A 64546-nucleotide genomic window follows, 5' to 3' on the forward strand; every position below is an offset into this window, starting at 1 on the left:
TTTTCAAATGCTCACCAAGGATGCATTCATTTGATCAAGATTACAGTAAAAAAAACACACACACACACAAAAAAAAAATTTATTAAAATTGAACTGTTTTCTATTTTAATATATTTTAAAATGTAATTTATTCCTGATGGCAAAGCTGAATTTTTATCAGCCATTCATCCAGTCTTTCGTGTCATATGATCCTTTAGAAATCTTAATATGCTTAATATTTTTGTGGAAACAAAAAGGTCAAAAGAAGAGCGTTTATTTAAATTAGAGCTCTTGTAACATTATACATGTATGTACTGTCACTTTTGATTAATGTGTCCTTAATAAAGTATTAATTTCATTAAATAAAAATCCAAACTTTTGAATTGTAACTGTATATTGTCACTGGAACATGCCTGGTTAGGACACAATACAATGGTTGCCCCATCCATTTTTCCAATTTATTTATTTATTGAAACTGAGATACAAGTCAAAATATTGTGTTATTGTGAACAGATACTATTAATAGAGCATAACTTGTATTTAACCTGAAAACACAGGTTATAGATCATGGAACACATAGATCATGGAAATGAGGCAAATGGAGTTTGGTATAAACGTCCTTGTCACCATAATGTTTTCGCTTTTGTAATTGTGATTTAATTTCTCATCATACGCAGACCAAATACTGCAGAAATACAATTAAAATATAATTTTTATAAGCTGCTTGACGAGAAGCACTTGTATAATATAAAGCTTGAATATATATATTTTTTATATCAGCAATTATGAGATAAAATCTCAGAATTTTGGCTTTATAAGTCACAATTGTGAACTCTAATGTGTCAATCACAGTATACTGTACCATCTTATTTTTTTCAAAACCCATGTGGAAGGGGGGCAAAAGGTGGTCTGAGGCTGAAGATTATTGAAATGTTGTACAATAAAAAACTATTTCAAACTTTCTACTTCAAAATTCCATGCTTAATTCAATATGTTACTCGCCATTTCTCTGTAATATTTTGTGAAATTTACTAGGAAATCCTACACCAAATGTTTTTCAGTGTAGTCCCATAGCCTCTGTCTTTTTAAGATAAATGGCTTCTTTTTTTTTGCAGGATACAGTCTCTGTGTGGGTTCTTTTTTTTTTAGGAAATGTGTGTGCAGAAAGGAAAGGGTGTTGGTGTTAAAGCCGTGAGGAGGGCTGTGGTCAAGTTTCCATGATTTGTTCAGGGGTGATGTTTGTTTCCTGTTGGCAGGAGTGTGTGTGATTATGTTTTACTCAACTGCAATGCTTTGAAACCCTTAACTTTGGCATTCTGTGTGTGTGTGTGTGATTGTGTTTACTGGAAAGAAAATTCATAGCATGAGTTCACAGAGACCTTTTTTTCTTTTCTTTTCTTTCTTTTTCTCCTCCTTCAAGGCTGTCCTCGGTTTGTCCGTCTGGTTCGGCCTCCTAGACACCACAACTTTGCCACGCAGTCCTTCCTCCACATCCCTCTCTCGCTCTCTTTTCCTCTCCCTCGCCTTGTCTCTCTCTTCCTCCGTCCACTCTCTCGGTAGTGGTCCTCTCTGCTCTCGTGGGGGAGGCTGGAATATCTGGTTTCTCGAACAATGGAAACTCAATCAGGAAATGGACCCGAGGTGTTGAAAGAAGGAGAGTACGCTTCTTCATCTCCTTTCACCCTGCGGCCTGCTGACGCTAAAGGGGACCTGGAGGAGAACAGGCACATTGAGAAGTTTGACATCCCACTCAGCAGTCTGAAGCAAATGTTTGAGAAACCGCCGGTGCAACATGTGGTGAGTCTTAGAGCGAAAGCGAAAGAATGAGAGAATGTGAATGGAAAGACAAATTATGAGCTCTTGAGTCTGTCTGTTGATGAAGAGAAAGAGTGTGAGCATTAGGATGTCGTTTTTATGATATCTCATTGGTGGCTGCAACTTATAGATAGATTGTAGGCATTCTAAAAAGAATCTGAAGATACTGAATTTGTTTAGGGTCTGTTTGTTTCCCCTCATCATTCTTTAGTATTTAAATGATCTGTTTTCGTACATTATTTGTTGATGTTTTGTTGACTTCCGACAGTCTCTTCTGTCTGTTGGCTCCTATTTGAAAATGAAGTGCCTATATGCTAACAGTAAAAGATAATGTATTGAAAGACATGGATAGCCAGTTAACTTTGGGATATTTCACAACACACACTCTTTGAAGCACATTTACAGGTTAGAGAGCTACCATTAAAAGTTTGGGGTCAGTAAGATTATTAATGATTTTTTTTAAAGAAGTGTCTTACTCAACAAGGCTGCATTTATTTGAAAAAAAATATTGTGAAATATGATTGTACATTAAAATAACAGTTTTCCGTTTTAGTATGTTTTAATATGTCATTTAGGCCTATTCCTGTAATGCCGAGCTGAATTTTCAGCATCTTTACTCCAGTCTTCAGTGTCACATGATCCTTCAGAAATCATGCTGATCTGGTGCTCAAGAAACATTTATTATTATTATCAATGTTGAAAACTGTTGTGCTGCTTAACGGTAGGGTAGGCAATTTCTGGAGAGGCTTGCAATAGCAAGCTAGCTTTGAAAGCATTAGATCCCACCCTTCCTTCAGAGCGTCTCCAAAGCCACTCCCTCCTTCAAAACACATGAACACACACAGCCAGAGCAGAGTCTGCAAAGCGTCACGAGAGACGGTGTTAAATTACCTCATGTCTCAAACCACATAACATTACAATAATAATGAACATAAACAACTTACAGAATTGCTGCAGATTCATTTAGGCGTTGATAGTGTTGACATAGAAACGCATGAACAGTCAGGGTAGAATGTCACGGGTTGCCATCTCGTAATTACGTTGTTTTTATAAAAAGTAAAGTTACATAAAGTTTCATCTTTTAATTAATTACACAATTTAACACCATACACTATATGGTTGTTATACCAATTGAATGAAATCAGTATCTACAAAATCCATACCATTTATCAAAATCCATCTAAACCGCAATTACAATTGCCTAAATAATGTTATGAGATTAATGTTCTAAATACAACATTTTCAGTCGTAATAAGTGAATCAGAGGGTGCTTCTTAATATTCAAAGGCCCTGTCCCAAATGGCACACTTCATATGCACTTTCGGTCTTGTGGACTCACATTTTGTATATTTGTATAATATTTTGTAATCGTGCTGATATTCGAGAAAATAGCACTCTTGCTTGTGTGACTTGCTTAACTATATATTATGTTATAAACACAAAATACAAGAACTCATACAATGGCAATTCATATCTTGAATTATTGGAGACATTTTTATTAATTTTGGTGACATTTTGACCTTGCACGACACAATATTATGTCAATGCCAGACTAGCTTGCTTATTGTTAAAGGACAAGTTCGGTATTTTACACTTAAAGCCCTGTTTTCAGATCGTTTCTGATGAAATAGAACGGTTAAGATTGAAATTTGGACACCTGCTGCTGGCCCGAGAATTTTCGGTTTCTGTGGTAGCACCCCCCCCCCACCTCCACAATGGCTGCATAGGTGCACTGGAACAATCCTTCCTAAAACGCATTAAACTTTCGTTTACAAAGACGTGAAACTCACCGAGTGGTCAGGGGTGTTCACTGATATGCTCACACAAAAATCGCTGCAAAAGATCATCCGATAGAAGTCAATGGAGTTGGACAAAAACTACGATAAAACCTGTTGGAAAGCATCTTTTGCAGCGATTTTTGTGTGAGCACATCAGTGAACACCCCTGACCACTCGGCATCAGAGGACAAAAGGTCAAGTGCTTGAGCACAACTGCTGCTTTCTAGTTCTGTAATGTCATCTTTGAAAGTGAAATGCTGTGTTAATAGTTAGAGACAATGAATCGAAAGGAAAAGTCAAATTAACTGGATCCCATTCTTTCCCTGGACAAGTTTTGGTTTCACTTGCTATAATCCTGGGATTTTCTGTTTTTCAAAGCATACTTACGGCTTAGTCAGCTATGCTATCAAAGCAACATTAATCTAATTTCTAGAACCTGATCACTGGCAGGATAACATGCTCAAAAGACCAGCTTATGCTGGCATGATTTCCCATGCTGGTCTGGTCTAGTTTGGAATATAGCCAAGCTGTTTACCAGCACAATTTAGCTGGTGAAACTGGTCAACCAGCATAATCTTTATAGTGATACTGGGTAAACACCAGCACACCCGTATCCCATGTTGGTGACCAGCATAAAATATTACTGTGTGTTGGTGTTTTCAGGAGGATAGTGGTTTAAGTGGTTCCCAGGTGTGAGCTACTGAAAGTTATCATACTTCAAAGAACGGGTTTGGAAGTTTAGTGTTCATCAGTCACAGTTCAGTGAAGTGACATTGATGGGATGGCTGAGAATTAAACATTAACGAGACAGGAATGAGAAATGAGTAAAATGAAAATGAAAATTGGAAGAGCAGACATAACAGGAGTAAGAAAAGATTAATAGAGACAGTAGATTAAGAAAGCAGATCCATTTAAATTATGTGTGTTTCATAGTTTTCATACCTTGGCAAACTGCTCTGTGCTGGAAAGCTCTTGTTTTGCTGGCCTTTTACATTAGGAACATTTAATCCCTTAAATTAAATTATTGTGAGCACACAGAGAGAGAGACAGTGAGAAAGGTCACAATCTGGAAAAACAGAGAGTGTGCAACACACACACACACACACACACACACACACACACACACACACACACACACACACACAACACACACACACACACACACACACACACACACACACACCAGATGCAGCTACTGGCAATAAACTTGTGGGAAGCAGAGTAACTGTGCACTGACATGCTTAAACACAAACACACACACACACACACACACACACACACACACACACACACACACACACACACACACACACACACACACACACACACACACACACACACACACACACACACACCAGAGGCAGCTACTGGTAATACACTTGTGGGAAGCAGAGCAACTGTGTACAGACATGCTTAAACACACACACACACACACACACACAAAAAATGTTATGCACTATGTTATTTAAAACTTATTTTGGGGGTTCTTTCCGCAACACTGGCTTTCGTATAAATAACCCTGTAATTTGCATGTGGGTAATGTGTGTGAGTGGGCAGATTAAAACCAACAGAAGAAAGTGAGAGATATATAGAGATGTATAAAGAGAGAGAGAAAATGAACTAATTAGTTTAGCATGGTTTGTTTTAACTCATACTTGCAACTACTGTATACGCACACACACACACACAAGAAATACAAAAGCTGTGATTAAAAAGAATAAAAAGAATAGGTTGAATGCTATTTTTTGAATGCTTGGTTGAATAGGTTGAATGCTTTAGGCGACCTTGAGTGTCCAGAAAGGCGCCAAATAAATAAAATGTATTAATATTATTATTATTATTATTATTGAAGTTGTAATGATGACCATAATGTTCTTAGAATACTACGTCAGTTATATTTCGTCAGATTTCGATTGTTGTAAATTCTTACTGTGTTTTATTTGCCTGACCAGGCCCGCATGCAATATGCAACAGCAGAATTGCAAAGCCCATCATTCACAAAGTTAAAATTGCTTACACACAATTTTTCAAACTATGGCTCCTTTTCTCTAAACTCTACACACAAAACCACAAAACACATACACAACATGCAAAACATCACACATTTCAACACTTTATTCAAAACAATTTTTAACTCTTCTCAAAATGGTGTTTTTGCATAGTAACTCTACACACAAACCATCAAAAGATTAGCCATATACGGCAAACTGCACACATATGGAAAATGTAAAACACTACTGTAGCGAACAGGGCTGAGACGAGAGCCGATGGTGCGAATGCTAATGAGCGTCACCTGCACGCCACACTTGTCCTGAGTCTCACGGAGGAGCTCCGCAAGGATAAAAGGAATAGTGACGACAGTGAAGGAAGAGAAAGAACCAGGCCTGGACTTTATGTTGTTTTGTTTTAGTTTATGCAGCAGTCGTCCATGAGGGGCTGTTGCTTTACTTTCGTTTTGTTGTTTTAGTTTTTTTGTGATTAAGATTGCAACTCACTATACTATGGAGCAAGTCAGCCCTCACTAATGCGTCTCCAGAAGGTTCAAAATGCTGCTGCCAGGTTGTTGACTGGCAGACCAAAGTTTGATCACATTACGCCCATTCTGACCTCACTACACTGGCTACCGATTAAATTTAGAATTGTTTTTAAAATTTTAATATTTGTTTTTAAATCACTACATAATCAAGCACCTTCGTATCTCTCAGGAGTGATCTCCACCCACAAACCAAACAGATTCTTGAGATCTAGCAATCTTGGTCTCCTCTCCTGATCAAGCTTTTTACTGGTCCTACACTGAAAAAATTTGTTTCTTATTATTTTTGTCTTGTTGCCGACCAAATAGAGAAAAGATGCATTTACCAGATGAGTAAAATAACATAAGATGATATGTCTTGTTTTCTGAAGAAGAAAAAAAAAAAAAATGAAGTGAGTTCTTGTTTAAAACTAGCAAAATTATCTGCCAATCGGGTGAGAAAAATAATTTAAAATGGAAACAAAAGGTCTGCACTCTCTAAGAATACTTTATTTGTTACAAACAGGAGATAAAGATTATACAAACGTTTTGGCTCTTTGCCTTCGTCAGTGTGACAATTTCCCTTATTCTCAATAATTGTTAACCGTAGCGTCAGTTCTGGCAGGTCACATTAGTCAAGCTCGCATGAGCTGACTCTCAGCTGATCCACATCTACCTATAGGAATACGACGCCTATCGCTGTATAAATATATAAGCTCCTTCAGTATTATCAGCAGCTATCGTGTTTCTCAAGAGCTAATTACCCTCCTCCATCCCCAGCTCCACCTCTCGTCAGTCAGGATTTGGCCTTCTGAGTCCTTTTGAATCAGAATAAATTCTCGAATTATGTTGTACTTTAAAATCTTAAATTAATGTTATCTGCAATACATTCATGTTAGTTCTGTTCTGTTTACCCTAAGGGGGGTTATCGCTGCTCTCTCTGCTCTTATCTATGCTAGGCTGCATGGATGTGCAGGGAGTTCTCGCCCAGAACGGAACCATACCGCCAATCCAAACTATATGCTAATTGTCTTATCTTATCTAATCTTATTTGACAATAGTGGTCCTGACAGATATATATATATATAGAAAGCACGCTGTAGGTCTTCAGGTGATCATGATTAAACAATCAAATAATCAGTCCACAGACTCCCGTTTAAGTCCATATGGAACAGTAAATACTGATTAAAAACAATGTTGGGAACAATTACACATCAGGCAAAAATGCCATATATAAACTTTGTGCCCAAAAAACAAAAACAAAAAACAAAACAAAAACAAAGATAATATCAGCTGCAAAAATATACAGGGATGCACAGTTTTCTCTGCACTCTGGTCTGGAACAGACACAATCTTATCACACTAACCATTTAAGATGGATAGTATGCAAGATAGGATTGGCAGTGATTTTTCTACAATAAAAAGGTGATAACTTATCATGGTCACCTTAGGTAAAGGACGTTGGTCACAGCACCAATAACTGTATAACTATATGGTATTTTGATGAAAACCACTGTTTTTGTAAGGGTCTCCATGGTAGCTTGAACTTGACAGAAAAAAAGAAGTAATAGAATATGTGACTTAAGTTGTAGATTTCTTCATGGTGGTGAAACACAGGCCTGGATGATTGGATGCTTGAGTCTTGATTCTGAAGTGGTTTTGGACAAGAGCAGAATGAGTGACTGTTGTTCCTGATTGAGAGGCTAATTGCTGCCTAGATAGGAAGAGCAGGAAGAGGAGAGAGATTGCTAGAGATCCATCTATTGTTTCTATCTGAAACATGACCTCTCCACCCCACCGGGGTTATTAATATTTCATGATCCCTTTGCACACACACACACGCACACACACACACACACACACACACACACACACACACACACACACACACACACACACACACACACACACACACACACACACACACACACACACACACACACACACACACACACACACACACACACACACACACACACACACACACACACACTCTCTCTCTTTCTCTCTGTCTCTCTCATTCATTATTACTCAGTCAGGGTATACAGAGACTGCCATGATTAAAGGCTGTCAGAAGAGACTGAGAAACTTTCTTTCAGACATGAAATCCTTCTCCTGTTATTCATCAACCACTTTAGAACAGAAAGGAATACAAATCCTCACATCCTGTTTAAAATTTGGATTTAGGTTCATCCAAGGTTTAGATAACACTTTTAAACTCTTCCGCAGGCCGAGAGATGTTGTGGTGCATTCTTTCCAGTAGAGGTCACTAATAGAAAATGTAAGGCTATGCAAATGTAATGTACAGTAAACTGCTGCCTGCAGTTCTATAATAATACTGGATTATTGTCATAATGAACTGATACCTAATCAATGTTTTCTCACTGTATTCAGTTAAAACTTCATAAATCTGCCTAAAATGTCAGCAAGGAAAAGAATGCTTCTTACCCAAATGGAGTAGCCTAATTGAAATCGTAGTTTGGATATGTGGTCTCAATATAAACAAATATCTTCACAGTGCTTGAGTCTAATCTAATTTCGCTGTTTGTTTCCTTTCAAGCAAATATGTACGTTCAGGATTCAAGAAATAGAGAGAAAGAATTCACACACCCTGGTGAATATACCAGTATAATCCATCATGAATTCCCATGATGGTCCAGTGTTGTGCTGGTTAGGTACAGTACATGAGTTGGTGGTCCATCATAGCCACAGGTATGCTATTTAAAAGAAAAAAAATATTCTTGGTTCAGTACAAGTACCTAGTGAGGCCAGTAGGGGGTGCTCACCCAGTGCTCTGTGTGGGTCCTTCCAGTATAGTGATGGGGACACTATGTCAAAAGCACCATCCTTTGGATGAGACTTTTAACCGAGGTCCTGACTCTCTGTGGTCATTAAAAATCCCAAATTTGGCCAGGATGCCAGGGTTACATCCCTTTTCAAAGGACATCATGGCCAAATTTGCCCATTGGCTTCTGTCCATCATCATGGCCTCCTAATCATCCCCATATATACTGATTGGCTTCATCACTCTATCTCCTCTCCACCAGTAAGCTGGTGTATTACCATGTAAAGGGCTTTGAATGCTGTGAAAAGCACTATATAAATGTAACAAATTATTATATACTTTAAAGTCAAACAAGCTCTCTAAAGTTCAGCTAATCGCATTTAATATACATTTAAACTATAATAGCCTACATTTTCATTTAATTGCAATTAAGTGCCCAAAAACATTACATTCATGTTCTATAAAGTATATAATTTACATAATAATTTTTTTTTTTTTTTTTTTAAGTAAGCTAAAGTGCACTTCCTTTTGACAAGGATATAGCCACTCCAACATTATAAGTGTTAACATGAGATGATTGTGATAAAACTGCTTACTAACCTTGTCTATGCAAAGTTATATCCAATTTTTCCTGTCACGGCTAATAAACTCTGGAACTTTCGAATTATATGTGCAATGATTCCAAGCAGGGGCTTCATAACAATAAGAAGAACCCACCCAGAGGAATTGGTTGGTAATTACACGTTCACCTGCTTAAAATAGTAGCCTATAGTTCCACCACTAAAAGGATGATTTACTGTATACTTGCACTACTTTCTATTGTAAGTGTATTACTATAGCCTACATGTGATTTTGTTTGTTTTTATAAATGAGTCAAAATGATTTTCTGTAGTAATCAACAGCATTTTCAAATGTCACAGCTTAACTTGTTTTGAAACCCCCGACATTCTGTTGCGTTTAGTTGTGAATAGACATAAACTCAAGCTACAGGCTAAAGCTAGCTGACAGTTAAAAACTGCCCTGCCACTGCTAAATATACCCTACAAACACAGTAACTTCACTGCTAAAAGTGTAGAAAGTATTAGGTGCTGTCATCTCACTCTTTTAAAGTTATCCCTGCGCTATGTGTAGCGTAGCTCAGGCTTAAAGCAGCTCCTTGTGACTGTTTCTGGCTGCCTTTAGGGTTAAAAGAGAAAAAGAAAAACAGAACTGTCGGTCAAGGCCTGGGGACAACAACTCAGATATTTACATGTTTAGCTGTTCACGCACTGTCACAGGATGTTCGGTATGTGTTCTTGTGTCATCTCATGTGCGCATGGTAATCATACCATGTCTTCACTTCACTTTATAACCTGTGGCCTTGTTCTGACTACAAAACGCCTTCCATCATTCTTTCTTTCCTCCTGTGTGTGTGTGTATAAAAGCCTCTCAGTTTGTTTTAAAATAGTTGGTGGAAATAATATTGTTTGTGTGTGTGTGTGTGTGTGTGTGTGTGTGTGTGTGTGTGAGAGAGAGAGAGAGAGAGAGAGAGAGAGAGAGAGAGAGAGAGAGAGAGAGAGCTGCCCTGCTTGTTTTTCTAACTCCAGGTCAGTGACTCATGTTTAAATATGTCCACTTATCACAGAGACAGGAGAGTAATGGGAGACTCTCAGTGGTGCTTACAAAAACAGGAAATCCCCTTACATACGCAAACACACGTAGGTGACCAGATTTCAAAGTTCTAGTTCTGTGATTCAACATATTACAATTTCCAATGTAATCATCTCTATGAATAGGCCTATCAAAAAGGGGGGTCATTCCAGTTTTGTGTATTTTGTCCGTTGTAATATGAGCAAATGTATTACTGTGATGAACTATAGTATGTCATATACTCAAAATTACATTTAGTCACCAGTGCAGACTATAAGAATATTCTAATATTTTGAATCAGCTTTTATTTTTACATTTTGATTTTAGTCCAGCTTTTGTCATCATAAGCTTTTAATAATGTTACCATTTAGGTTTAATTTTTTAATTACATTTTTTAGTTCAGTTTTAGATTTTATTTATTTCCAGTTAGTAGCCTAATTTTAGGGCTTCAACTCAAACTTATTTCAGTTAATTTCCCCCCCCAAAAATGCATTTATTTTAATTACATCTAATATTTATATTTTATTTTATTTGATCAACTTTATTATTTTAGTCAACAAAAGTGTTTTTAATAGTTTTAGATTTAGTTAATAATAATAAACCTGCTTGCAACTAATGTTCATAAACTTCTGTTAATTAATTTTTTTTTATGTTCAATAAGCTTTACAGGATATTTTGAACAGACAGGCCACCAAAAACAGGGACAAATAGTTACGCAAAAAACACGCAATTACAAAAACATACCATGCTAATACCATGACGTTGTCTACCATGACGGTAGTTCCATGGTATTCACAGAAGGACTTTGGAATGCCATGTAAATACCATCATTATATGCATCAAAGTACCATATGGCCATCTGATACTCAATCATTTTGTCCCTTAAAACTCATCTTTGATCACCAAAATGACGTATTTAAAACGTTTTTTTCTTGTGTTTCATGCCTAAAAATAGCTTGAATATAACTTTACACCCTCATTTCATTAAGTATATGCGGACACATGAATAAGCAAATTAGCCCCTTTCTCCACTCACGCCAACTCGGTCAACTCGAATACAAGTCAATCTATCACAATGGTAATGCTTTATGTATCGCTCTCTACAACATCAGACACATAACGGTAATTAATATGATTAGTCTTTTGCTTGACTATGTTATCAAACTAATAATGTGTTGCTAGTGTTACACAAACCATGTTCCCGTTCGCCATCTTAGTCAGCCTTCTAAACATCAGCATCCTCAGAAACGCTTTGAACAACTTAGAACGTCAGTGGAGAAAGTCATAGTACATCATAACATCGTAATATAGACCTACATCATACATAATTAACCCGCCATATTGTTAAATGTACCTGATTTTTCATATAAACAGAAAAATATACTGGAATAACCTGGCTTCTCTTGAGAGAGACCACAGTTAATGATATGCTAAAGCCCGCCGGCACATTGACTTGATTGGTTTCAAGGTAAAAAAAATCAGCAGTGGTGTTGACATGTATTTGCACATGGTTTGTCTTATATTTTATACACCACATAGACATATAAACAACATTAAAAACTTGATTTTTACCACAGGGGGACTTTAAGGACACACAATATTGGCAAGATTTGTACATGTAAATCCCTTTGGTTTTGGTAACCTTTGATTGAAACAAGGTTCCCAAAAATACACACATACTATTTAGGAAATAAATAACTAGAATCAGATCATATCTCATTCATTATCTGAGGTTTATTCAGGTGAATTAACTCAGAGCTCTTTTAATCTTTACCCAGGTAAAATTTTAACAGATTCAGAGATAAATCTTGATCTTTTTTGGCTAGGGTGAGTTCAGGATGATTGGGACACATTTCTTTCCATTGAGAAAAGTTAAAAATTGTCCCAATCAACCTGAATTCACCCTACAGTTTTTGACAGCTAAAATTCTGCCAAAATATCTGTGCATTTGAAAACACAATCAGGGCGTCTGACAGCACTGCGACGTTGATGTCAACATGAGAAACTGACTGTTTATTAGAATTCATTCACAGTAGTTAGCCTTTAATTTACTTGCAGTGTAACTGATAAAGTGAAACTCAGCCTTTCAGTGTGTGTAAATGAAACCACCTGTTCTCTGCTGGGAAGGGTGAACCTTGACCTCTTGGCTCAGTATTCGACAGACTCTGTGTGTGCGTCTTATGCCAGATGAGCTGAATAGTGGAATGTGACTCCACATGACACAATCAACGTGTGTGTGTGTGTGTGTGTGTGTGTGTGTGTGTGTGTGTGTGTGTGTGTGTGTGTGTGTGTGTGTGTGTGTGTGTGTGTGTGTGTGTGTGTGTGTGTGTGTGTGTGTGTGTGTGTGTGTGAGAGAGAGTCTGCATTAGCATGTGTGGGATAGTGTTGATTTTCCCTTCCTGATGTTTTGAACTACAGATGCATGTGTATTATGGAAGAGCTGATGGGACGAGATTTGATTTGCAAATTGTTTTGTGAAACTAAATAGACAGAGATGGGTAAAGGGAAAGAGAGCGCTAGATAGCGAAAACAGTTCCATCCGGGTTTTAAAGTATAAACTGATGAGTGTTATATATGTGTGATGTGATGTCTGTTTATACAGCCGATGCGTATAATTTTTGTCAGGGTTAATGGAAAAGTTCACCCCAAAATGAAAAGCATGTATTCACCCTCACGTCATTTGTAAACTATGACTTTTTCTTCCGTGGAACACACATGATTTCCATACAATTATAGTCAGTGGTTACCACAGCCATCAAGCACAATTTTCAAAGCATGAATTTCACTTTTAGTCAGCAGTCTTTGTTGAGATGACCAGAGTTATTTAATATCAAAAGATCAGAGAGATATTGTGGAGCTAATCCGTTCATGGCTTTAAAAACAAAAAGCAGAATTTTAAAATCAATTCTGTAACAAACTGGCAGCCAGTGCAACAAACGTATTGGGGAAATATGATTCAATTTGTGTAAATTGTGTCAAATGTGATGTAAATAACCGGCCACATAAAAAGTTTTCTATTTTTAGTAAAAAAAACGGTGTAGTGTAAACACCCCCTAATATGTAGAGATAACTGTAACCATACTTGTTTGATTCCCCTTAAAAACGTTCTCATAATATTACCTGACACAGTAACATTGACTCGTCCTGAACCAGTAAGAACTCCTCACTGATGTTAAAGTTGGACACCTTTATTTTACATGTTTGTTTAATTGTTTGTCATTAATATTCAAAAAGCAAACGCACAGCCTGTGATGATGATTAGACACGCTGAGCTTTTTTAATGCATGCATGGACTATGCAAATTTTGCAGCTTTGAACTGTTCAGATACAGCAACAAAATAAATCAAATATTAAAATATTGTGAAATATTCTTCCTAACTCATCAATTAAAATGCTAAAGCTTAAACTCAGCTGGAAACTTGCATTAATGTAGACTATTGCCTCAAACTCAGTGTAAAGTGTTGGTTTTTAGTTTTGAGCTGTGTGTTCTGGCAGAATGTTTGCTTTTGATGCCTTTCTAGTAATAAAAATGATGTACACACTGAAAATACATTTATACTATATATTTCCTTTTGTTTGTATGCAAATATGTTTCACAGTTGGCAGTTTATTTCAGTGTTCTCAGTCACCTTCCCTTTTTTCATGTTCCTCTTTCAAGGGCATTATTGTACTATTGACTTGGTGACAGCTTTCAAGCTTCAGGTGAACTTGCTTATTCAACACAAACCTGAGTCTTGTTGATATACTGTTAATGATAAATAGCCAAAACACACACACACGCTTCACGTACAGTCTCTCTGTTTTGAACTTTTGTTCAATGTCTCATGAAACTGGTGAATGCAAATGAAACACGGACTGGAACGTGTTCTCTAACCACACCTGCCTCTCTCTCTCTTTCTCTCTCTCTTTTCTCTCACTCTCTAGGAAGTGAGTGGTTCACATTCGTCCAGTGGGAGAGTTGCAGACAAATATAGTGGTGTAAGGGAAAAGATGTCAGATCAGGATTCAAACTTTGGAGGCTGTGAGTATCTTTTGGCTTTTATGCTACTGTAACTCAGTGTTTCTTTTTAAATTGGGCCACATAATTTTTTTATTCACAGTGTTTATGTTTGGCTCTAAAAAGTCTGATTCAGGAAATTTTACACTGAACCATTTGTGATCTCTTGTTTCTAATGTGATTTACATGTTCGTGACAGTTCAGGGTGTGTGTATGTGTGTGTGTGTGTATAAAAGTGACATGATTAAAGACTTCACACATTGCTGTCTAGCACGATGACAACTGTGATGACAGACTTCTGCTTTAGTGCTCATGCATGTATGTGTGTGTATGTACTGTACATGTGTTTAGATTTCTGCTGCAATCTCATTCTGTTACTTTAAGTTTAATCAGACACAGGATATAGTCTTAAAAGTACCCATACTATACCCAAACTTTATTTTACAATGCTCGTATATATATATATTTTTTTAAATATGCAGTGATAATAATATGCTAGTGGGAGGTGTGTGTAGACAGGTGAGCTGATTTGTGTATGGTCAGTGTCTGCGTGTGTCTCTCTTTTGTTATCCCTCTTTCATTCTTTAAATCGGGCTATCAGCTTGTCTTTGAAATAGACAACCTTGTTTATGACAGGTCCATATTCACACATTCACTGGAAATGATGACCGTCCCTCAAGTGTGTTGCATTCTCTTGAGTGTTTGTATATCTGATGCATGGAGTTAGTGCTGTCCAGGAGCAAAGGAGGAAATTCTGATTGTTCTGATTATAGCATTACAATATTTTCTCCTCTGTCTCAGCTTTCTCTCTTTTTATCAACCCCATTTACTATCGCCGGTAACGGGAAGCTTGTCGCTCTTTTTTATTGTCTTTTAAATTCCTCTATAACATATTTTATTAACCATCATAAATTAGGTATCATTTGAAAACGTACACCCTCAGTCAGTATTCATCCTGTGAAAACCATAAAAAAAAATTGGACATTGCGTTACCATGGTACTTAAATTAATTTTAGGGCTCCTTCCCCTAGTGGGCAGTGTCATGTTTCATATTTCAAAATTGACTGCACTATTTTATAATCAAAACTTTTTCTAATCTTTACAAAACACATCGTTGGAAAAGATTCCATATTTTGAAGATTCCATATTTTGTGACTGTTTTGTGATATTGTGACAAAAATGTATTCATTTTTGACAGAAGAACGCATTCAAAATAAAATTTACTTGGTTAGACATACGGCTGGTTTTATAGGATTTTTAAAGTAAAAAAGTTTTAGTATATATATTTATATAAAACTGCTTAGCACAGTACATTTGCTTTATAGTAAATTTACACTTAAATAACTTTTTACACATTCACTTCAGCAATAATCTACTACTTTCATTTAAAAAGAGACCAACCTTAGGGCTAAATTCCAATTTTTATAAGATAATGTTTTTTTCTAACCACATAAAAAGCACAGCATCCATTTGCCAAAAAAAATGCTACTTCATCTGAACAATTATGGCTGTTAAAATCAAAGTGACATTAAATACAAAAGTAAACACAATATACTGAAATTGTTAGGAGTGTTTTCTTTGCCATTTCTGTCACTTTGAGTGTCTCAAGTCCGGCCTAATTTCTGACCCTGACGCCAACACACACAAACAGATGTAAGCTCTTTCTGTAAATGCTTTATATTAATCAGAGTTTTGAAGTAGCCCTCACCTCCTGTGATCCCCTTCAAATAGAGAAAATTCTCTAGAAAATTGTGTTCGTCATTATTTATTCACCCTCATGCTGTTCCAAACTTGTATGTTGTTTTTTCCACGAAACACAAAAGGAGCATTTTTGAAAGAATTTTCCATACAACATTCCTAGTTTCCATGTCTGTTAGACTCCAAAAACATAACAGTAGAGGTAGTCCATATGACTTGTGCTCTATATTCCAAGTCTTCTAAAGTAAAAGTCTTAAATTTAAATCATTATTCACTGATTATCTTCCTCTCAATTGTCCAGTCACAGTGTTTCTTTAGTTTATTGAGATTATCTGTGAATTTTTAGAGCTGTTCCTCACACAAATCAATGTTATGGCTTCAGAAGGCTTGGAATATCACAGATGGGATTTATGGACTGCTTTAATGATACATGAAATATGTGTGTTTTTTATGAGCTTATAGTGGTCACTATGAGCTGTAATTGTATGAAAAAGATCTGCTTGGACATTTTACAAAAATTAAATAGAGTAAAAGTTTTCACTGAATCTTACATTTAAAGAGATGAAATGGGATGCTAGTGCATTTTCAAAGCCAAGGATGAATGTCCCTAAAATCTCTCAGACAGTAGGGTGCCTCTCCCCCTCAGTGTGTCTGTCTGTCGCTCTGACTTCAGGTTAAGGGCATGTTGAGTAGCTTATCTAAAAAAAGGCCTAGCAGACTGGCAATCTTTTAAAGAGGAGGAGGGTCTCTGAAATACAACCAGCTGTCTCTGCCCTCCATCACTCTGAGGTGAACCGGACAGTAGACTGGAGCTGGTCTCCAAACACACACTTTCACACACGGACGCTGGGTGTCTAGGGGTCTCCAGGTGGGATCTGGTGTCCAGGTGACACTATAGTAACGTTGAGGAACCGAGAGGAAACGTCAGACCTCTGAAGGTGAGTGTGGTTTAACAGAAGTGGTTTCTGGTGAACTGTAGATGTCTGTTGTTCATTTGGAAAATGCATGGCTTCCAATTAAACCAATTTTGACAATGAATTATAGTAAACAGTGCTACTCAATAATTCATAATTTAACAATAATCTCATTTTTACATGGTAAATTGGGTTGAGATGTGTAAAATATATTTCCAGGTTAAGTGCATGAGGCCAGTGGCGTATGTGTTTCGAGAGCGCTCATTAAGAATGCATGTAGAGGACACATGGCTTATTGTCACATCATAATGGAGTTGACCAAAATGAATATTGATGAGTATTATTTATATGAACAGAAAGTAACAAAAGGATTCTTTTGTTATAAACCAAACAATATCAGATTTTCCAATACCCGTTCACTGGCCTTTCAGAAAGACAAGATCTCAGAGCTTGGGATTCTAGCAATTCAAAACTCGTCATGCTTTTCATTTCACAACAGTATCAGTTTAATGTATTTAAAGAAACTGATGACTGGTTTAAAGAATTAGAAGTTATATGAATAATTATATGGACAATGTGACGACAAATGTAAAATGAGATGAGCGAAACATGTTAACTGTATACAGTAAATTGTCTTTATTCTAATGAGCATTGTGTTTGCTGTAAGGCAGTGAGTCTCATATATGTCGGCTCACTCCATGAGTGTCTCAGAATAGAGTCCCAAAGACTGGACTTTCTGAATTTAGCCTGTAAGCTACTGCTGCATTCCATAGCCTAGAGTCCAGAATATTACAGGCCTACTGACATGATGCTAACACATTTGTGTATTGATACGCAGTTTAATCATACATGTAGTAGATGTCTAGCACATTTATAGATTGCTAATTCTGAACCAAAACCAAAGCACTCATTTATCTAAATAACAAAAAAGCAGTAAATCTACACTAATGCCTATTTCTCTTGGTCATAGGTGACAGAAAAAGACAGATAATATTAATCGAGAAGTAGAAATATTAATGATAGACAAGTGACAGATATAAAGATTTCCTTGGCTTTGCATTTTAGGAAGTCACTCTTCCTGGGGCGCCTCTCTCTCTCTCTCTCTGAAATATGAAACGAACGGTCCTTGGTTTAAAATAAGTCTTCTTTAATTGCTCTCAGTACTGTGGTTACTTCACGTCATGGTAATGCACAACAGTCTAGAATGCCGCCAAACCCCTGCGGTTCTAGATACTTGGAGGTTTTCTGGAATGTTGAGCCTTGCATCGTCCATCTTCCCCGCTGATGCCTTTCTCTTGCCATAATGACAAACGAGTGCGTGATCCCTCTGTCTCCACATCCCATCATCTCTGTGTTTGAAAAGTGTCAGATACCCTCAGGTGTAGAGTTTCTGTTCAACAGCTACTGCTTATTCTGGATGTGAATCATCTCTCTCCCTCTGCTGGCTAGCTTTACACTGGCATTCACTGAATAACTTGCTCTGCTAAAATTAACAGTTCAGGGAACATGTCTTGGTCACATGGTGATACGGTCATACTTTACTGATGCAAGAAAAGCAGTGTGGTTGTATGACACAGTACAAAGATCTGGCTTGAAATAATCCGCAAATAGCATTGCAGTGCATCTTCCAGTGGCTCTTATTTTTAACAGTGATGGACTGAATTCAAATATTCAATCAATGAAGAATTTAAAATGTGCTTACTATTCAAAGAGTTACACTCTCAGAAAAAAAAAGGTTCAGTGGGGTTTTATATAGAACCTATAGGGTTCATGACTCAATTTTAAAGAATCCTTTACGCCAAAAAGGTTCTATAAGGAGAAATGTCTTAAATGATTGCATAATACTTTTATTTTTAACAGGTTATTTAAATTGTTTCTAGTGATAAAGTATTTTTACGAGCTGTTTAATTCAATTTAATGAAAAGAAAAATGACTAAATTCCTAAATGTAAACCTCTGAAAGTTATATATACTAGTAAGAAGTGCCTGACAACCATTTAAGGTTCTATATCACTATAAAAAATTGTTTCATGATTTGTTGTCACAACTTTTATCTTTTGTCAAATCAACTTAGATAATTAATGTGGTTCACATAACATCATATTTTGAGTTTCTATTTATTAAACTAATCTCCTTTGTTGGATTAACTCAAATTCTTTATTTCAATGAACTAAAAATTTTACAGCAACCAGCTAACTTACTTTTTTAAGTTAAACCAACAATAATTTTTTTGCGGTGAGAACTTTTTTTGTTTCAAATGTGTCTATCTGGAATGTTATGACATTTCATTCATAATCCATCATGACATACAGCTTTGTGTTCATTGTGTTTTTACATGTTATGCGACTTCTTGAACGTAAGATTTAAATAATTAAATTATTTTAAAGCTATTTTACATAATATTTAATATGAAAGGACTTTGAATGGATGCATGCTATATTATGAGCTAATTAGAAAAGAAAAAAAAAAAATTTTCACGAGCATTTTAATGCAACCTTGTACATCAACCACCGATATTAAAATTCTGGCTGATACTGACAAGCCATTAATTATTTTCATGTCATGGCTGATAACCGGCCAATATTAAAATTCTACACCGTGATGATAAAAAATAGAAAAGCAAAACAAGCAAAAATAAAAAAAATGTTAAATGCTTCAAGAACAAGTGAACATATGAAATGCCATTTTAATTTTTGCTAAAGATTATATTAATAGTGTCATTAAATTATCTGTGTTATAAAAAATATTTCAAATGAGTGTGAGATGACAGATTTGTGACAGATACCAGTAATTAAAAAAGAAACTCTAAAATATGTGTAAATGACCTTATATGTGTAACCCTTACCAGAGCTGGAGGTGGTGATGGCTTGGAGATCAAACTTTGAAAACAGTGATTGATGTGAACGACGTGCATGCTTTATGACATCATTCCTCATCTTGTCACTTGAGCCATCTATAGACTGGGAGACAGAGAAAGAATCAGCATGCTGTCACAATACATCCCTGTTGTCAGTTTGACTTTGTCTGGCTAAATTTACTCTTAAAATATGACAGATGATGTGATCTCTACTCTAACATTAGTTTCCCTGAACCAATCATGAACCTTGAAGTCAGGATAAAGAAATGCATCTATTTATGTTACAGTTTCAGGTTTAATAGCGAATGATGCACACGTTTCTGTGTTTCAGCTGCAGGCAGTGCAGGTGTTTCACCGTCAGGAGAAACACACGCTGACAGTGAGACTGAGACCTTGCCTCTCAAGCAGAGACTGGCCCTATACCAAGCTGCCGCTACCAAGGAGGAGAGAAGCCCATCTGTGGTATTTACCAGCATGAACACACAAACACGCGTGAACATATGCTACCCCACAGACTCATTATATATTACCTGTATGATTTCTTATTTCCTGTCTAAGGCCTTCCACTTGATATAAATACTTAAATACTTCACGACTGCTAAAAAAGTATGTCTTTATAGTATGAATGTGTGTAGTATGAATATAATCTGGACATACTTTGCCATGTTGTCATTATCATGTGACCTACCAGCGTCAGTTACGTCGCTTCACTGTCATTTATAAATCCTCTCCCGTTGCCTCATGGGATAAGTTTTAGTAGCCTACATTTATTGTTTTTAGTACAATTTATTTTTAAAAATATGTTTTTATTATGTATGTAGTTTTTTATTACGTTTTATTTTATTTAGTTTTCGTTAGTGTTTTACTTTAATTTAAACTAAATGAAAATGTGAAATGTTGCCTTGGCACTTAGCTGAAATAAAACATAAAAGTTTAAGGTTTTTTATATTTTACTTTCCGTGAATTTTTTTAATTTTTTTATTTGTATGGGTTTAGTTTTAGTTAATAATAATAACCCTGCAGTAATGGTGTCAATTTGTAGTCCAGACTGGAAGGTTCTGGAAGGTAGTCCACCCATTGTGAAATCCCAGTGGTTGAAAATCCAGCCCAACAAATATGTTCTGAATGTTTGCTATCGCGCTGCATTCCGTGACATTTTTACTAACAGTGTGGAGAGAAACATTTCTTGTCGCTGGTTAGCACACACTATTGGAAAAATAATGCTCTGTCTTTATGGTTTGTACAATATAACAAATAATTGAATAATAAATGATAAAAAAAATGAATAATGATATGACTTCTTAAATAATAATGTGTGTTTAGGTTCTAAGCAGAGGTGTAAAGTCCAGGTTCAGAAAGTAAAAGTCCTCCTCAGTATTTTGTTCCAATCACCTGGATTTGCTAATTAGCAGTTTTTCAGCCAGGAGATAGAACTATTAGTGAAATCAGCTGGCTGAGTTCATGGGTGGAATAAACATATGGCAGGACTTTTACTTACTGACCCCTGGACTTTGTTAGAAAAGAGCTTTGTTTTCAACTTTTATAGTGCCCCCTATAGGAGAATATTTGTCCTGATTTTGCTCAGTAAGACGGGTTATTTTGTTGATCCTGGAACAACATTCAGAAAATTTTATCATAACCATATCCCTACCCCTAAACCTAACTCAACGCATAAGTAATCGTTAAAATCAGAGGGGAATGATGGCTGAATAACTGATGTAGAAGCACCTAACCTTGGTCGTAAGCCTAAACTGTAAATTTGTCCCTAAAATCTGATTGGTTAATTAGAATGTTGTTCGAGGTTCAACAAAGATATTGATCCAGGAACATGTTGCCCTTGGTGAAATAAGGTTCTGCGAGGAGAATCATGTCTCAGATCTTTTCTATGTATGTAGGGGAGAACGGGGTAATGTGAGACATCGGGTAATGTGAGACACCCCCTATATCTAGGCAATAGAACACAATTGTGGTCATATGACCATTATGTTTTCAAGCCCCTTCCATTTACCCTTGGCCATGAAGGAGAGGACCTCATGGTGCTGTCGTAAGCATGTTTTTTTCACAAAAATATTTTTTTTGCATGTAAAAGTAAAATTTCTTGCTGTCAACTTAATCAACTGTTGTGCCAAAGCAAATTGATTCAGGTAAAAAAACTTATATCATACATGTTGATGAACTACCAACATATAAAACCATGTGATGATGCTAGCTGAAGATAAGCCTGAATTGCTAAGAGAGATTGTCTTTTTCTAAAATGTGGCGGTGGGGTAAAGTGAGACAAATTCTGTGGGGTAGTGAGACATGAGGCACAAGTTAAGTTTAGTCTTAAACATATTTTAATGTAATATTACATGACTTATGTTTTATTTGTAATGTCATAAACATAGTAGAAAAGCCATCATGCCAAGGCAATACACCAGGAAGCAAACCTGGGGCAAAACACCCCTCGAGGAGATGGAGAGTGCAGACGCTGAGGTCAAAGAAGGAAAGAAGTCTATAAGAGCAGCTGCAAGGGAGAGAAATATTGACAAGTCAAGCCTCCTAAGATTCATAAAGAAAAAAAAGAAGGGGGAAGTAAAATCAGTAGCCTGGGGTGCAGTAGCTTAGGCAAAGAGGTGGAGCACCTTCTCCGTCTCACCTTGTCCGAATGGAGCGTTTTTCCCCTCCTCGACAAAACCCCCAAGGTCCGTTTTAGGACCGAGGTCGCTCCGACAGGAGCTCCGCACTCTCCCTGGGAGCCTGCTAGGGAGTAAAGTCAGCATGGGAATCTCGTCCATCTGCAACCTCACGGACACTGTCCGTTTTGTTTTCGGAGGAGGACCTTCCTCCACCGCTTTTTCTCCAGGGGTGTCTCAAGCCCCTGGAGTCGCTTCGCCGTTTACCCAGACCGACTGTTCGACATGCATACGTTTTACCTATGGGATCAACCAAGAAGCCCCGGACGGTGAACCGCGATGCGCAGGCTCCCTACACACGGGTCTCGCTCCACTCGGGCCTAGGCTCGAGACAACACGGCCACTCATAGGGCGCATGAGGAACCATCCACCGGGGGCAGGGGCAGGAGGCATCTGGATTGAGGCCGTAACCAGGAAGGGTGCTTGGAAAGCGGGGGGAGGCGCAGGGCAAAGTTTGGCTCTTAAGACATGCCAGGGGGGCCCCAACTAATCCAAGCCTCCCGACGCGCCCGCGGCCACCTTTGTGGACATCCGTTTCAGACGGGCCATCTGAGTCTCCCGAGGTCAACGCGCAAATCGGGGAGGAGCAAGCTGCTCCATCCCCAGGCGCGTCCGAAGCTCCAATCGACCGGGCACCCCGACTTGACGGCCCGAAGGAGAGGGTGCGCTCCTCTGGGCCCCAGGAAACCCGGAGGCGCCTGTTTTCCATTACCTAGTCCGATAAGAGTGTCGTCTCTCTCCTCTACAACACCCCGAGCATCCGTGGTTGCTCCAGCAGGAGCGCCAACAGGTGTACGGATCTGACTTTGACCGGAGATGACCCACCCTCCCTGGGGCTGGCCCGGGAGGTCTGCGAGCATGGAGCTCTTCTTCAAATACAAGATATTTTTGGACATTTTTACAAGGAGGAATATCCTCCACTGGGTCAGGCTGTTTCCCCACCCGGTCTGACCACCACGGTTCTCTGGTCCATGTTCCTTGTCCGAGCGGAGCATTGTCCCTCCTCCACAAAGACCCAAAGGTCCGTTTTAGGACCGACTTTGCTCCAGACGGAGCTCCAGCGGTGGCGGACAAATCCGAATCTGGCTCAGGACGGGCCACCCTCCCTGGGCTGGCCAGGGGAGGTCTGACTGCATTGAGTTTTCCAAATGTATCACAATAATTTGGAAATAGTTCTTTCTTTTTTTTAGGAGGAATTTCCTCCAGTGTGCCTTTCACCCTTAGCACGCCAAGGGCGTTGCATCACTTGGTGGGTCATCAAAAAAATGTGCTTAATTGACCAATCTCCATGATTCTGTTACTAGTCCGACATTAGTTCTGGAATGTGTGGTTGTCAAGCTAGCTGTCAAGATTCTTACTGTTACAACATGTGTTGTTATGGAAGTTTCAGAGTGGAAAAAGTAAGTGGATCAGTTTACCCCCAGCTGGTTCACTTTACCCCCTTGATTTCTCTGGTCTGTCTCAGTTTACCCCTAAGCTGGGGTAAAGTGAGACACAAGACCACTTTTTTAAAAACAATCATATTTTCACTGCCCTTCGTCCTGAATACATTCTAATAATTTCCATTGCTAGGAAACATCCTGAATTAATGGGAAATGTGTAAATTTGACTGATATATCATAGGGGAACAAATGTAAAAAATGTCTCACTTTACCCCACTCTCCTACAGTGTGTAAATATGTATATTTTTGAGTGTCTGAGCATTTTATTATGTGTTATAAGGTCATGGACAGTTCTGAGCCGTGCTCTCTGCCAGGCGGACTGGCCAGCGTGAAGAAACAGTTTGAAAGCCATGAGCTCAGTTCCTCCTCTGCATCCCAAAGCACTGTTATACAACACCACTACCAGCAGAGACAGGTACAGCAGATGAACACACAAGGGATCCACAACACTCCAGACTAAAACATAGACTAAAACAAGACTTGAAGAAAGAGTACAGTTTGCAATGCTACTAAATCCCCTATTTGACGATTAACAGTTGTGCATGCAGTAAACACCTGATTTAGACTGATTCTACAATGTTTAATTCTCATATCACAAGGCATTGAGCAGTGTTACACTGTTGGTTATGTAAAACTTACAGCAGTGAGTTGCATATTGCGTGTGTTTGTTTAACAACAGATGTTCTCTGTCTTAATAGCAGGTGGTGAGCTCATCAGAGGTGACGGTACGAAGCAGTGTTAAAGAAAGTAGTACCTCAAATGCTCAGGTACTGTATATCCACATAAGATAGGATCCCATTTTTATAATACTGCAGGTGCAATACAAATGAATATTCTGTCATAATTTATTGACCCTCATGTTGTTCCAAACCTAATATAGTTAGTAGAAAACCTATATTCTGTGGTTAGGCATTCATTTGATAAATTATAAAGTGTGTTGCTCACTGTTTTCATGTTAGGTTTCCCTGGACCAGAATGTTCATCAGAGTGTGGCCTCAAGTTTCGGGGATCATTATGATGAGAAAGGTAGTGCATGTGCAGAATTATTTGTTTTAAATAACAAACTGTGAGACAATGGGGAGTTACCTCATGACTAATTATTTTTTCACTTTTACTCTGTTAAAGTGATGGTGATTGGAGGAGAAAATTTGCCAACGGTTTCTACACAAGTCCTGAAACAGCAGCATGAAAAAAGTATTGAAGAGGCCACTCCACCCAAACATATCAAGGTAAAAATAAAGTATACTCATGCACACAGTAAAATGTTTTACTTTCAATAGATTAAAAGATCATTACGACTGTTTCACACTGGCAGCGTTTGTCACGCGCAGCTGAACCTCGACTTGAGACCGCAGACACAGTCCATTCTGTCACGTTTTTCAGGTGTTCTCTTCCGACCACTGTCTGTCACATGCTTTGATTTATGATGGGCAGCCGCAGCATACAGTACGGTACAACGGGGCTAAAGGCACACCTTAGGAAAAACATTTGCTTTTCACTATTCCCATAGTGTATGACTGCAGAAAAAATATATATGTTTGTATTGAACATTTATGGATCAACAGATTTTGTGTAAAAATAAGCCATAAAAGTGGTTTTTATTTAAAAAATGTATGAGGTGGCAGGGTGGGCCTTTTACCCCACACACACGGGGTAAAAGGCTTACCGGCATGGGGCAAAAGGCACACTGTATTTATACAAATACTTTAGCTAAAATAATAATGTCTAGTTAATACTTGTTCAAAACAATCACTTTAGAAAAGTTTGCACGATTTTCTGTTCATTTTGATAAATAAAAGAATTCATTTTTGTTCAATAAATATACTGTTATTAAAATGTTAATATAAAAATATATTTTAAAAATACATAAACAAAATTATTTTAAAAAGTAAAGATTCTGAAAGCATTGAATGTGATCCCATAATAAATTAATTTAGATTTACAGTGGTAACATTAAATCATATTTTATTAACTTATATGATTAATATCATATTTTTGAATTGGTTTCATTATAAACATGGTGATTATCTATCAGGAGGACACCCAACTTAATATATGATATTTACCATCTGAATCTAACCATGTCATGTCAACAAAGTCAGCCAGACATTTATTATCATGTTAATTATTGTGCCTTTCACCCCGACAGCAGGGGTGCCTTTTACCCCAAATACCATACTTTTACACATTCTTCCGTTATTGAAAAACTTGCTTTAATTAGCTTGAAAATCATTAACAAACCTTTGTCTCGAAATATAACTATTCAGTCATTTTATTGATTAGCGATTCTCGTTCACTTAAATCTACATTTGAAAAAAACATAAAATATTAGATCAAAGTAACGCGGAATCAACTTTGCATTGCTGCCCGCCATCGCATCAAGGATCAGCCAAAAATCCACGTACATCTTGAAAAGCAGATGTTTGAGGAAAATAAAATCAAAGGAGCCTTTTACCCCATGGAGCCTTTAGCCCCGTTGTACCCTACTTTGTGGTGATGTGACCATGTTCCCCTCCTACTATCCAACACACATATAACATTCTGTATACTGCATATAGTTTACATGATAAAAGTAATCTTAAAAGTTCAGAAATACATCTAGTTTTGGGAAAAATCTCCTGGCAATTACGTGTTAATATTACGTGTCAATTAATATGTTTTCGTATATATATATATATATATATATAATTTATTTATTAATTTTTTCAGCTGAATGTGAAATGGTGAATGGTGATGATTGTGAAACACGGAACATCTCACTTTTATTTTATGGTGAAATTTGTTATTTTTCATATTAACGTACAGTAGGTGTTTTTTGAACAAGAACAATGCACAGTGGCTTTAATTCAGCGTAAGCAACGCAGCAAAAGTAAACTCGCCGCTGAAAGATCACAACACTGCTCTGCTCCCTCGGTGTGCAGTGTGAATGTTCTAATCTGTTAGAACAGGTGCTGAAAAAAAGCACCTGCTTATTCTCTGCTCACGCGTTCAGTGTGAAACAGGCCTTACTTAAAATACACTGTATGGGTGTTTCTTTTATTTCAGGCACTTTTATGTCACGTCTTTTACATAGAGTAAATAAGTCATTGGTTTATCCATGTCTGAGATCCAGACACAACTATTAAATGAAGAAAACAAATTTTTTCCCATTTACAATCTAGCTGTAATTTTGTAAAATTATGTAAAAATGTTTAAATATTATTTTTTTGTGATACATAATATACTGATATGAAATTATCCTAAAATCCTATTTTGATGTAATTATGTACATACTAAATAAAAAATAAACCAATAAGTGTATAAAAATTGTTTTAAGAGAGTTTACTAAAAGTCCACATTGCCAAAAGTGCCCTATTTAAAGAAATGCCTATATGTTAGTTTACATACATCAACTTTGTCTCCACTGGCTATTCTATTCGTTCATATTTCTTTGTATCACTCCTTTTCTGTACTTATACATGAAAATTATGTATTGATAAAATATTATGCTTGTCTTTCCCATAACAACAAAGATTGATCTTGATTACAACCAGTTTCCTTGGGCCCCAGTAAATGTTTCCTCAAAGACTACTGCCACAGGTAGCTATGAGACCATGTCTGTCACTAAAACAATGCAAGAGGCCTCTACCTCCTCTGTGGCTTCCTCACAATATGATGCCGTGGAGCACTTCGCACAACCAGTATCTGCCACACATCAGCATCAAGTGACTTCCCAAGTCCCAGGACGTTGTCTTTCCCCTAAGCCAACAGATGCACCTACTTCAGCCAAATATGCAGTCAATAAAGAGGAGTACTCTAAGCAGAGGAACCTCTATGAACTTAAGCGCCTCTACAAGCACATTCATCCAGAAGTGCGTAAAAACCTGGAGCGTGACTTCTTCACTGAAGTGACAGACACGGAGCAAACTTATGTGGACAGTGATGAGGAGGTGAGCAGAGACATTCAGCAAGCACGTTATGTTTTTGAAAACAGCAGAAGTACCAGTCCTGGAAAGTGCATAAGCCCAGAGAGAGAGTATTTGGAGTGGGATGAGATCCTGAAAGGTGAGGTGCAGTCAATGCGCTGGATGTTTGAGAACAAGCCCCTAGATTCCATTAAAGATGCAACACCAGATGAGGATGAGGGCAAGAACATAGCCCAACAAGAAATTATTGCTGGAAAAGATGTGAAGTTTACTACATGGATGTTTGAAACAAAGCCCATCGATGCTCTAGGTACAGAAAAAACAGACTCAGCAGAGCACAGTGGAAAACTAGAGCTTGCAAGGGGAGATGTCCAGACTGCAACATGGTTATTCGAGACACAACCTCTAGACTCACTCAACAGAATTTACCAAGAGGATGAGCAGGAGACACAGGTGATGTATATGAAAGACATTTCTGGGGGTGATGTGAAAACTGCTAGGTACTTGTTTGAAACACAGCACCTGGACACACTTGGACACACTGAGACTATTGATGAAAGTCACTTCCTGCAGCTGAAGTCAGAGCTTGAAGAAACCAAAGGTGAGGTAAAGAAGACAACCAAGATGTTCGAAACACAGCCCATGTGTGTCATCCGCGGTGACTCCGGTGAGATGCTGGAGATTACCAAGGTGCGACGTGAAGAAACTGAGAAAGGTGATGTCAGGACATCACGCTGGCTCTTTGAAACTCAGCCACTGGACCTGATCAGCAAAGATCCAAGTCAGGTAAAACTAATCTGTGGGGTCTCCATGGAGGAAAATTATCAGGTTGGGGTAAACAGGGGAAGATGGCTGTTCGAGACAAAGACACTTGATCAAATTAAAGATGAGGAATGGGAAACCACAAAGACTCAGAAGGAGGAGATCTTAGGTGCAGATGTGAGGAGACACTGCATGATCTTTGAAACACAGCCAATGGATAAACTTAAAGACGATACCAATGCAAGACCATTGGAGACAGAAGATATTATGGGTGGTGATGTTACTTCTGCTAGGAATTTGTTTGAAACAGTGCCAATGGAGAATCTGAAAGAGTTAGCAGAAGTTGGAAAGCTACAAAAGGTGATAGCTTCAGAAGAAGAGAAAGGTGATGTGAGACACCAGAGGTGGTTGTTTGAAAGCAAACCTCTTGAGCAGATCAGAGAAGAAAAGAAAGAGATCACACGGACTATTAATCTAGAGGAGCTTGAAAAGGGAGATGTTACAAATTACAAGGAAATATTTGAGACCATGGACCTGAGCAAGTGTACAGATGCACAAAAAATACAAGTGGAGGGTGTTACCAGTGGTTCAGTGAAATCAAATAAAGTGTTATTTGAGTCAGCACCCTTGTATGCTGTACAGGACAGCTCAGGACACTACCATGAGGTCAAAACTGTGCGCAGAGAGGAAGTTGTGAAAGGAGATGTGAGAAGCTGCAAGTGGATGTTTGAAACTCGTCCTATTGATCAGTTTGATGAGAGCATCACTAAGTTTCAGATAATCAAAGGAATATCTAAAGAAGAAATCCAATCAGGTGATGTCAAAACTGCCAAATGGCTTTTCGAAACTCAGCCCCTTGATGGCATTAAATACTTCAACTTAGAGGAAGAGGACAACAAGAAAAATGAGAGCATTGAGATCCAGAGAGGTGATGTTAAAACATGCAGATGGTTGTTCGAAACCCAGCCGATGGATGTCTTGTATGAGAAAGTAGAGACAAAGACTGAGGACACTACAGACATCCAGAAAGGAGATGTTAAAACCTGTACATGGCTTTTTGAGACTCAGACTCTTGACAGCATCAAAGATGAGTCTGAGACAATCCTGAAAACTTGCACAGTAAAGCAAGACGATGTACAAGGTAAGGATGTACGTCTAGTACGTTTCCTATTTGAGACCGAAAACCTGGAAAACATCACAGACGATAAGGATCATAGTGGCTTTAAGCGAATAACAGAGATTGACATTAACTCTGGAGATGTATCACGGATGAAATACATCTTTGAGAATCAGTCATCTGATATAATGACTTCTACATCAGAGGAAACCATGCAGAAACTTAAATGCCGTCAAACAGAGGACATTCAGAAAGGAAATGTGGTGAACTGTACCTGGATATTTGAAAATCAACCAATTGATTCCATCCAGGTAAACTCTGAGGAATTAAAGGAGTCACGCACAGTAACAGATATTCAGGGAGGTAATGTTGATAAAGGTCGCTTCATTTTTGAGACATACTCATTAGATAAGATTCAGGAGGAAACATCTGATACTGAGATCAGCAAACTCCAAAGCATCATACACAAGGAGATTGAGAAAGGGGACGTAAAAAACTACACCATGATGTTTGAGACTCAGCCACTGTATGCTATCAGGGACAAAGAAGGACACTATCATGAGGTTACTACAGTCACAAAAGAAGAGATTCTGCGAGGAGATGTGGTTGGGGCAAGATGGTTATTTGAGACAAAGCCCCTTGACTCAATAAGAGACACAGATGAGGTTTATGTCATCAAAGCTGTTACGGAAGAAGACATCCAAAAAGGAGACGTCAGCACAGCCAGGTGGAGGTTTGAAACACAGCCTCTAGATGAGATTGCAGAGGATATGAAAGTTGCTAATAAAACAGTAGCAGACATCCAAGGGGGGGATGTGAAAACAAACAAGCAGCTTTTTGAAATGGATGACCTATCAAAGAAATTTGTGAGAACCGTTAGTGTCAGTGAGATTCAGAGAGGTAATGTGAGAAGCTCCACATGGATGTTTGAAACTCATACCATTGACAAGATCCGTGGTGAAGGTTCGGAGTATGACGAGATGGAGAAGGTGACACGTGAAGAAGTGGTAAAAGGTGATGTTAAGCAGTCTGTGTGGCTCTTTGAAAAGGAACCACTTGATCGTATCAAGGAAGTTGATGAAACAGATACTGTAATTTCTCGTGAGGAAATCCCAAAAGCTGACGTGAAGACAACAACTTGGTTATTTGAAACTACCGCCCTAACTGAGTTTAATGAGAGCAGTGTGGAGAGAACAGAGATCGTTGGTAAGAGCATTAAGTCAACCCTAGAAGAGCTGTATTCTCAGAAAATGGTTGAGTCACAAGGCATTTTAATTGAGGCAGATGAGATTGGAGATGTCAGAATGGCTAAATACAAACTTCTAAACCAGGAGACTCCAGAGATCCAGAGAGAAGAAGTAATACATGGAGACCTGAACAATATTATGATGAACCTGCTTAACAGACGTGAGACAACAGAGAGGGGAATCACCATAGATAGGGAGGAAAGAGGAAATATCAACTCAACTGTCCAACAGCTCTTTAATCAGGATAAGAGTGACAATGTTGAGAAAGAGGAAATTATCAGAGGAGACATTCAAGATGCAATTAATAACTTGCTCAAGCAGGAAGGATCTTCCAAACGTGGCATTCTGATTCAAGAAGATGAGAAAGGAGATGTGAGAATGACCATATACTCACTTCTCAATAAAGAAAGTGAGAGCAATGTTGAGAAAGAGGATATAATTAGAGGAAATATTCGTGGAACACTGCATAGGCTGCTGGGTAATGCTGATGCAAGGGACCCATCCTCTAAGATAACTGTGGGAGAAGCAGAGAGGGGAAATGTCAGTTTTTATTCTACTTGTATTGAGTCTGGGGCAATGGACTACCTCAGACAACTTCAGGTGGGAGCCGATGAAATTGTTCAGGAAAACATTAAAGAAAAGATTATTGGAGGTGATGTAGAACAAACAAAGCAGATTCTAAGAAAGAGCCAGCAGACAATAGGACGAACTGTTGCTGAAGATGATATTGTACCAGGTGATGTAATTAACACTGTACAGGTGTTTATGATGGAACCTGTACTATCCCTGCATAACATGCAGAAAGAGGATATAGTAAAGGGAGACTTGAGAGCAGCTCTTGACTCTCTTTCACAAGCTGCAAACCAATGTGTTGTCATAGAAAAAGAAGATATAGTCAAAGGAGATATCAGTACAACACTTAGGTCTCTTGAGGAGGCTCAAAACCAACTAAAAGAAATAGAAAAACCTGAAATTGTCCCTGGTGATATTAGGGGTGCATTAGAATCTCTTGAAAAATCAACATCTGCAAAGACTGAGGTAATTATTGAAGATTTGGTACCAGGGGATATTAAAGGTACCTTAAAATCCCTGGAGGAGGCAAAGCAGGCGGTAAAAGAGGTTGAGAAGGAGGAGATTGTTAAAGGTGACATTCAGACTGCTCTTCTAAGTCTTCAAGAGGCTTCAACTGAAAAGAGGGCTTTTCAGCACCAAGTAAGTGAACAGGGTGATGTGAAAGGTACAATTCAGCTTTTACTAGAGCCAGCCTCATCCCCAAATATGCAGAGGAGGCCAAGCACAGAGGGTGACATAAAATCCTCCATCAAATCCCTTTATGAACAGGAGCAAATGCAAATTGAGAAAGAAGAGGTGATTAAGGGAGATGTTCAGGGCACCATTAAATCCCTGATGAAGAAGAAAGAGCAATCAAGCCACAAATCAAAAATAAATAAGAAAGCTAAAGCTCCCATTAGGAATCCTGTTCCCCCTCAACAAGCAACTCGTGATTGCCCAGCTGGACCTAAAACTGAGGAAAAGCCAGAAAATCCACCTCCAGTGAGAAACATGCAGCAGAGCAGCACGCAAAAAACATCAGAGATCAAATCTTCAGAAAGTCAGACATCTTCTGAGGAGTATCGTTCTACTACTAAACAGATGACTACAGCTGTTCATTCACAAGAGTCCTCTCAAGGCTCTCAAAAGATTAATGTAAAGGAGCAACATATAAAACAAAAACAGAACACTCCTAGTCCAGTGTTAATCAAGAAGAAGAACGTTGGAGGTCATATGAGTGAGAAAAAATCTGAAATTGCAGCTATGTCTTCAACAAATGCATCAATGGAGGTATCACAAAGTAATATTAGCATGAAGCAAACTGAAGAGACAAAGACAGTCACACAGGTTCAGACGACTAAGACAACAGAGCACACCACCATAACCCAGAAGCAGAACATCAAGAATTTAAAATCAGAGAAAAATGTTAAGAGTCTAAACCGCAATCTCAGTCCCAAAGGAATGATAAAAAAAGTGAAGCCACAGCCAGAGATTCACTTTCCACCACCTCCGAGTTCTCCTCCACCCCCCTCTGAGTCAGAGCTTTCTCTGCCTCCTCCTCCCTCACCAGTGGCAGAAAGTGATGTCCAGTCAGCCCTCTTACCTCGCCCTCCTCTGGTCACGAGACAGGACAGTGACCTTCCCCCTCCACCACCACCTATCATGGAAACAGACACTGAATTCTTTCCACCACCTCCTCCACCCCAAGACCTCCTGCCTCCTCCTCCATCTCAACAGGAACTCAGCTCGATATCTGTTTCCACTCAACCTGGAAAGCCAAAAGGCAGAGCTCTATTCAAAGTACCCAAACCTGAGCCTCCCAAGCAACCACAGCCCAAAACATTTAAATGGCAGAAAAAACAAACTGCACCTGTTCCACCACCTCCACCTCCTCTATCAGTGGCAGAGCAGAGTGAAACAGTTGCATCAAACATAACTGTAGTCACTGAAACTACAGAGAACATCACCAAGCAAAAGGGCCAGGTTAAAACAATTGAACCTCCAGCACCACATATTGCTAAAGCTTCATCAGCAATACCTGTGCTACAACCAGCAGCTGAGGAACCACCACGCCCAAAAAAGGTTTTCGTTCCGCCAATTAAACTCCCACCTCCCCCTGACACTACTGCTCCAAAACCAAGACCTTATGGAAGTAAATTCAAAACACCTCTAATGCTTGCAGAAGAGAGATATCGCAAACAAAGAGAGGAGGCTGAAAAGAACAAGGGAGAAAGCACTCCCACCTCACCCCCACCTACTAAAACATTCAATGTCAGTGAAATGAAGGCTGAAGCAGAGTCAAGCGCACAGAAAGCTGAAAAGCCTCAAATAATTTTTGAGACCCAGAAAGAAACATCTAAAGTACCAGAGCCTGAGCAGAAGCCAGCCATGTTGCCTAAAGAAACAGCAGAAAAACTTTCCCCCCCAAAAAGTCCACAGACCCCTCCAAAGAAAAAGCCAACTGCAAATTCTCAGATAAGCAAACCTTCGATTCCCAAAGTTGCTAAGAAAACAAGCACAGAATCATCCAACACAGTATCAGATAAAAAGCAGGCATCTATCACAGCTGCCTTAGAGATTAAAAGCCATCCAGCCCCTACAGTCCATCCACATTCAGTTACAGAGCAAGTTGTGAGTACAAAAGCTCACTCTGGAAAACAAGAGAGCATCCAGGCCACAAAAAGTTTTCAAAGTCAGATAACTGTTTCTGCTCAAGAAGAAGAGATCAAGAGCCTAGAGACTTGTGCAGCTCAAGAAGTCAAGAAGGTTTCCTCTCAGACCACAAAGATCCCAAAAGTGACCCCCAGCTTTAAGGTGAAAACATTTAAGGTACCTAAGGTAGAAAAGCCGGAGAAACAGGAAGAGGAAAAGGACATAGTTCAATCAAGTGTGCAAACAAGTGTGTCACAAGTGTGCATAGGTCAGGAGGGCCTCCAAAAATCCAACAGTGACATGGAAAAAATTGAAGTGAAAGTTGAGAAAAAGGAGGAAATGAGACAAACCAAGCAAGACACCAAAATGGAGGTCCAGTTGAAGAAACAAAGACAAACATCAGTTAAGCAGCCACCACCTGTGGCACCAAGACCATCAGTTGAAATACATCAAATACAACCAGCAATATCGATAGACGTACATCAAGGTCAAGGGCAGACAACTGTCATTCAGTCCCATCAAGCAGTGAGAGAGGAATGTGTACAGATTCATGAAGAGAGGATGGTCACTCAGAGCACAGTTCAACAACAGAGCACTCAACAAAAAAGTAAATTCCAGATCAAAAAGCAGGTAAAGCCTTCACCGCGGCCTCCAAGCAGAGAGGAGGCCATAAAACAGTCAATGCAGAAAGAGGAGCAAAACAAAACAGAGATTACAGAAACCGCAGATTCGGAAAAGAGTGCATTAATCACAACTGAAAATTCTTATGCACAAAAATGTGAAGAGATTAAAAAATTGTTGAGTTACATCAAGGAGTTTGAAGGATCCCCTGCAAAAATGAATCCAAAGTCATTAAAGACCATGCTGAGTATCATTCCTGATTGGCTAGTCGATTCTGAAGAGAAGGCTGATTTAAGCTGTACTCAGTACAACAAGCAGAAAATTATAGAGGTCATAACCTATGTACAGAACCTTGCCCTGGCTAAACTGAATTTTTTAGAACGAAATTTGTCTGTTTCAGAGTCGGCAAAAAGTGTGTCAACACAGGAGAAGAAAATAGTAGGTGGAGCCACACAAAAAATATCTAAGATTACTATTGGCTCAGCAAAAATAGAGACTCAGAAGAAAGTATTGGAGGAAAAGAAGACAGAGTGCCAGAGTGAATCAAAGACAGCAGAGCTCAAAATGCCACCTGAGCTAAGAATGCGGACACCATCACCAACGTATATCTGCATTGAGTCTGCCAAGAGGACAGACTCTCCTTTGAGAGTGACTCCATCACCGACTTCCTCTTACAGGTCGGGCACCACACCAACACCTCCACCTCGCTGGTCTGAAACACCAACACGCCTGAACCAATCCACACCCTCCCCCACAATGAGTCGCTCTGAGAAACTAGCTAAACTAAGAGATACCACAGCCAAACTCTCGCAAGGCATGACTCCACCACCCATGCCTTTGCCAGAGTACATGATAAAGGTCCAAACAGATCTGGAAGGGTCTCGCTCATCCAGCTGTTCAGAGATTACCTTTGAGACTCAAATGATGGAATCATCCCTGCTGGATATCACAGATATCCATGGAGACTCAATGATGACCGTGAAAGACAAGCGTGAGTTCTTTGAAGAGGCTCAGAAAGCAGAGGTGTCTCGTACATATGTACGCAGGGATCCTATTGACATCCCAGAGCGTCTTGAACCAGATACAGAAGATGAGCCAGAGATCCCGAGATCCATAGATGCACATGAGAAAATGTTAGAGGACTTGCCCAGGGTTGACCTATCTAGGCTTGTTAACAAATTTGAGTCTCCCCAGCCTAAAGTTTATGTTCGAAAGGAGCCTATTGTGATTACTGAGAGACTTGAAAGTGACACAGAAGATGCTGAACCTGAGAAGAAGTCATGCTTGGTAGAGGACATACCAAGCTTTGATATTAAGGCCCTCAAGAATGTCTTTGAAATGGGTGAGCAAGCCCACCAGTACCTAAAGGAAGAGAAAAAGAATCCTGAGAAACAAGAGGATGCACCTGAAGGATTTTCTGAAACTAAATCTGCAACTGAGCACTTCGCCACTGTAGATGAGTTTGGAAACACTATAACAGGCATGAAGACTGAAACAACCTCCCACTTTCAGAGTGTGAAAACACGAGGTGATCCACCAACTTATGCAGATGTAGTAAGAGGGGATGTTCCTGTCCTGGACGTTCCACCAGAGGCCTCTGCAGAAGAGTTACTAAAGAGTTTCCAACAGACATGGGCAGAGAGTGAAAATGTCTTCAAAAATCTGGGCTTCACTGTGTCTGAACAGCACAGATCACAGACTGTTTCACACCAGCACCAGACTGTTGTCACCGGTAAACCTATGTGATGAGCATGGAAAAGTTAACAAAGAGTACAGTGTGATGACTAAAACAGTGATGGTGTGTTTGCACTTGACAAATAGAGATTCTTTAGGTATTTCTTGTGCCTGTACTTAAATTTAGATATTTTAGTTTGAGTTAATAATGGAGTGCTGCTAAACTGGATATCATAGTCAAAGTGAATATGATTATTGTTTTGTGAACTGAACATTTGAAGTATTGCCCTTTAGATTTTATGAGACTGTGCTGAGGTCCAGATGAAATGTGTGCGGTTTTATTTAACCTCCCTAAATGCATGTATTACTTAAATATTTTAATTCCAGCAACTATACTAACAACTTTTTGATTCCTTTTCTATATTCCTTAACTCATTAACATCTTTACACATAAAATATATACACTGCCCGGCCAAAGACGACAAGATACAAGATCTTCACCAAAAAAATATGCACCTCTTGATGGAAATTAATGATTTGATGTTATTTCCATCAAGAGGTGCATCAAGTATTGACAATGCACAATGCACTTGAGCACTCTGTAAAGTTTACTCCAGCACATTCCAAAGACTTTCAATGAATTCATGGTCTGGACATTGTCATCCTAGAATATGGCCATGATGTGTCTTCCAACGTGGTTGTTTAAGAAATGAAAAGCTACACACTCCATCAATTAGGGTTAGAAGAACTGTTTTCCAACATATAACATGCCAGAAACATAGTAATCACTGCAATAATGATCCAATCATAGACTCTTAAGCATTTGCCTATTAAAATCCAAACAGCGACTTTGGTGGGGCAGTGTATACATATACATACGTATGTGTTGACAGATTTAAAAGCATTTTCTAATGTCAGTCTCTCTCTCCAACAGAAGATACGGGTGCCAGATTCCGAACTGTGTCAGGCATGTCGGAAGAGGGTGTATCCCATGGAGTCTCTCATAGCAGACAAGCAAAACTTCCATAAAAGCTGTTTTAGATGTGCTCACTGCAGCAGCCAGCTCAGGTAGTGGCTTAATTTTTTACATTAATCCTAGATGTTTTTCCACATTTTAATGGGTTACAGCTAGGGATGTCCCGATCCGATCCACGGCATCGGTATCGTGCCGATACTGGCCCAAAACGCTAGATCGGATATCGAAGGGGAGAAAAAAAATTATCCGATCCGATACCCATTAGGGGTGGAACGGTACGTATTCGTACTGAACGTACGTTCGGTGCATGGATTTACACAGAGAATACACGGTATAAAAATAAATAAAACTCGCGTGCACATTAATTAATGTAATACGGAAATAACGTTACTGTTAGATACGCGCATATGCGGGTTCTTTAGGGACAATCTGTAGCCCCGCCTTAGCTCTGAACGCGCGTCTATATCGCTTCAAACGCTCACTTTATCATTATACGCGCGCGGCGCGTCCTATTCGCTTTGGACGCGCGAATGGATTCAAACTGTTCAAGCATCGAACTAGACGCGAGTTTGACGCTCTATTCGCGTTTAGTGTGAACGCAGCAAAATGAACAGGCTGCGATGTCAAGATTGCAATGCTGGAATGTGTGTGTGTGTGTGTGTGTGTGTGTGTGTGTGTGTGTGTCAGAGAGAGAGAGAGGCACGGGCGCGATCGAACAGTGGAAAGATAAAAACATACTCCGTCATTTTCATACAGGACATCATTAAAACTGCAAAAAGTGTTTTAAGCCTACTTATATTTGTGTAAAACACAACATTGTGCTTTTGTCAAACTGTAAACTCTTGTCAAACTGTAACTGCCACCCAACCAAAATCTCACACACACACACACACACACACACACACACACACACACACACACACACACACACACACACACACACACACACACACACACACACACACTGTTTAAAAGCAAAAATGATCTAATCTTTTGGACATTCATCATATTGCATTGGTTTTCATTTATTGTCCTAAAACAGACTAATCTGTTTGTTTTGAAGTTACACATTCTACATTGAATAAAAAAGAAAATCAAATGTGTTTTTAAAAGTAGTATTCTTTTATACAGAAATAAATTATTTATAATTCAGATGAGAATAAAGTTAAAGTTAATAAAAATTTTAAGGAAACAAATATATTGATCTGAAATATAGCAAATTAATTTAAAATTCATTCAGGTTACCAAACATATCTCAAGGTCTTTTGAATAAAGGGTGGCAGTCTTTCATTATCAACTGTTGTTGTGGACTATATACTGGAGAAGTATTTGTTCTCCATTTGAGTGAGATGTTCTTATGTGGCTAATTGAGCAAAGTGCTTCCATATATTTTATTATTATTAGTATTAGTTCAAGAATAAAATAAAAATATCGGATTGATATCGGTATCGGCAAATAGCCAAAGCTGCGGCATCAGTATCGTATCGGAAGTGAAAAAGTGGTATCGGGACATCCCTAGTTACAGCATGGAACAAGTGAGAAGAAGTTCTTGGTGAAATGCACCATGATTTGCAACTTGATTTGATTTGAATACTTGTTATTTAAACTGATTACAACATTGGCAAGAATGTTCGAAGTTTGAGTGAGCTTGTATGATTTTTTTTGTGGAGAGTTCACGAGTTCACACTTACATATAATTTGAGGGGGTAAAGTTTAATTGCTTAATTGGCGTGCTGTCCGGGGGGAGGGCTCCGAGCTCGGAGTTCGGCCCGAACCCAGAGTACTCCCCCCTTATGTAAGTGCTTAGGACTAGAAGCGTGGAGAAGGGGTGGTGGAGGGATGCTGCAAAACTGTCAATGGAATGAGGTGAGACTGCTGAGTGTATATATACCTCTAACCATTGATTGCTGAGTGCTCTCCACTTGTGTTAATTATCTGAACGTGCTCCTCCCGAACTTTGTTAATAAAACATCATTTATAAATATATGAGAGTTGTTCTTGTAATGTCAGAATACAATATACAGCTATCTAGTTCTTCAGATCCACATCGCAAATTCAAATCATATTTGTGTTTATCTCTCTGCTTCAGTCTTGGAAACTATGCTTCTCTCCATGGACGAATGTACTGCAAGCCACACTACAAACAACTTTTCAAGTCTAAAGGCAACTATGATGAAGGGTTTGGAGAAAGGCCCCACAAAGAACTTTGGAGTACAAAGAATCAGAACAGCTCGGCAGAAACAACTAACATGAAAAACAATCCTCCTGTCAATTTTAATGTCAAAGTAACTCACAGCCCACAAGAAAATGACCCCAACACTACAGAGAATATGACTCAAGCAAAGTTGAATGATGACATAAAGAAGCAAGCAAATAAAATGGCAGTTGTGTGGCCGCCCCTCTGTGATTCCCCAAAGAAGCCATTTAATTTAGAGGATGAAATAAAGGTAGTCAAACCTGTCTGGCCTCCTCAAGTTGAATCAGAACTTTCAGGTAAAGAGGATAATGATCCAGCAGTAAATAAGAGGCAAACCGCATTTACTAGTGGAAACCCAGTAGAAAATGGGCCCAAAGAAAATGATGGAGGGCTTGTGTCACCGATAAATATGCCAGAAAAGTCATCTACAGATGCTAAAATAACTCAAAAGCCAGAGGAGCCAACACCAAACATTGAAACAGCTGGGGCAAAGGATGCCAGTGAAACAGGCAAAGCCATTGAGCCCTCAATCGAAAGTCAGCAGACCACAGAGCAGAAAGATAATGAGGTAATGAAGGCAAAAGAAGGAAGGGAGATGAATGGTCAAAAAGAGGAGGAAATGGAAAATGGAGTAGCAGAAAGAACTAAGAATGTGAACGTAGATGAGGAGAGTGACAAAGCAAAAAACACTGATGAAATTGGTGCAAAGGAAAGTGAAAAGAAAGTGCAAATAAATGAGGGAGAAGAGCTAACAGTGACAGTGATTGATGGTGAAATACCAAATGGCCAAACAGCCAATGGCAATGCAAACAACAACAATAATAACAACAACAGTAACCTATTATTGGACAACAAGGCCAGTTTGGCAGGAATGAATGAAATTAAAGAAAAAACAGAACTGCTGGACTTGTCCTCCTCAGGGGCACTTTTTTCTCCAGAATCATTTAAAGAAGAGGTCAACAGTGAGATCAGGGCTTCTGACATTTTCCAATCCCTTCAAGAGGACAGCTCTGTCATATCATGTGCCAAATACTCCCAAGACAAGAAAGAGGCAGAACAAGAATGTCCCACTACCAAAACATTGGTTTGCACAGAGACAGATGACAACAAAAAATTCAGTGCCTCACATTTCCTAGATGACATATTTGCAGGTTTTGATGACAGTTCTAGTTTGTTTCATGAATTTAAGGATGACATTTATAGCAAGGAATCAGCTTCATCTCAGCTGGATGACCTTCTGGATTTTGGAATAGAATCAAAGGGGGAGATGGGCCAACATACTGAGGCGGAAACGAGGAAGAATCCGCTCGATGAAAATGACACCAAAGCTTCTGGGCTGCTGAGTGAAGCCAGTAGCCTCTGGCAGGATGAAAATGACTTCTTGTCCGTAGAGGATCAAATTAAACAGAACCGATATTATGATGATGACTGATGGGATGGGGGGGGGGGAATGAACACTGTTTAATCTGCCATACACTCATTTATACACAATCAAAGTTTCTGTTAACATCCCTTAGAACAGTACCAAATCTCTGTTCATGGAGAGATGATTGTTAGCATGCTTGTATTGTATTTTATACTCAGCTCGCAGCAGACAGCACATTTAACTGCATTCTGATCATTTTTAAAAGCTTTATTGAAAGCACCTGGTGTGCAAGACAAATTTGGGTAATATGATTGTGATTCTTTTTGTTTTTGCTGTAAACATTTAATTCAAAATTCATGTATCTTTTCATGTGTCTGTGTTTGCAGATACTCTTTTATTTTTTCATTATAGAACATTCATAGGGGGTTATGATTTCTGCTTTTGTTTGAAAGAGTTTTTGACAGGTTGTCTGTCTTAAGGTGGTTAGAACTAATTGTTTCCATTATACTGCTAGTGCTAATGCATTGACAATGAATAAAAACCATGTTTCTGGAATTATCAGTATTATCTTTTTATTTCATCAGCATAATGTTCTGTATTTTTCATATGAAATATCCATGCATAGTCAAAGAACATTATCAGAAGTTCTTTTGTAAATAATAATAATAATTAATAATTAATAATTCGTTACATTTATATAGCGCCTTTTCTGAGACCTCAAAGCGCTTTACATAGATGGGGTAATCTCCTCAACCACCACCAATGTGCAGCATCCACTTGGATGATGCGACGGCAGCCATATTGCGCCAGAACGCCCACCACACACCAGCTTACTGGCGGAGAGGAGACAGTGATGAAGCCAATCAGTATATGGGGATGATTAGGAGGCCATGATGGACAGAGGCCAAGGGGCAAATTTGGCCAGGAAGCCGGGGTTACACCCCTACTCTTTTTCGAAGGACATCCTGGGATTTTTAATGACCACAGAGAGTCAGGACCTCGGTTTAACGTCTCATCCGAAGGACGGTGCTCTTTTTGGCAGTATAGTGTCCCCGTCACTATACTGGGGCATTAGGACCCACACAGACCACAGTGTGAGCGCCCCCTGCTGGCCTCACTAACACCTCTTCCAGCAGCAACCTGGTTTTCTCAGGAGGTCTCCCATCCAGGTACTAACCAGGCTCAGCCCTGCTTAGCTTCAGTGGGCAACCAGTCTTGGGCTACAGGGTGATATGGCTGCTGGCTGACGTTATCAATCATCAATCGATTGATCGTTATCAATCGATTACTTCATAAATGAGTCACCAATCCAAAAAAGCAGTCATTAAAATTAAAAGCTGAAGCTAATTATTTTACAAGATAACGCTTTATAAATAAGCACTGCCCCCCTTGGTTACTTTTGCAAACTCAGGCAAGCTTTAGAAGATTTCAGTGAATAGAGTGCCCTCCAACTTTTTCAGCTGTGTTGGTTTCGGAAGATTTCTTCAATTCATTCCATTAATTTCCCATAAAGATTTTAAAAAAGTCTTTGTTGAAGCGTTTTAAGCCATGAATCAGTGAATCACAACAAACTTTGAGTTGAAGCAAAAACCTGTCTACAGAGGTTTAAGGTTTGCTCAAAAACGTTTTTTAAAATGGGGCAAAAATACAAAGATACAAGACTGTGCACTTAAAGGCTTTATTGAGGTAAAGACCTACAAAGCATAATCAAATTAAAAACAATGGCGAAAAATAAAACTACTCCTTTAAAAATGTTAATTTTACATAAAAAACTATATATTTAAATTTTTTTTGCAAAATTAAAATATATTTTTAAGTATTTTGAGAGAGTATGGAGACCGGCTCGATTACGTCATTCGAGGCGCTTTATGGGAGTGGGCGGAGCTACAGAGATTTTTTGGTGTTTTGCTTGTTTCGACTCTCTGATTGGTGAAATGTTCTGTACAGAATCATGGGTAATGTAGTTTTTGCCCACACTGTTAAACATGATTGTTTTAAAACTAAGTTGAAATAACACGAGCTAACAGCTTCAACATAATAAAATACTATCGAATAACAACCTTATAGCTCACAGTAAGGTTGTCTTTAAAGGTTAATAAGCTATTGTAAAAAACCACCCAAGAGGACGTTTGAACGGCATGTAAAGAAACCAATCACAGTTCATTTTCTTCAGTGTCATGTTTAGGGGCATTAAGAGAAAGTCAATGTCCATAAGATAACAGCCCGGCGTGCAATTCATTCAAGAACGTCTAGCAAGTTTACTGCAACAATTATGCTGTGAACTTCCCATACTTAAATACAGCTTCTCAATACTCAAATTGATGCTTCCTCGTTTCCTCACTCCTCCGTCCTCCAGCCCGTGACCCGGAAACCGATTGAATTCAGCCATCTTAAAGGACATCTAAGTTCTCTAATTGTACCGCGAGGAAGCGAGGACCGAGGGGTGAGGAAGCTTCCAGAGGAGCTATGAGAGAGCATGCACAGGTGTATCCTATAAGGAAGTCTTTCTTGTCGAGAAACCTGACGCACATATAAATTCTCCTCCCACTTCACATCTGTCACAATAATTTTAATTTATGCTTTACATTTGCAGTTTAAATAAACCATATATCATATCAATAGGGCATCTTGCTTTATCTTTATTATTTATTAATTTCTTAAATAAGCAAACTTTAACAACATAAGGGCAGATCCTTTGAGCGCAGCTGATGAAGTTTTGAAGTGACGCTCGACTGATCAAGAATATTCCAATATACAAATAAGATTTCCTTTGACTCCTCCGTCCTCATTTTCTTTCCTTGCATCCTACAGGGGGTGGAGCTGAGACACGAGGAAAGGAAGCGAGGATGCACAAATAAATGAGAAGCACCCTATGACTACAATGACTTGAATCAGTATGCTTCTTAAAGGGATAGTTCACCCAAAAATGAAAATTGTGTCAATATTTACTCAAGTTGTTCCAAACCTGTATGAAGGTATGACAACTCCATAGTAATTTGTTTTTCCATATGGCCACCAATTGTTTGATTACCCATATTCTTCAAAATGGCTTCTTTTGTGTTAAGCAAAGAAAAGAAATTCATACAGGTTTGGAACAACTTGAGGGTAAGTAAATGATGACACAATTTTAATTTGGGGTGAAATGTCCCTTTAAATGAAATTGTGATATTTACCTCAGAGCAGCCAGGTGTACACCGATGGCCATTTGGGAATGTAGAGAGACACTTAATCATATCTATAGTCTTTGAATCCACAGAATTCACTTCTTTTAAAGGAATAAAATACAACTTGTACCATTTATCTTTTTTATCCTTGTACATTAGAAAAGCACTTGTCTGAAAAAAATGGCGGGCGTAATAGTTGCTAACGAATTGGTCAGGTTTTTAAAGCAGCTATGATTATTACTGTACTTCATATAGATAGATATCATTTAACACGTGGATTAATCAAATACGTGGATTAATATAGGCTATAGTCAAATAGTTAGAATTGTCATGTAACTTTAATGTATTAATTTGCTACATTAACTATCGTAAGTGGTATCTGGTAACTTAACAATGAAAGGTAAATTAATTCAGTCATCAGCCTTGCCTTATCAAAAGCAATCGTCATCTTCACCTGATGTCTTTGTAGAGAGGCTGCAGTAAGAAGTGAGGGTGTAGTACCGGTTGGCTGGCACTGGCTCGCCTCCTGCGGGCTGCTGATTGGACAGCGCTCTATAACCCTATGCAGCGCACCACCACCTCGCAACCATTCGACCGCTCGCTCGTTCACTACACAGTCCATTCGCTTTGTGCTTTGCAGACAAATGGCTGGATTTCACCAAGGCAGATAATCTGACTGAAAAGGTAGGTTGCCTCGGATTGCCACGTTTTAGTTTACCGAGTGTGTCGAACTGCGTTTGTAGAGCGTCCTTTTCTTTAAGGTGAGAGGAGCAGCGCTACAATGATCATGTGATGTTATTTTTGTGGTTTTGGGTGAAAGGAGCGATGCACAAAGCAGTCTCTGCGTATATTTTGTGATCTGTTATCAAAAGACCAGCATACATCTATTTTCATTCGTAAATATTATAAAATTGTTATGTTGCTAATATATAAATCACTAGCATGTAGTCCAAATAGACTATTATATATATATATATATATATATATATATATATATATGTATATATATAACCTATATATAGGGCCTAGTAGATATTCATTAGATTCGCACTTCCAACAAGGTCTATTTAATCAATTTAGTATTTATTTAGTATTAGTAATTATATATATATATTTATATATATATATATATATATATATATATATATATATATATATATATATATATATATATATATATATATATATATATATATATATATAAAACTAGCCTACTTATTTCTTTGCTACTTTCACTATCCCTCTAGTGACAGGTGACTGTTCCGTTGTCACTGGTAACTACTGCCAAATTATTTTGATAATTATTCACTATTTTGACAACTACTGACTAGCAGCCTAACTATTGCAATTGTTGCTGATACCTGTTCCAGTTTTACTAGTAATTATTTATCAGGTGATACTAGTACTTCTTCTTTAGATTGGATCATTGGTTTGACTTGTTAAAGGTTTTTTAAAGGGTAATGGCATTGCCTTCTCATGAATAACCAAGGAGACCAATCACACATTTAAATCCAGTGTAAACTGTAAATCTAAAAAAAAAAAGTGCATCACATCTGTTAAATTCGCCTAGCATTGATTTTAAACCTACAAAATAGTCTCTGAATTAAGATCAGTTTTTCCCCATAACATTAAAAATAACATGCATTATCATAGACTGTTGCAGTGATGATGTATTTTTAAAGGCCAACCCAGAAGTCTGGTTCCCTCTACCAATTTAAAGGGTAATGGGTAAAGGGTAAGGATTTTTTTTTCTTTGGCTTTTGGACAACTACAAAAAAAAAAAAAAGCTCTAATTGCACAGTTTGTTCATCATGATAATCTTCACAAATTAACAACTTTTATGAATTTTGAAGCCTAAATACAACATAGGCTATAAACGATCTACACCATGGTCGCATTACTTAAACGTCACCACCATTAGGCTTAGTTCCTACAACTTTTTCAGTCTCTTTTTAAAAATTGTTTTCCTGAAAGTGTGTGATTCTACACACAATACATAAACCATCGTATTCCATCAACACTGACATATGGTTTAACCATATGAAAAAGAGTCCTTTAAAAAGAGTCTTTAAAAGGATAGTTCACCTTACACAAAAATGAAAATTCTGTCATCATTTACTCACCCTCATGTGTCATTACAAACCTGAAATTACTTTTTTGAAATTGGTTCAACATTGGACCCCACTGGTTGTCATTGTATTGGCAAAAATCGTTTCAAATGATCTTCTTTTGTGTTTCACAGAAGAAAGAAAGTTTGGAACGAGACGAGGGTGAGTAATATCTATTTAAGTCTTTGGTGTAGATCCTAGGGCGAGGACAGCATGGGAAAGCAACAAATTGTCAATAGTATAATCAATATTGTGAAGACAGTTTTGTGTTCAAATGAGATCTACACCCCTGCCTGGAGGCCATATTTACATTTCAGATGATGAGGTTTTTGTGTGACACTAGGTACTTTATATGGAGCTTTTTGAAATGAGTGCTGCTATGCATCATATTGTGCAGTTTGAATGGAGGCCATCCTACAGATCTGACCTCTGTCAGTCTGTTACTTTTTGTTTAGTGTAGAGAGATTAGTTATTCACGAGGCTGTTGGCATGCTCTTAATACAGTCAGCTTTCTTTTTTTTTTTTTTACCATGATTTGGGTGGTTGACATGCTTTTGATTAAGTGCTTTTGGGGATTAATTCTGTTGAGCTATAGCAATTACACCCTCCTGCATAATCAAGAAACTTTTATGGATACTTTAAAGTTGTACTGTAGCTAATTTACGTTTTCTCATCCCTGTAAGCTGGCATGACATGACATTCCAAAAGGTATCTGAGAGCGTGACTTAAATTTGGACTTTTACAGTAAATATTTAGGGCCCTTAATAGCATATGTCCCTTGCCCTGAGGCCCTGATATAGCACATCTGTCTGAGCACCTAATTTCTTTTTTGATTGCACATTTATAGCAAAATTATTTAATTACATTCAAATTTTACTTTCAATACATCTACATCTGTCAGTGTGTTTTTACTTTTATAGTGATATTTCATAGTTATTGTGAAGTGAAAGGTATAAATTCCCATTCCTATGTATTTTCCCTGACTTTCTTTTGCTGACGAATAAGTTTACTGCAGAACTGGAAATATAATGTCATTGTATTAGTTGTGTGTGTGCTTGTGGTTTTGGTAAACCCTACGTTTTTGGGACCAAATGTTACCATGAGGATAGTAATAACAGAAATGTTTTGGTCCCCATGAGGAAAACGACTTCTAAATCATGTATTTATTTAGGCCTATTTATTTATTTATTTTTGAAAACATAAAAATACAGAAAGTTTTCTGTGATGGGTAGGGTTATGGTTAGGGGACAGAATATACAGTTTGTACAGTATAAAAATCATTATGTCTATGGAAAGTCCTCATAAAACATGAAGGTGTGTGTGTGTGCATGTGTGTGTGCATGTGTGTGTGCATGTGTGTGTGCGTGTGTGTGCGTGTGCGTGCGTGTGCGTGCGTGTGTTTTTCTAACCCGGTGGGGACTTCAATCTGAATGCACACAGACTCATGGGGACTCGTGTCACAGTGGGGACCTAAATTGAGGTCCCCATGGGTACACAAGCTTATAAATCATATAGAATTACTTTTTTTGGAAATGTAAAAATGCAGAAAGTTTGCTGTGATGGGTAGGTTTAGGGGTAGGGTTAGTGTAAGGAGATAGAATATACAGTTTGTACAGTATAAAAACCATTAAGTCTATGGAGAGTCCCCACAAAGATAGTGAACCAGACGTGTGTGTGTGTGTGTGTGTGTGTGTGTTTGATTTCTATCTAAGTAGAGCAGCTTCTCTCAGAGCTATAAGGGACAACAAACCCACTTGCATACCAATTACACTTTCTTGTTTAAGCATTTCTTATCCACATAAATATTTAAATAGTGGAGAGTATCTTGTTTCTAAAGTGCAGTTGAAACAGTTCTGATGTATATCAAAGCATTTATTAGAACCCAACAGGCTATCAATAATGTTAAATGCATTCATCAGTATTAAGACAGAAAGTGCTTCTGACCATGAAACGTTTGTCGCCTTCTGAGACTCGTTGGTTCATTGCCTATGGACTACTTGCACAACTACTTCTGAGTTCTACTTCGTACATATCGGGAGTTTCCGGTTAGAGCATTCAGCACACCCAGAGCATCAATAATAACTAACTAAGACCAAACTTATTTTAAAAAACGAACACTTACTTAAATCAGCGTGATTAAAAACTCCCTAAAATGACAGAAAACATATTTGGACTTCATGGGGAGGCGGGCTTTATGACCTTTACTGGGACCAGCCACCGGGGGGCGATCGAGACACTTTGGCTTCACTTTTCAGCACTTGTGCGGCAGGCTCACTGAAGCTGCCTGTATTTCACCCATAGACAAAAGAAATGGACACAGCGACCCCATAGGTTTCAACGGAGAAAAGTGAAGTCAATTAGAAGCTCTCACTTCCTGATGGTCGAGCGTACTGCGCAGACTCAAACTGAGCTTGACGACGTAGATGTGACGTGAGCAACCCGTCTGTCTTCTAGTAGCTGTGCCAAGAGAAATCTGAATCATTCCCTTCCGAAACTTGCAGAGACGGAGAGTGTGAGTAGGAGGTGTTCATGAGCTAGGAGCAGGAGAAACTTTTGCTAAGTATTCTGATTAATTATTTTGTCATTTTGCCTCCACGTCCCCCCAATTGCCCGCGAGCTTCTCCTCCTGTCCATACGGTAATCTCTCTACTGTGCGACAGAGAGTCGCGTGGTTATGACGCAATCGTTAGCCTATTTTTACAAAAACTGCTTCTACGGGGCCATAACGTAAGATACAAGGTAATGGAGCCTTTTATACATTTTCGTGTTTCTTTAGAAATAAATAATGGAAAAATTGAGTCTTTAAATGCCTCAGTTGTAAAGTTATTCGCTGTCAAAGTGACGCCAAAATGAATGGGAGTCAATGGAATGCTAACAGCAGGTGATGGTCTGCTAATCAACGCCGGCGCCCGGGGAATCTTCAGTTTTTTTTCCGAATGACTGCCCCCCGATTTCACCCTGTAGTGAAATAATGGCGTATTTTTAACAGCTGCAGCTTTCTCAGATCGGCTTGAGTTGGATTAAAACTTTGTTACGATGATGTTACAATGAGTTTGGAAAATTCGTCACACAGTAAACATCAGAATATGTCTCCTGTCTATAAAAATGTAGAAATTTCGACACTCATTTTAGGCAGCGTTTGTTCAACTCAATGACCACACTCACCACAGTACATTGAAAGTAAACATAACCGGAAACAAGTGAGATGTACTATATCCAAACGGAAGTGTGTCACGAAGCTCAGTGCAAGTGGTCCAATATTGATTAACATTTTTTTTATTAACTTTAATGTAAATGTAAATGTGGGATTTGAACTAATTGACTTTATAGGGCTAATGTGATAATTTCCATTTTTTTTATTCTCTGAGGTCATTGTAAATTATTTACTAACAATATGCTAGTAAACAATCATACAACGCAACACCTGTACCATGATGGTAGTTGAACAGACTCAGGGTTACAGGATTGGTTTTGAGTTGATAAAACCAAACCAATCCAACGAGGCTTTGGTGGTACTAATCATCACATATGATGCTGATCATCAACTTTCTCTGTCAACTCAGGCTTTGATCCTGAGTTTAGGTGTGACATCAGTAGCGAACAGCCAATCACATGCTGAGAAAGAGTGAAACTGAGATTTATTTCTCGCGAGAGAAGCAGCGCGATTCACTACAGAATATTACGAGATTGAAAAATATAAAGAATTTAAACAAATTTGCACAGCAAGAAGAAAATAGCTGTCTATGAAACAGGACAACTAAAATAAAAAGTCTTGCTATATCAGTGCAAGTAAAAGTTGTGAAGTTAGTTTATACATCTGATAAAGGCTGAGAAAATGTAACATTTAAGCTCACATGTAGTCATTTTATAGTTTTATCTATTGATTCTTAAGCATATTTATATTACCTTTATATATTTATTCAATTAAACTGTGCGTAATAATAATTGATCAACTAAATTTGTACATGTGTGATCAATTAAGGGTACAATAATTACCTTAAATAATATCTAAATCATACAAAAGTATTATTCTAAATAAGCATTACTAAAAGCCGGGCGATTTTGTCTTTAAAAATCATTTGCTGTGTAGTGATCTTTAATTTGGAGTGGAAACAGGTGGAGTGACTTTATCGCATCAGACATGTGTCACTTTGCTCACAGCTGATTGGTCCAAGTTTGGTTTGCAACCTCTTTCCTGGAGCATAACCTGCCCCGGACCAGGTTAGCCGTGGAGCGTAAGAAGTTACTATGGTGATGAACACTGCTAAAAGCCAAACCATTTTCATGGTGCCTAAAACCCAGGGTTGGCGCAAACTAAACTGAAACGTATCGGGCTAGCCACCTAAACCGGCTTCAAGGTATAGGCCAGTGCATTATTCACTTTGTATTTTAATAAGTCCCCTTTTTAAACCTGGTAACTATGTAAATATGAAAGTATGTCCCTTGGAACGTGGCCAAATCAATTCAAATTCCAACTCATCAACTGAATTGAATAATCCTGAGCTGGTTTGATTTGAACATGCATTTTTAGATTTTTTAGAGAGTTTGTAATTACTATATATAATTGAATTTATATATTTATTATGTTTTTGCTATTTGTTTATTTTGAATTGACAATATGAGTGAGTGGGGGGAAAAAACATGTCAGCCATTGCTGTTGAAGCCAGTGCCAGGAAGGATACACACAGCCTCAAGATTTATTATTGGTGAGAGAATCAGTTTCCAGCATCTGTTTATTGATCAGTAAATCACAGAAAGCCTTACATTATAGCAAACACAATTATACACATGACAAATATGCAGCCATTGAACCGAGAAATATGGTTTAGTCTCTGGCAGACATTATTGACCTGCATTCAGAACAGACAGAGTCAGTCAGACAGACAGAGAGAGAGAAGAGACCAAGACAACACTGACTGTTTTTTGTTTGTTTGTTTGTTTATAATAATAATAAATAAAAAATGTAATCAATAAAAGAAAGATTTGCCAGTGGAGTAAGAAAAAAAAATATTCAGTTAAATTTTTATTTGTTTTAAGATTATAATATGATTAGATATTTTTACTGAAAACAAACCAAAAAAATACTGAGAACTTTTTTTGCAGTGCATTTAGTACAGCTTAATATAGTGGTAGCAGTAATGGTCAGTGGAAGCTGACTCAATATGTGAATCAAATTATGTCTGCTAGATTCTAAAACATAATCCCCATCCATCAGTATTCAGCTGCCTGTCTAATTTGCCAATAAAATGAAGTGTCTGAATGTAAATGTCCAGTTTGTATTTTGTATTATCATTGGTAATGCTGCTATGACCCAAAACATATCCAGGTATAATATAGGCTAAGAAAACAAAATGTATATTTCTTCAGTATCTCTCTCCTTCTCCCAAAATTGAAAATTTGGTAATCATTTATTCACTCTCATCATGTCATTCCAACCACCCATGGCTCTTTCTGCCATGGAACACAAAGGAAAGAATTTTGAAAAATATCCTGGACGCTTTTCTATACAATGAAAGAAATTGGAAAATCGAGTGATTGTGCTCCTGTCACGTCTGTTATGGTTGTTGGTTCACTGTTTTGAAGTTTTCTCATTGTCATGTTTCTTGTCATGTCATATGATCAGGTCATGTGCTTCTTTTCCTCTCGGTGTGTTCGACTACTGCTCTTGACTGAATAACTTTTTTAAGCTTAAATAAGAAAGAATACATTTATATTTCATTTATATAGTGAACAGACTATACAATATAAAAAAAAAATGCTGTACTAATGTACAGTACATGTTAAATAAGCCTGTTGTACTTGAAAAACTTAATTTGTTTAATTAATTTTTTTGTTATATTGTATTTGTCCTATTTTTTGCCTTTTTTCTTATTTTTAATAACAGAAATGAGATATAATAACACAAAATTAGTATTTGTTCTTATCGCCCACCCCTACTTACAGGGGTATCTTGTCATTTGTCTTTGTGTATATATAGCCCTCATGTTCCCATTGTCTAGCTTTGCTTTGCGTTACCGCTGCTGGTGAATTTGTGTCCGGTTCATGCTCAAGTCAAGTATTTATTGTTGTATTTGTTCATGTTTTGTCATGCACATGGGTTCGGACTACTCGCCTCCCTTGGACTTATGTGACCACTCCAAAAGGACAAAAAAAGCAGTAACCGCCATACCATAACAGTAGGCCATAGGATTATTTATTATATTATATTCGCTGCATATGATATCCCACAGTCCTTTGTGTGCAGTTTCTTGTGTAACTAATTAGCTCAAAGAGGAAATATGAATAATTAATCATAACTTATGATCAATTATGAACATTTGAATCTGTTAATCTGGTTAACTTGATAGCTAAATTACTATTACAATTAATCAGTTCGTCCAGCTAACACTTTTGATTATTCATTAATTTTAAGAAAAGGTTATTATGCTATGGAAAAGATTCATCCAACCATGAACAGAACCATCAACCATTTAGTCGGTTAATTGTACGATACTTGCATTGCCGTTGCAGTTAAAGCAGTTTAGTTTAAATCAAGTTCCTGATTTAATTTAATTCAGTGAGTCGATGGCGTTGAAGTTGCAATCGATCTTTTCTGCATTGAAGGAATAAAGAAGATATGATGAACTTGCACGGTTAGTTCGACTCTGTCATGGTCGAGGAAGTTGCACATGGCTTGATGCGTTGGGCCTACCGGCCCGTGACCGGCCCGCAACCGTTTCCAGTCCCACACACGTACAGCAACCAGCATAAGCAGAGGAGGAACTTGTGTGGAGGCTTTAAATCTCTGAGGATGGCCTGTCCTCCTAGGTTAGTTAGCCAATCGTACTTAAGCTTTCGGAGGGAAAGTTTTACGGCTCGTTGTGTTCTTACAGGGCATTTGCATCTGTAACTGGATTGGGTGCTGCATAGGCATAAACATATGATATACACAATCATGCAGGTCATCAAAATACAAATTCTTAGATACCCAGAAAAATATATTTGTGATCTTAATTAATCGAATAATAATAACACATTCATCACAGGATTGATACATAGGCAAAAGCACTATATAAGAATGTGTGACCACATAGGGAAATGGGATGCATGATTGTATAGCCTATGTCTCGAGTGATTATTCGACTGAGTTGGAATAGGGTACATTATCTAATAATTCTATCATGATGCCAGCTAGCAGCTAAATGTAAGTCCAGTCCAGTCAATGATGCATGCATAGAACAAAATTCAATACAAGAGACACCATACCAGACAGTAATAACACATACACACAGTGTCCTGGGATGCATGTTCATTTATAGATCAGTTCGTCTATAAATTCATGCAGGAAAGTCTGTTTAAGGGCTATGGGTCTTTCCTATGGCCTGATTCAAATGACTTCAAATGAGCTCTGCATTCTTTTAAATCATAAAACCATGGCAACTAGAGGCCTGGTTCTATTACTTTGGGGATTGTAACAGACACCTTGTTTTGTGGTCGGTGAGGGTTTTAAAGATTATTTGTTAAATATAACAAATACTTTTGTCTGATTTGTCTCAGTCGGTTTAGGTGCTTAGTGGAATTTAAAGGAGTGCTTAAGGAATACTTGATTAAGTGAAGTCTTAACTGACTGGGCAGCAAAGTCACACTGTATGGGTTTAGAATGACATGAGAGTTAATGATGACAGAATTTTGGGTGAACTATCTATCCATTTAAAGAAGAAGGAGAGAGAAATTACCAATATATTGAGAAGGATATATATATATTTTGTGGTCTTAGCTGCCATGAAACAATCTGGATCGTTTTCTGGACACAGCTGTGCATATTGTGAAAGATAAGTACACTTTAGCTTACTTTTAAAATGAGTACTTATTCTGGAATTAATTTAAAATAAAATACTTAACTATGAACTAAATGTAATGTTTTCAGACAAGTGTAATTCTTTAAAGCATGCACAAAAGACTGATTTAATGTTTAAATGTAGTTTAAAGTAAAACTTTTAATTTGGCATTATTAAAAAGTGATTGTCATGAAAGTCATGAAAGTATATGCTCTTTAAGTACATTTAAGTGGCATTTTATTTAATCAATATTATATCATCTGTAATCACAGTTTTTTTTATATACTTTTATGATTTGAAGTACACATGAAGTGCACATTCAACAATTAAGCACAAGTTTTTTTCACAAGGATATTACCTTGGAAATGGTTAATGACCCAGAAACAATTTCATGCATATGCAAATTTACTGCTAGAGAGAGACACACAAACATGCACATTGGGTTTTCATGTTTTATGGGGACTTTCCATAGACAATTATTTCTATACAGCACAAACTTTATTTATATCCCCTAAACCTACCATGTACAGAACATTTTCTGCATTTTTACATTTTCAAAAACATCACCTATAGTATGATTTATAAGCTGTTTTCCTAATGGGGACCAAAACATTTCCCCACAAGGACAAGGATTTTCAATATTGCCATCTTTGTGGTAATGTTATGATTTGTCCACACGCACGCACACACACACACACACACACACACACACACACACACACACACACACACACACACACACACACACACACACACACACACACACACACACACACACACACACTTCCAGGAAGTACAGACTTGCTAAATCAGTATGTAATGTGTATCACTTCAGAGGTTGTTCTTTAGCTTACATACTGTGGCATTTGCAGCATTTGCATGTATCTGACCTTTATAAAGAAAAGGACAGGGAGGCTGGTGTTGATCTGATGCAAAGAAGGGGGAATCAAGATGAAGAAAATATTGTTTGTATAGTGGAGACTCTTGCACCCCATCTTATTTTTAGGACCAAAACCCATCCTTCTATCCATCAATCAACAAATCTCTTTCCATTCTGCCATCATCCTTTGCTATTTCTACTTACATTGATTTGACATACCTATTAATAAACATTTTATCAAATGCCTGTAACCTGATTTTACAGGTAGGCCTAGATTAGAAAGTGCTGTTTGTCTGTAAAAACGGTAATATTTTGATATGATTACATTTTAAAATAATTGTTTTGTATTTTATTATATAATTTTTTTTAAATGTATTCCTGTGATGGCAAAGCTGAATTTTGAGAGGCCATTACTTTATTTTTCAATTATAAAAAGATGTGTACAAATATCTGGTTAATTTTGTCATAGTGTCAAAACAAGACTTTTATCTTACTTCCTGTCCTGAGTGCCATGTTTGTAGTTTGTTGTAGTTTTTCCCAGTGATTAGTCCCTGATTGTTCCCAGGTGTGTCTTGTTCGCTTGCTTCCTCTGTTCTTTGTTGGTTGTTGTCCTTCCATGAATGTCGTTTGTACTATAGTTTTCTATAGCATTGCATAGACAGTAATTTTTAAAGTTAAAGTCAAATTAAAGTTCTAATTTGATTTATCTTTCACAAAAACCTGCTGTTATAACGGGTGTTTAGACTTTTTATATGCACTGTATGTTAAGTTATATTTAATTATTACATGGCTTGGTTGAATTCTAATGTAGAATGTGGTCTACATTAGAATTCTGCTGCTAGTATAACACACCGTTGCCATGAAAAACAGAGCGTTGCTATGGACGCAGGATTCTAACCGTAGAGACGGAATGGACTATTTTCTTTAGCGGACGCTAAACAATCAATATTAAGATTTTTACAATACAAAGATTTTTAAATCAATAAACACCTTTTTAAATCAATATTTTGTGTCAAATTATTGATTTATCCCTTACTTATTTGGCAGACTCTTTTATCCAAAGTGACTTAAATTGCATTCAATGTGTATCCCTTTATTATTCAAAAAAAATAAAAAATAAAAATAAAAAAATTGAAAAGGTGGAAGAAACACTTCAGTCCAAATTGCAGAATATCTTTAGTATGTGTGGCACGGGGTTATTATCGTTACCTGGAACTAAAACCATTTTTAAAAAATCATTACTTGAAATAAAATAAGCATTAACTGAAATAAAATATAAAAAAAGTAAAAAGTAAATATACTGTATATATATATACAGTATATATATGATACTAAAATAACATTGGTGTGGAAAATTATGCTTGGTGTCTTATGTGCTGAAGATGCTTTATACTGACTAACACAGAAAACAGCCGTGGCCCAGTCTCTCCGGTATCTAACCAAGGTTAATCGAGGTTCATAGAAACATTACCAACAGGCCAGAAAAAAAGGATGAGTCGCTTTTCTCTCCCAAGTGAGGTTCAGAGGGAGGAGACGGGCTCACAAATCGCCTCTGGCTCTGCTGTTGGAATCCTTCCCAGACATTTGCTGCTGATGTTGTTGTTTGTTCGGCTTTTGTTTTCAGGTGCATAATATCTGCTGAAGTGCAATTTTGCAATGGAGACAGATAGATCTTTTCACCAAGTCTACCTTTAGTTTACAGTCCCACCCGCAGCACCATCTGTTTATGTGTATTTTTGTGGGGGATTTCATTAAAAAGTAGGGGAGACCGGGGACTGTTGCAACAGGGGATGGTTGCAACATGTCATTTTTCTCCAATCAGAAAGAAGCTAGAGTGATGACACTCACACTGCACATGCACAGTTAGACACTCCCCCCACCAAGAAGACAGAAGACATATTCAACATCTGCTGCTGCATTTATTGAACAAAACTTGTTTTGGAGGTATTAAATAAAAAAAATTTCATGAGATGTATTTTTGTCATACTGTCCTGACATTTTCTATGAGTTAATCAAAACTTGCTTAGTTTGAATTATTGTTTTGTTGACTTCTAAGTGACATGGTTAGCATGTGTCAAAGTCAGTGTGTCTAGCAGGCATATGATGTTCTGTCATGGCTGATAGGGTTGGGGACGGTTGCAACAAGTTATAAATTGCATGTTTAATAAAAGTTTGTTGCATTGCAAATTGTTCAATTCTTCCTGTCTGACACTGAAATATGGAGAGATTGAATAGCATCTGTAACTCCTGCACACTGAATCTACGTAGGCATATGTTCTACACAAACAAACAAAACTCAATAACTGTTATTTGATAAATATGACTAAATAAATAAATAATAGGCTACAATAATATTATTGTATAAATAAATAAGACTATAATATTATAGTAGGCCTAAAAATGTTAATATTTTCAGAATTCTATGCTCATTGAGACAAAAAGCTAAAGTTAATTAGAGAAATTTAAGGTATTTTTAACATGTTGCAACCGTCCCATGGTTGTGTTGCAACCGTCCCCTGGGTCGGGGTCAGTTGCAACATCTGACTTCTTCCATTCAAATAAATACTGTGAACGATATGTCATATGTAATCATGTTTAAATGGTATGGGTAATTAGCAGACAGATGCAAGTTTAACATATACAAATTTGGTTGGTCTAGTCCAAATAGTCTCTAGGCTAACTGAGAGAAATGCAAAAAGTGTTGCAACCGTCCCCGCTCGGTCTCCCCTATTCTTTTTAAATGTGCTATTTAAAAAAAAAAAAAAAATTCATTTAAATTCAAAGGCCCATTTATAAAGAGAGCCATTTACTTCATTCCTCAATGAAAAAAAAACCATTTGAACAAATCGAATGAATTAATGATTCAGTGTCTTACTGGCAGTTTTAGTTTCTTGCTTAGAGTGTCATTTAATAATTTTTTTTATCATATTTTGGGGATAGTTTGCCCAAAATGAAAATTCAGTTTATTACCTTTAATCACCCTCATGTTGTTTCAAACCTGTATGACTTTATTTCTTTTGTGGAACCTAAAAGAAGATATTTTGAAGAATGTTGGTAACCAAACTGTTTTGGTCTGTGTATATATATTAATATTTATAAATACCAATTCAGATGCAGCTTCTGAAAAAAAAAAATATATCATGGCCGTTGTAGCCTAAAAGTCTATGTGTAATAAATTCTATGTTGAATCAAATAAAATATTTCTTTCTAAAACTACTTTTTGTAATGTCTTTTTAGTGCTTTTCTCATTTAACACAATAATGACTTTAAATCATGTGAGAAATTACCCCCAAAAAGGGGGTAATTTCTCACATCATGTAATTAGATAAAAAAATGAATCACTTGACAGCCCTATATATATATATATATATATAGAGAGAGAGAGAGAGAGAGAGAGAATTTTATAGTTAAAAAAGCAGCTGTGATTGTCAGAACTTTACGGTACAAAAAACACAGTAGCAAAATTTTAAAAGACAACCACCATAAAAACAGGTGGTAATGAGAAAATCATCATGTTGACTAGTTCATCAGTAATTTCACACACACACACACACACACACACACACACACACACACACACACACACACACACACACACACACACACACACACACACACACACACACACACACACACACACACACACACACACACACACACACAAAAGTAGCTTTTCCACAAGTTAAGGTAAATACTAATATAGCCTATAGAAGGTGCATGGTGTCACACACAAATACACACCATCATCACAAACACTAAAATACACAATAAATATTAATTTAACAACATAAGATGTGACATAAAAGTATAATGTACATAACTAATAACAAAGCACTAAGAAGAAACATTTCATTGATGAAAACCCATCAAATGGGTTCTGTCACAGAAAATTCTAGGAATGTCAATTTACTTTTTTTATTGTAAATTACATGACGACTTGTTCTTTTTCACTTCCAATATTGTACATTTAACAGTAAAATTACATGAAATGTCTGATTAGATCTACAGATTTTGACTGTACAGAGTAAATCATCTTATAGTTAACCAATTGACAGGGTTTTACTATTATTTTATTTATACTATTCATTTTATATAATATCCTGGATATATAGACATGGATTTATAAAGATTATACTGAAGTCTATAAGATATTTACTGTACTGTATGTCTAATTCAAACAAATTTATACTTGCGTACAGTTTATTTTTGTAAGTATTATATTTATAGAATTATCTGTTTAATAAATCAGATAAAGTACAGTAACTGGAGAACCTAAGATGCTGAGAGGGCTAGAATGACGATCGTGTGTGTGTGTGTGTGTGTGTGTGTGTGTGTGTGTGTGTGTGTGTGTGTGTGTGTGTGTGTGTGTGTGTGTGTGTGTGTGTGTGTGTGTGTGTGTGTGTGTGTGTGTGTGTGTGTGTGTGTGTGTGTGTGTGTGTTACAGTACATTCAACATTCAGATACATTTAATTTTTCTATATTTTTCTGTTTTTCTATTTTAGATTCGCTTTCACACTCAAATCTGGGAAGACAACAAACCCCCTAAAGAGGACAGCTTGGCATCCTGCTGCACCTGAACTGAGCATCTCCATCCACTCCACCCTATATGCTTTATTAATGATGTCGGAACAGACGCAATGCAGTGATGATCCACAGTGATTAGAAGGTCAATCATAATGAAGTGGATTCAAATCTCAGCAGATCAGAAGAGTATAGAAGCTTCTAGAAACATCTAGAACAGTGGTTCTTAATCATTTTGACTCAAAGTCTACTCATTGTCTAACACAATTTTAGATGGGATATTTCTATTAGAATTATGAAAAAGCTGTCTTGTTCTTAATTGTTTTTATAAACAAAAATAGATACTTAATGAGGGGGGGGGGGGGGGTATATGATTTCTAGATTTTATGTATTTTTAAGCATTTTAATAAAGTTGAATTGTTTTAATTTATTAGTAATATTATTAATATAAATTGTATTAATAATAATAATAATATATTAATTTGAATAACTGGTTGCACTTTATTTTACAGTAAATCTACATATGTTTAAGGGATTCTATTTCTAAGGGAAACAACTACATTATGTTTAAGGGATACTTCACCGATTAGCATTAAGCTTTGTATCAGTAGAAACCTGGTAGTATTTTCGAATGATCGTGCGTTCCTCCCTCATGTCCCCCTGAGACAAGAGATTTCTGTATTGTGTGTCTGGAAAAAAAACTCAGATGACGCAAAATTCATAATTTTGCGTCATCGGAGGCTTTTTTGACCAGAAGCTAGAGACTACAGCCAGTAGGAGGAGCTCGTTCCGCATGTTTTCAACCCGCCCATAGGGGGTGGGATTTCATGATAAAACGCTGTCTTTTCAGTTTCGAGTCAACTATAGCCTAGTTGTATCATTTCTTCCGATACTGCCCTCTGTAACCGGTAGGCGTGGCTTGGGAGTGGCCTCGTTGGGCAGCGAAGCAAGTGCATTCTGGGAGTTGTTGTCTTCATCCACATGAGCCAAAAAATACATTTTCTGCCTTTTCTCAGTCTAGAAGGCACCAACTTCTAAAATAATTTCACATTTCTACTACATAAATGACCCAATTTAAACACACATTCATCTTTCCAGTGGTAAAATATCCCTTTAAGATTAGGTTTCGGTGAAGGTTCAGGGTTAGTATCTAGTTATTACCTAGTTATTTAATTACTATAATAAGTACATAGTATGTACATGGGGAACAGGATTGTAAAATAAAGTGCTACAAATAATTTTAAGTCATCCCATGGAAGTTTGCTGATGCACCTAATTGGTCCTGGCCACTTGGTTGAGAACCACCGATCTAGAATGAGAACGAGTAAAGATAATGCTTTCTTTGTCCTTTATCAATAACTGCATATGAAAGAATATAGATATCCATTTAAATAACAAGAGATAATTGGTAGCATTTGGTACGTGAGGAAAATGTTGAGTAATGTTTGTGTTTCCAGAACGAATACATCTGAGCAAAACTAAACCAGCACTGACATCAAAAGATGGAGGGCTTGTGCTCATTTGAGCCATGTTTTCCAAATAGCTACACGTGATTGGCCTGTGGGCTGAACACGTGTGATTGGCAGGTGATCCAGCCACTGACGAGATGCCATCCAAGGTGTCATGCCTGTATTTGCTGACTGTGGTCTGCTGGGCCAGTGCTCTGTGGTATCTCAGCGGCTCCCGGCCCTCAACCACCTACGTGGGTCAGATGACCTTCGTCCGCAAACCGCTCCCGCGGCTCTCGAAGAACGACACGCTCAGCAATATCCGCACGCGTACTCTGAACCCACACAATTTCAAGTTCCTCATCAATGAGCCCAAAAAATGTGAAGGCACAACGCCCTTTCTTGTCCTCCTCATCAGCACCAACCACAAGGAGTTTGACGCCCGGCAGGCGATCCGGGAGACGTGGGGAGATGAGAACATATTCGCCGATGTTCGCATTGTCACGCTGTTTCTTCTCGGGTTCAGCACTGAACCTGTGCTCAACCAGATGGTGGAACAAGAGAGCCAGATCTTCCATGACATCCTAGTCGAGGACTTTGTGGATTCCTACCACAATTTGACCCTGAAGACTCTCATGGGGATGCGGTGGGTGTCCTCATTCTGCCCAAATGCACAGTACATCATGAAAACCGACAGTGATATATTTGTCAACATGGACAACTTAGTGTTTAACCTGCTGAAACCCAACACCAAACCAAGGCACCGCTTTTTCACGGGTCGCGTGATAAACGGAGGACCCATACGTGATGTTCACAGCAAGTGGTTCATGTCTAGAGAGCTCTACCCTGAAAGCAGGTACCCTGCTTTTTGCTCTGGGACTGGATACGTGTTCTCCGGAGACATGGCGGAGCTGCTCTATAAGACCTCCCTACATACGAGACTCCTGCATCTGGAGGATGTGTACGTGGGACTGTGCCTGCGGAAACTAGGCATTCAGCCCTTCCAGAACAATGGATTCAATCACTGGAAAATGACCTATAGCCTATGCCGCTACCGAAAAGTGTTGACTGTACATCAGATTTCACCAGAGGAGATACTGAGAATATGGAACGATATGTCCAACAAGAAACATCTCAAATGCTAACAAATAGTTGAGGAATATGTTGATAAAACCTAAGACAATATGTGATACTGAAAAAATTGTTATTTAGTGGTGTTTACAGGACTATTTAGGGCTTTTCACATTTGAAATAGTAAATCGTGGGTCATTATAAACCCTGGGGAAACAGAATCCTGGGTTATCTTGGGTATTCATAAGCTGATGTTTCACACTGTACATAGACCTTATTCAGTGCAGCACCACGACCGGTCTGAAAGCTAGGCTGTGAGGGATAGGCTTTCAGTGTTTTCAATTGCACCTGCTGTAAAAAGCTGTATAGCTGCTAGGTCACTTATAATTTTCAACAGCTCATGTTGTTTGGAGTTTTTTGTCTACTGCAATTTCTTGGAATGATATTTTTTGCAGTGTTTTGTCAGTAGAACAATCCGAAAACACATTAAATAACAGTACAAGCCACTGAAGAGATTCCTTTCTGTCCCTCACAGCCTCACTTTCGTTCCCGTTAAAAATCAAACATGGCGTGCTTTGAATAAGGTCTATTCCTAAACCCTGGGTTAACGTTCTTATTTGTGGTGTCAGTGTCATTGATTGGACGAACGCACGCAGCACGCGATCTGTTTGCATAAAGGCCTTGCGCATTCTATATTATCGACTGTATTATCAAGTTAATATCGAATGGACTTTTCAAACTTTAAAAGGTAAGAATGAAACGGGGAGTTTCATGTCACCATTTGACATTTTCCCCTCAAACGCTGAAACATAACCTACAGTTTATACAAGTGTCATGTGGTGTTTCTGTGACTGACAATTGGCACCATAATTAACACTGCAAAAGCGGTGCTAACCCTGGCTTGCTCCGGAGCAGGGTTTCATAACCACGGGGAAAAAGAGGTAGACCTACTTATCTCGCTTCTAAATTACAAGTGTGAAATGTCCCTTTACCTGGGGTTAAAAGCGGGGTTTAGAATAAGGATAACCCAGGGATGATTGCAGTGTGAAAAGCCCTTTTGTGACCCTTCAGGTCTGATAAAGCAATACAGTCTGTATCCTCATGAAGCTGATGTCAGTCTGTAGGGTAGGGTCAAACTGAAGTATTTGCAATGGTAATAATGATTTTAAACAGGTTTGCATATTTACAAACATTATTTATATACCAGGCCGCTGTGAATTGCTTTATAATAATAGTATCAACTTTCAAATGAACTGTATTATATGAGAATTTACTATCACAAATGTCTGTCATAAACTACATTTATTCTGTATATCTCTCTCAAATGAATGATATCTATAGATTAACCTACAATAATGCATATGTATATGTATTAAAGCCTTTGCAAAGCAGTAAAGCTCAGTTCTATAACTGTGAGTAAAGGAACATTTTGCTTTTGTTTAGGTTACAATGAAATAATGATGCAAAATTAGATGGTATATGCACACTTTAATTTTGCATGCAATGCTCACTTTTGTTTCTTAAAGGGGGTGTATTATTTTTTATTTTATTTTCATATATATAATTTGTGTGGTTTTTAATTTTTTTTGTAATATTACATTTTCTTTTGTTATTTTTGTATTTGTCCCTTAAGGTTTTGCACCAAAATATATCATATAACTATTTTCCAACCTCTCTTTTACCCTTATAATGTATTAGTTGAGAAAGTTACAGTTTGTTTTAATGGTACAATTAACATTTTATTTAAAATAAATGAACATTTAATTTCTCATGATGACCAGTTTACATAAGCAATACTCCAAGCAATCTGACTAAATTTGAGAATCTGAGCAGCAGGCTTAAACTAGTCATCCAAGCATACAGTAACCCCATATAATATCACTGGGCCAAAAATGTGAACTTTTCATTTTTACAAATAGTATGTATTTTTGACAACCATCTTGAGTGATTGTGTGCTGCATAACTGTATATTTAGCCATATGATTGTACTGCTGGTGGATGAACGAAACAGGATGGGGATGAAAACTTCAAACTGTATTGTATTGTAATGATGTAACTGCAATACTAGTGACAAATATCACATATAAGGCCATGCTGGGACCATGCACTTTATTTTGTATCTAAAAACCCATGGACAGGCTCGTTTTACACTGCTAACTGTATATTTAATAAACATATCCACTTTTTCTAAAATTAAAGTGTCAAACTCTGCAGGACACCCTGCCCTTTGTCAATGTTCAACATTACTGAGACCTGTTGGCCAAGAAATGCCAAATCAGCAGAACCATCTTTGTTTATCCAGGAACAACATTCCAATCAACCAATCAGATTTGAGGGACAAGTTTATGAGTTTAAGTTAATGTCAAGTTTAGGCTTACAACCAGGGTT

At 37.8% G+C, this 64546-nt stretch overlaps 2 protein-coding genes across 9 annotated transcripts; both read left to right on the forward strand.

The window, feature by feature from the left end:
• Positions 1-795: 795 nt before the first annotated feature.
• On the forward strand, positions 796-39812 carry xirp2a (xin actin binding repeat containing 2a). Of its 4 annotated transcripts, none has more exons than XM_082189553.1 (10): positions 796-1776; positions 14423-14519; positions 20295-20425; positions 24361-24495; positions 24782-24847; positions 25040-25106; positions 25206-25309; positions 27593-36668; positions 37545-37678; positions 39676-39812. In XM_082189553.1, the coding sequence occupies exons 1-9, from the start codon at positions 1591-1593 to the stop codon at positions 37637-37639; spliced, it is 9957 nt and encodes a 3318-aa protein (XP_082045679.1). In that variant the 5' UTR covers positions 796-1590; the 3' UTR covers positions 37640-37678; positions 39676-39812. The 4 variants fall into 4 exon arrangements, with proteins under 4 accessions (XP_082045679.1, XP_082045678.1, XP_082045677.1 ...); XM_082189551.1 differs by having other exon boundaries at positions 798-1776; positions 24779-24847; XM_082189552.1 differs by lacking the exon at positions 39676-39812 and having other exon boundaries at positions 24779-24847; positions 37545-37731.
• A 3644-nt stretch (positions 39813-43456) lies between these two features.
• b3galt1a (UDP-Gal:betaGlcNAc beta 1,3-galactosyltransferase, polypeptide 1a) lies at positions 43457-64106 on the forward strand. 5 transcript variants are annotated; one of them, XM_082189561.1, is made up of 5 exons: positions 43457-44997; positions 45996-46041; positions 46556-46583; positions 59621-59784; positions 61097-64106. In XM_082189561.1, exon 5 carries the CDS (start codon positions 61246-61248, stop codon positions 62230-62232), a length of 987 nt encoding a protein of 328 aa, XP_082045687.1. In that variant the 5' UTR covers positions 43457-44997; positions 45996-46041; positions 46556-46583; positions 59621-59784; positions 61097-61245; the 3' UTR covers positions 62233-64106. The 5 variants fall into 5 exon arrangements, with proteins under 5 accessions (XP_082045687.1, XP_082045688.1, XP_082045685.1 ...); XM_082189562.1 differs by lacking the exon at positions 45996-46041; XM_082189559.1 differs by lacking the exons at positions 45996-46041; positions 46556-46583.
• The last annotated feature ends 440 nt before the right edge of the window (positions 64107-64546 follow it).

The sequence above is a fragment of the Leuciscus leuciscus genome (assembly GCF_965113295.1).
Source record: "Leuciscus leuciscus genome assembly, chromosome: 14".
NCBI lineage: Eukaryota > Metazoa > Chordata > Actinopteri > Cypriniformes > Leuciscidae > Leuciscus > Leuciscus leuciscus.

What these genes read in the sequence shown, in the direction of transcription:
- xirp2a (XM_082189552.1), top strand. Translation starts at nt 1,591, where the DNA reads ATGGAAACTCAATCAGGAAATGGACCCGAGGTGTTGAAAGAAGGAGAG. An exon ending in GTAGTACCTCAAATGCTCAG is followed by an intron (nt 24,848 to 25,039) that starts GTACTGTATATC and finishes TTTTCATGTTAG; the next exon opens with GTTTCCCTGGACCAGAATGT. An exon ending in CTCCACCCAAACATATCAAG is followed by an intron (nt 25,310 to 27,592) that starts GTAAAAATAAAG and finishes ATAACAACAAAG; the next exon opens with ATTGATCTTGATTACAACCA.
- b3galt1a (XM_082189561.1), top strand. Translation starts at nt 61,246, where the DNA reads ATGCCATCCAAGGTGTCATGCCTGTATTTGCTGACTGTGGTCTGCTGG.